The sequence below is a fragment of the Mytilus californianus genome, unplaced genomic scaffold (assembly GCF_021869535.1).
Source record: "Mytilus californianus isolate M0D057914Y unplaced genomic scaffold, xbMytCali1.0.p SCAF_12, whole genome shotgun sequence".
Lineage (NCBI taxonomy): Eukaryota > Metazoa > Mollusca > Bivalvia > Mytilida > Mytilidae > Mytilus > Mytilus californianus.
In genome coordinates, this window is record NW_026262604.1 from 5,052,665 (window position 1) to 5,124,753 (window position 72,089).

Genomic DNA, 72,089 nt, shown 5'->3' on the forward strand with positions numbered 1-72,089 from the left:
CGGGATGAAGGTCCGGGAAATGCGGACAGCCACGGGAAAATTCATCTGGACTAGGACAAAAAGATCTATGTATTTACGGTGGAATAGAAGAGGCTGCCACTGGTGCTGACCTTAAAAAGAAATATACAACAGTCTCGCCATTATGTGATGATTTCCCATTTGTGAAAAGACCATATGGGAAACACTGAGATTGACATGACAATATGCCCACTTCTTTTTTGAATAATTTGTTCTAGTTGGAAAGAAATTATGTTCAATCTTATTATTTGTGTTTATAATGATAATAAAAGAACAGACTTCCAATGTCCCCCCGCGTTGCACCTATTTTATTTATCCAAAGTACAAGGGCAATAACTACTAAAAACACTTTTTTTTGTTATTTAAAACTTTTGATTTATATCTTAAAGAAATGAAGATTATTGGCAAGAAAATATATGTTTTCTTTATTAAGGGCATTACGTACAATCTAACGAAGCAACTAAAACAATGTAAAAATAGAAATACTTAAGTAACATATGGCAGTTCTTGTCACAGTTTTGTGAACATGTATCTTTAGTCGATTATAAGTACATGATAGTTCATTAATCTTTCACATTGTTTGTCAACAAGGATGGATTCTTAATGTTCATTTTCAATTTGGTCATCTTTTACCACATCAGGACAAATACATGCTGTTAAAATGTGAGGGTAATCAGGACTTATAACTTCTTTACAAACCGATCCAAAATTCAGAACGGACGAAATGACAGCCTGCGACGCAAATTGTGTGGTGCTTGTTTGGGATTATTGTTGGAATTCCAAATATATTGTACTTCAAATAAGACAATATTGAAAGTAAATTTATAGATGAAGTAAATAAATATAACCAAACTCTTGTAATGTTTCTTTTGCTTTGTTTGGGAATAAATTCAAGGTATGTTCTCTACCTTCTTAAATAAGTAGATACAGTAAATAAGTATAACCAAACTCTTCTAAGTTTCTTTTGGTTTGTGTGGAATAGCTCCAACGTACGAGACGTGAAACGTGAAAATAAATTTCTAAACACAGATTGAACGTTGAAATACAATTTACGTAGTTCATTTTACGATAAACCACAATTTATTCTTACAAATATTATTTTAGAGATCATCCTTATATAAACTTAATTATTCACTTTTTGTTCAGAAACGGACAAATATTGCAGACATTTTATAAAAGTCAAATTATGCAGACATTCTGGCTATCTATGCAAGATTTAAAGAACAATTATCTCTTTTTCTCGAAGTGTTATTGATTGATGAATAGTTGCTTGCTGAGTACCAGTGGAAAGACATATAATATGATCAAGTGTATATGTTAACAAAATTTTGTCAACAATATATGACAGAATACTTTACATGGTTGTTTCGTATGGTAAAATGCTCCGTCCGGTCACAATGGGGATTTCAAATCCGATGCCTCCTTGGGAGAAAGGGCCCCACCGCCCTCTGCACATAAATAATCCTTGCAACAACTCTGTGAGGGAACAGTAGGCACAATTTTTGTCACTATTCAATATACCCTTATATTCCAGTGAAAGTTCAAAATTCTCAGAACTTCATCCCGAACATTCCAGGACCTACATGAAATACACATGATATAATAGGTAGGTCTTGTAAAAGAGGCCGTCCGGGATGAAGGTCCGGGAAATGCGGACAGCCACGGGAAAATTCATCTGGATTAGGACAAAAAGATCTATGTATTTACGGTGGAATAGAAGAGGCTGCCACTGGTGCTGACCTTAAAAAGAAATATAAAACAGTCTCGCCATTATGTGATGATTTCCCATTTGTGCAAAGACCATATAGGAAACAGTGAGATTGACATGACAATATGCCCACATCTTTTTTGAATAATTTGTTTTAGTTGGATAGAAATTATGTTCAATCTTATAATTTGTGTTTATAATGATAATAAAAGAACAGACTTCAAATGTCCCCGCGTTGCACATATTTTATTTATCCAAAGTACAAGGGCAATAACTACTAAAAGCACTTTTTTTTGTTATTTAATACTTTTGATTTATATCTCAAAGAAATGAAGATTATTGGCAAAAAAATATATTTTTTCTTTTTTTAGGGCATAACGTACAATCCAGTGAAACAACTAAAACAATGTAAAAATAGAAATATTCAAGTAACATATGGCAGATCTTGTCACAGTTTTGTAAACATTTATCTTTAGTCGATTATAAGTACATGATAGTTCATTAATCTTTCACATTGTTTGTCAACAAGGATGGATTCTTAATGTTCATTTTCAATTTGGTCATCTTTTACACATCAAGACAAATACATGCTGTTAAAATGTGAAGGTTATCAGGACTTATAACTTCTTTACAAACCGATCCAAAATTCAGAACGGACGAAATGACAGCCTGCGTTGCAAATTGTGTGGTGCATATGTGGGATTATTGTTGGAATTCCAAATATATTGTACTTCAAATAAGACAATATTGAAAGTAAATTTATAGAAGACGTAAATAAATATAACCAAACTCTTGTAATGTTTCTTTTGCTTTGTTTTGGAATAAATTCAAGGTATGTTCTCTACCTTCTTAAATAAGTAGATACAGTAAATAAGTATAACCAAACTCTTCTAAGTTTCTTTTGGTGTGTGTGTGGAATAAGCTCCAATGTACGAGACGTGAAACATGAAAATAAATTTCTAAACACAGATTGAACGTTGAAATACAATTTACGTAGTTCATTTTACGATAAACCAAAATTAATTCTTACAAATATTATTTTAGAGATCATCCTTATATAAACTTTATTATTCACTTTTTGTTCAGAAACGAACAAATATTGCAGACATTTTATAAAAGTCAAATTATGCAGACATTCTGGCTATCTATGCAAGATTTAAAGAACAATTATCTCTTTTTCTTAAGTGTTATTGATTGATGGATAGTTGCTTGCTGAGTACCAGTGGAATGACATATAAAATGATCAAGTGTATATGTTAACACATTTTGTCAACAATATATGACAGAATACTTTACATGGTTGTTTCGTATGGTAAAATGCTCCGTCCGGTCACAATAGGGATGTCAAATCCGATGCCTCCTGGGGAGAAAGGACCCCACCGCCCTCTGCACATAAAGAATCCTTGCAACAACTCTGTGAGGGAACAATAGGCACAATTTCGGTCACTATTCAATATACCCTTATATTCCAGTGAAAGTTCAGAATTCCCAGAACTTCATCCCGAACATTCCAGGACCTACATGAAATACACATGATATAATAGGCAGGTCTTGTAATAGAGTCCGTCCGGGATGAAGGTCCGGGAAATGCGGACAGCCACGGGAAAGTTCATCTGGACTAGGACAAAAAGATCTATGTATTTACGGTGGAATAGAAGAGGCTGCCACTGGTGCTGACCTTAAAAAGAAATATACAACAGTCTCGCCATTATGTGATGATTTCCCATTTGTGCAAAGACCATATGGGAAACACTGAGATTGACATGACAATATGCCCACTTCTTTTTTGAATAATTTGTTCTAGTTGGAAAGAAATTATGTTCAATCTTATTATTTGTGTTTATAATGATAATAAAAGAACAGACTTCCAATGTCCCCCCGCGTTGCACCTATTTTATTTATCCAAAGTACAAGGGCAATAACTACTAAAAACACTTTTTTTTTGTTATTTAAAACTTTTGATTTATATCTTAAAGAAATGAAGATTATTGGCAAGAAAATATATGTTTTCTTTATGAAGGGCATTACGTACAATCTAACGAAGCAACTAAAACAATGTAAAAATAGAAATACTTAAGTAACATATGGCAGATCTTGTCACAGTTTTGTGAACATGAATCTTTAGTCGATTATAAGTACATGATAGTTCATTAATCTTTCACATTGTTTGTCAACAAGGATGGATTCTTAATGTTCATTTTCAATTTGGTCATCTTTTAACACATCAGGACAAATACATGCTGTTAAAATGTGAGGGTAATCAGGACTTATTACTTCTTTACAAACCGATCCAAAATTCAGAACGGACGAAATGACAGCCTGCGATGCAAATTGTGTGGTGCTTGTTTGTGATTATTGTTGGGATTCCAAATATATTGTACTTCAAATAAGACAATATTGAAAGTAAATTTATAGATAAAGTAAATAAATATAACAAAACTCTTGTAATGTTTCTTTTGCTTTCTTTGGGAATAAATTCAAGGTATGTTCTCTACCTTCTTAAATAAGTAGATACAGTAAATAAGTATAACCAAACTCTTCTAAGTTTCTTTTGGTTTGTGTAGAATAATCTCCAAGGAAAGACACGTGAAACATGAAAATAAATTTCTAAACACAGATTGAACGTTGAAGTACAATTTACGTAGTTCATTTTACGATAAACCAAAATTTATTCTTACAAATATTATTTTAGAGATCATCCTTATATAAACTTAATTATTCACTTTTTGTTCAGAAACGAACAAATATTGCAGACATTTTATAAAAGTCAAATTATGCAGACATTCTGGCTATCTTTGCAAGATTTAAAGAACAATTATCTCTTTTTCTTAAGTGTTATTGATTGATGGATAGTTGCTTGCTGAGTACCAGTGGAATGACATATACTATGATCAAGTGTATATGTTAACACATTTTGTCAACAATATATGACAGAATACTTTACATGGTCGTTTCGTATGGTAAAATGCTCCGTCCGGTCACAATAGGGATGTCAAATCCGATGCCTCCTGGGGAGAAAGTACCCCACCGCCCTCTGCACATAAAGAATCCTTGCAACAACTCTGTGAGGAAACAATAGGCACAATTTCGGTCACTATTCAATATACCCTTATATTCCAGTGAAAGTTCAAAATTCCCAGAACTTCATCCCGAACATTCCAGGTCCTACATGAAATATACATGATATAATAGGCAGGTCTTGTAATAGAGTCCGTCCGGGATGAAGGTCCGGGAAATGCGGACAGCCACGGGAAAATTCATATGGACTAGGACAAAAAGATCTATGTATTTACGGTGGAATAGGAGAGGCTGCCAATGGTGCTGACCTTAAAAAGAAATATACAACAGTCTCGCCATTATGTGATGATTTCCCATTTGTGCAAAGACAATATGGGAAACAGTGAGATTGACATGACAATATGCCCACTTCTTTTTTGAATAATTTGTTTTAGTTGGAAAGAAATTATGTTCAATCTTATAATTTGTGTTTATAATGATAATAAAAGAACAGACTTCCAATGTCTCCCCCCCCCCCCCCCCCCCCCCCCCCCCCCCCCGCGTTGCACATCTTTTATTTATCCAAAGTACAAGGGCAATAACTACTAAGAGCGTTTTTTTTTTTTTTGTTATTTAAAACTTTTGATTTATATCTTAAAGAAATGAAGATTATTGGCAAGAAAATATATTTTTTCTTTATTAAGGGCATTACGTACAATCTAACGAAGCAACTAAAACAATGTAAAAAAAGAAATACACAAATAACATATGGCAGATCTTGTCACAGTTTTGTGAACATGTATCTTTAGTCGATTATAAGTACATGATAGTTCATTAATCTTTCACATTTTTTGTCAACAAGGATGGATTCTTAATGTTCATTTTCAATTTGGTCATCTTTTAACACATCAGGACAAATACATGCTGTAAAGTGTGAGGGTTATCAGGACTTATTACTTCTTTACAAACCGATCCAAAATTCAGAACGGACGAAATGACAACCTGCGATGCAAATTGTGTGGTGCTTGTTTGGGATTATTGTTGGAATTCCAAATAAATTGTACTTCAAATAAGACAATATTGAAAGTAAATTTATAGATGAAGTAAATAAATATAACCAAACTCTTGTAATGTTTCTTTTGCTTTGTTTGGGAATAAATTCAAGGTATGTTCTATACCTTCTTAAATAAGTAGATACAGTAAATAAGTATAACCAAACTCTTCTAAGTTTCTTTTGGTTTGTGTGGAATAAACTCCAAGGTACGAGACGTGAAACATGAAAATAAATTTCTAAACACAGATTGAACGTTGAAATACAATTTACGAAGTTCATTTTACGATAAACCAAAATTTATTCTTACAAATATTATTTTAGAGATCATCCTTCTATAAACTTAATTATTCACTTTTTGTTCAGAAACGGACAAATATTGCAGACATTTTATAAAAGTCAAATTATGCAGACATTCTGGCTATCTATGCAAGATTTAAAGAACAATAATCTCTTTCTCTTAAATGTTATTGATTGATGGATAGTTGCTTGCTGAGTACCAGTGGAATGACATATAATATGATCAAGTGTATATGTTCACACATTTTGTCAACAATATATGATAGTATATAAATAACACATAGCTGAGAGGGTGATAGAGCAGATTGTTACCCCGAGAAAAAACATTGTCAACTGAGGCGAAGCCAAGGTTGACAATGTCTTTTCGAGGGGTAACAATCTGCTCTATCACCCTCTCAGATATGTGTTACTAGTATTTAATTTATTATACTGAATGTTCTGTTATTACTTTCTATTAAATTTCAAATTGAAAGTAATAAACTATGACATCTTGTACATAACAACCGTCCGTATTTAATAAAGCGCACACTTGATCAAGCGTCTCCGTGAAGGGTAATAGAGTATTTACCATAGGATAGAGTAAACTGTCTTCCTCGTATTAACCAATTAAAATCTGGCATTTTGACATGAAGCATAATAAAATACTTTGTATAACTATTTTGATATGAGCGTCACTGATGAGTCTTATGTAGACGAAACGCGCGTCTGGCGTATTAAATTATAATCCTGGTACCTTTGATAACTATTTGCATGATTGTTTCGTATGGTAAAATGCTCCGTCCGGTCACATTGGGGATGTCAAATCCGATGCCTCCTTGGGAGAAAGGGCCCCACCGCCCTCTGCACTTGAAGAATCCTTGCAACAACTCTGTGAGGGAACAGTAGGCAAAATTTCGGTCACTATTCAATATACCCTTATATTCCAGTAGAGGTTCAAAATTCCCAGAACTTCATCCCGAACATTCCAGGACCTACATGAAATAATTTCCATTGGACGTTATGCAACCAACATTTAATCAATCATCTTTGAGCATATCCCCGGTACACATATTAAATTTAATCAAAAACAGCATTTAAGTATCCAAAAACAAATGGTTTCTAATGCATAATTCAATTATTTAATTGGTAATTTTTGTTTCTCCTTTTAAAGGGAAACTTCGCAAAAAAAAGAAAAAAATATATTATGTTCAATGTGAATAAAAAATCACAAATTCATTAATATTAATGTTTTATTTCCCTAAATAAGAGATCAGCATCGATTTTAAATTGAGATTATCAATTCTCTACATTACGCCATATTGACGGCTTCCCGATTTAAAAGACACGTGAAATCTATAAACCACAAAGTACAAATACCAACAGCGACTAACGTAGTCGTAATTAAGTGTCGAAATCACTTGTCAGGCTTAAGGTTGTTTTAACCCGACAAGGTAATGACAAACGCAATCACAGATCCCGGATCATAAAACAATTATACCAAACATGGTTGTATACTACCTATCGGCAAACTTTTTAAACTAACTTGATACGGAACAATGTTCAAAAAAAGGTTTAAGAGTCGGAAAAGTCGGAAGATTGGACAACTATTTATTCTTAAATAACTATGTTCTGTCGTTTTTTAAACTGTTATTTTTTTCTTAGTTTATGAAACAAGTAACTACTAGTATATGGAATTACTTTAGAGCAATAACTTTAATGGCGGGGATTCTCTCAACGTTTAAAGTCAAAATTAACGAGCGGGGTTCCGTGTAAAATTGTTTTTCAAAATCTAATTTGGTCTTTTATGCAATACATTTATTCAAGTCTTTCCTTCTCTAATTTGATCATCAACATGGCTAAAGATATTATTGCCAGAGGTATTGTGATGTGACATGTCCAGGTATTCAAACGATTTCCTGTCGGGCTAAAAACCTCTTTATTACACAATTACATAATGCATGTTCATTCATCGCTTTACTTCTGAGCGTATCAGCGTACACGACCGGAAACTTGGAAAATTCCTTTTTGAAAACTATCAGATGTAATATACATTTTTAGTCTTGAGTCCGACAGTGATATATACTAGTCATTGCTAAACTGATACGTGTATACAATTTAACTACCACTTGTTTATGAATTGCATTTCTGGTGTAAAGAATGATATTTGTGAAAATCTCAATAGTTCTAGCTAAAGATTAGAGGAAATAAAATTTATTTAGATACTTCTTACGGCCGTAAAATTTGGAAAAATGTCAGTTTATACTCGTTGTCAATAATTATGGAAAATTTGAAACATAGCCTATATATACTAGTCAACAAAAGTAACGATACACAAGTTAAACCTCAAATTTGTCATAGAATATAATAAATATGAAAAACTGTTCAACTGTCCAAAGAAAAATAGTCATTTGTAAAGCAAATGCATATGATTAAAAGTATCTGACCAAATGAGAAAGTGATAGAATACATTGTTATTGAACATAGGGGTCACATTTATTTTGCGGGAAATGATGATAAAAGTCGGTACTAGTTTCGAAGATGAGAACTAAGTACTCAAATATCTTCAAATTCATTCAAAATTTTAAGCAGACCATGTTTAAGTTTTAAGTTGTTTAGTTCTAATATCGATTTTTGAATTTTTTGGGTGAAAGTACGATTTTTGAAATAACAAAAATTGCCAAACAAAATTCCCTTAAATCAATGGTTTTGATAAGAAAATAACACTCTGTAAATATTAGACCAGTTAGGCAATTATTTAACTCGGTACTATGGAACGCCATAGCTGTCTTCCGTTGTTCATATTTAGTATATGCTGTGATCATTTAATTATTTTCAGCGGTTTTGTCTCGATTATGAGTGCCCTTTTCATTATGTTCAGTAGTATAACAATTATGTTGAGCAGTAACATCATAATGATCAGTAGAATAATCATTATATTGTGCAGATCTGGTATTATATTCAGCACTTTAATCAATTTACTTAGCAGTTTTGGCTTTATGTTCAGTAGGTAAATTATTCTATTGAGTAGATTTGTCTTTATATTCAGTACTTTTGAAAATATCTTCTGTCAACATATTTTTATATTATGTAGATTTCTCATTATGTTGACTACAGAAACCGAAATATTCAGTGGTCAAACACACTTTATAATCAGTACTGTTATCATTATGTTGAGTGAAATAAATATTATGTTCTGTAGACTGATCATTATGTTCTGTAAAATAAATATTATGTTCAGTACAAACAACTTTATGATCAGTGGTCAAAATGTTGTTTGGTTCAAAAAATATTATACTAGGTGGTTAATCAATTATATTCAGTGCTTTTTTCATTATGTGGTGGTGGTAGACTTCCGAAAATAATCGAAAACATACGAAGCCGGATAATTTGTTCGGGTTTATTTTTATACTGTCAACATGTCGTCTGCTATACAACGTGCTCTTGCAGAACTTAATCTGCAAATCTTTCAAAAGTTTAAAGATGAGAGGATAGAGGATGACACTTTTCAGCACCTTACTGATCAAGACTTGATCAGACTAGGTGTTGAAACTATTGGTGATAGAATAAGATTGAGGGAAGCGATGAGGAAGACTTTGTCTTTACGTACTAGTACTACTACTACTAATATGTCAAGTACAGGCGCCACCAATAGTTTAGAAGGTAATTGTTTTCCTAAGTTTAAAATACAGACATTTTATTTTTGTGAGCTTCCTTAGTATTACAGGAATGATTTTTTTTCTATCAGTATAGTGGAATTCCGTTTTTTAAACTAGGAGTTTTCCCGTCATTGTTCTTTATTTAACCGTATTTTGACATCCGGAAATGCCATATTCCACTTTTTAGCTCACCTGACCCCGTGGCAACAACCACCAGGTAATTCTTCTTCCATGCAGGTATAAAACTGGAGTCGCGAACTGTGGTTACTATGCCCATGCCAGATACACCTAGCTGCTGCCCCTTGTATATATATATTGTAATATAATATCTTTATTTACCAACCATGTACCCTCACGGGTTGCAAATTTAAACGATTATATAGTATATGATACAAAAAAAAATCCACATTTTTATTAATTATGCGTTTCAAATAACCATTGTATTTATGGCGAATATACTGCAAAGTGTGAGAAAAGTTGTAAGTCCTTTCTGAAAATATACAGCGAACTATTCACAGCTTTTGAAGTTGCAGCGAACACGAAGAAAATACTCAGTTCCAGTAGTGAATACGCCGCAAACTATTCACAGCATTTTTGCTTTCTGGCAAATTGTTCGCACAATGTATGCAGCTAACTGCGAATATCTAGCAATTTCTAACAGCGAATAACAGCATTCGCGACATGTTTGCCACATATTTGCAACAAGTTCGCTACAGAAAATTTGGTAAGTAAGGGAGGAGTTGATCAAAATGTGAAAAGTTTACGGACAGACAGACGGTACAATGGACGCCAAGTGATGGCAATAGCTCACACGACCCTTCAGGTCAGGTGAGCTAAAAACCCAAACACACATGTATGAAAATAACCCTGTACCACCCTCTTTTACATCAAAACTTGTTCAAATTTAACATTGGGATTTAACGTTGAAAGGGGAGATAACTACCTTTCGAGTTAATGCAGATGTATAACAGTCCGGCCTTATGAAAATCTGGCATGGTGCAATATAAACAAATGATATTGAATTTCTAGACTGCAAATATAAAGGATTCTGGCTTGTTGACAGATTAGTATATCAACCTGGATTGTCTTTCAAATTATTAACTTCGAAATTATGATTTTCATCATGACCCACAATTATTACTAAATGCAACAACATCAATTTTATGTATATGTCAGTGCGAAATGCTTTTAAACTTTGTATTAAAATACCCAGAGAAGTCTCTGTAGATTCAGTTTTTAAAAATAACACTCAATCGCAAGTTTCACTAGGCCCTGAACCCTAGTCCAAATTCTGTCTCTTGATGCTGGTGATAATATTTGGATTTTTTTATTATTGCCTCCTGTCTCTGGAGACGATCTAAAAAAAAATCTAAATATTACTGAAAGACTCCTCCAGAGACAGAATACATAAACCAATGAATGTTTATATACTATTTTCTATACTTTGTGCATTCCAAATAAATGACTATCTCTTAAAAATTAAATATATTCTATTTTTCCATTGTCTTGGCAGAAAATCATCAGAGGAGTCTTGCTTCGATATCTAATGAAAGATCCCTCCTATTTGGACGTCCTAATGAACAAAGGCAGAAAAAAAGGAAAGGAAAGAAACCTTTGAAAAAATGGACTGGCACATTTGTATGTCTTGCCAGCAGAAATCAGACCACAATACCAATTGGTGAAGACAAAATGGTGCTTTTGAGATGTGGTCTTGGGTCACACCGAGTTACAATAGACCTTTACAGCTCACAGGAGGAATTTTTTAATTGTCTTGAGAAAGAATTTCGTCAACTTAAAAAATCAGGTGGTTTTGAATTGCTTAGATGTGCACAAAACTGTAGAAACTTGAAGGTTTTAGAATGCAATAGGAAGCCAGAGTCAATTCGCCAATATATAGGACAACAGGCAAAAATTTATTTACGCCCAATCCAAAATGATCTTGAAACTTCACCTTCCACACCAGAGCCAAATGATGATACATACTCTGGAATGTGTGAATTTGTGACAACAAAATGAATGTTAGAATGCTGAGAGATCATTTTAAAATATGTTCTGCACGGCCAAACTCAGAATCAGATGAACTTCCTGATCTTGCACCGTCTCACAGACATTCTTCAACTACAGAACCATCCACATCTGCAACCTCTCAAAGTCAGACCTTAGCATCAATCACACCTGATCTTCAGTCAACATTGAATGACAATATGACTGAACAGCCCCAAGTTGTGGAAGTCTTGGAACCAATTTCTCCAGGTATGATGGCATGTATGAAAATGATGTCACTGATTTGAAAATTAAAATATGTCCTGATATTCTATAATATGGTAGCAACTATATTCAGAAATATGCAATAGGAAAAATTAGGAGTTTCCTATTTTAAATACCAAACAACTGTTCCAATTTGTTGTTATACCACCGCAAAAAATTTGCGTTTGTATATTGTATCGTCGTCGTCCGTAGACAGATTGGTTTCCGGATAATAACTTTAGTTGAAGTGTATGGATCTCTATGAAAATTAACCAAAAGGTTCAATACCATGAAAGGAAGGTTGGGATTGTTTTTTGGGGAAATGGTACCAATCGTTTAGGAATAAGGGGCCAAAAGGGGCCAAAAAGAAGCCTTTTTCTAGTTTCCGGACAATAACTTGTGAATAAGTTTTTTTATTGCTCTGAAATTGTACCACAAGGTTCAATACCACAAGTAGAAGGTTTGGATTGATTTTTGGGGTATTTGCCAAAATCGTTCAGGAAGGAGGGGCCAAAAACAAAAATTTTTCTAGTTTTTAGACAATAACTTGTGTTAAAGTGTGGATATCTCTTATATTGTACCACATTTTTCAAAAATAAAATTTCATCAAAAAAAATTTGCGGGGGTGGGGTGTAAAAAAAAAAATAAATTCGGGGCAATTTTTTTTTCTTCAAGATTTAAGAAATAACCATTTTTTTTCCCCAAAAAAATCAGGGGTCAATTTTTTTTTGGGGGGGGGGGCATTTTTTTTTTTTTTTTCAAATTTAGGTTTTTCTCACAATTTCTTTTGCCATTTCTTTGAATATAGTCTAAAAATAGATTTACTCAGTATTGCGCAACAGCACAGAGTGTATTACACAACAGCATGAAATCTTCAATTGAAAATAAATTCAAATCATTTAACCAAGATCACGTTCTTTGACTACATTTATTCTGTGACAGAAACCTATAATGTGTCAAATATTTAATTAAAATCCAAAATCAGACCTGTATCAATCTTGAATATTGTGTCCATTTTTGCCCAAACTGTTCAGGATTGGAACTCTGCGTTCAGATCCAGCTGCGCCCGGCAAAGCACATTTTTAAGGTTTAAATTACTACTTATTGACATTATTTTTATTCTATTTAATCATAAATTTTAGAATAAATTGTTGTAAAAAACTTGGCTGTTCTAATTATGGCCGTTGTTAATTTTAATGAATACACTAAAACTGAATATATGTAAAATGTGTAAGACTGAATGATTAGATAATGTCTAATTCTTCGTATTCGGCCTAAAAAAACTTTCATTTGTTAATAAAAAATAAAAATTATTGCATTTTTATATAGTAACACCACTGACCCTTCAGTAACTCTAATGACACAAAAGAATCACCATTGACAACAAATTTCAAATTGTACTTTTATAAAGTACTGAACACAAAACAAAGAACACTAAGCAAAAGAAAAAGAAAAAAAAAATTCTTAGGCTAAAAAATCCCAAATTATATAACATAACATCAATAACTAAAAATGTCAAGTGTTACTAAATAGTGTCATTGGTGTTACCAGCATACACCAGTTTGTGAAAACTTGGTATAAGTAATACATTTTATGGATAAAACATTGTTAAATAAGTATTTATTTCATAAATAATATGATGTTTCGGTTGTTAAAAGCAGGTTGGGATCCCGCTAACATGTTTTACCCCGACACATTATTATGTATGTGCCTGTCCCAAGTCAGGAGCCTGTAATTCAGTGGTTGTCGTTTGTTACTGTGTTATATATTTGTTTTTCGTTCATTTATTTGTACATTAATTAGGCCGTTAGTTTTGTCGTTTGAATTGTTTTACACTTGTCATTTCGGGGTCTTTTATAGCTGACTATGCGGTATGGGCTTTGCTCATTGTTGAAGGCCGTACGGTGACCTATAGTTGTTAATTTCTGTGTCATTTGGTCTCTTGTTAAGAGTTGTCTCATTGGCAATTACACCAAATCTTCTTTTTTATATGAAAGAAACACAAAAAAATACTGATTGTCTTAACATATTCAGTGGTGTTACTAAACTGGTCAATGGTGTTACTTTATTAAAGTGGTCTCACCATTGACAGTAACACCAATGACGTACAGGTGTATTTTTAGATATAGTTGCAAAATAAGTGCTCCATTCCCCTATTTTATATGTTTGTCAATGGTGCATGTTTCTATTATCAATAACTTTTCTTATCAAAGTTTGAAAATCTTTCAGAAAATGATTTTTATACTGGTACATTTTTTTTTGTATTGTGGACAATACTGGTATTCCAGTATTGTGGTTGCAAATTACAAGTGATCCAATTATTATTGTCTGTTGTAGAAAATAAACTCTGCAATAACAATATAACAATTATATTAATATTAAAATATGACACAAACATTCATCTGTTTAATATTTATCAGATTGCTGGGTCGGTGCAATTGTATACTGGGCGCATATTTTTTTCACTATCCCATCAGCTGGGCAGAAAAATTCAAGTGCTGGGCAGGAACTTTATATAATGCATGTACTTTTTAATAAACAAATCTGATATGTCTGTGGTTCCATTTACTACTTGCTTCCTTTAAATTTTTAACATTAAAAAAGAAGTATTTCATGTATTTTCAAAATATAAACAAGCTTTTGGGGATTATCCAAAGAGGGGATTTGCAACCTGGTATAGTAGCTCACAGATTTCTTTGTTTTTAAGGAGTAAGAGATGGAGAGCAAGAAAACACAGTTAAAACAAACATGGAAAATATCATTAACAGCATTGTGTCAGAATGTGTGTCCCACTGTACAGAGACAGGAATGAAAGATCCGGTACATTGCATGATTGCGTAACGTACAAACTTTTAGTTCCGTTAATAGGTCTGCACACCTGTCTTTGGAAAATGACTTTTAACCAGACATTCATGGATTTGTGATGGTGTCTGTACTACTGTATTGTCTGTACAAGAAATAACCAAAATACTCTATAAAGTTACAGAAAAGACCTTCAAAATTGCTATCATAAAACCTGATTTGTCAAAATTGATACAGGAATCGGTAGGGGGACGGTAGCATACAATTTCTACGGGTCCCTAGAACCGGTACAAATGATTTTTTTTACATTCCAGGAAGTAGTACATTTATAAAAATTAATACTTTCCTTGCATGCTACAAATTTTAAAAGTAAAAACCAAGTCAGAATAAGTACAGAAATAACAATAAGCGTTTTCATCTTATTTTTATTTATGCAACTGCATACTAAATACCATTGATCTAGCATATGCAGTAATGCTAAATACAGATTTGCCGAAACTTGCAGCATGCTATTGCTAAAATTCAGAGTCACTTGGCAGCCATAGACATACAGTAAGTATGGGATAGTGGTGTACTTATGCAATTGCATATCGAATATTATTGATCACTTGCAAAAATTTTGAAACTTGATTGCCATCTCCATGTAGCCATAAATCACATTACCAATCAATAACCAAGTTTTATTAAGATCCACCACATCTGACATAATATTATATATTTCAGATTGCTGTTGATTTGGGAGGTCCAAGAAAAGAGTTTTTTGCCTTGATATTAAGGGAAATAAAAGAAAAGTACTTTTCACCACTACGAGAATGGTCTCCAGACTATACTGTAATTGGAAAAATATTTGGTAATTATATTACTTGTAATTGAATGTAAATTTAGACTCCTGAGCAGGTCCTGTAAGACCCAATTTTATCCCCATAAGTTATACATCTTTTAAAAATCGATGAAAGTTTACTTTAAGTTAGTAATTGTTTAGTAAAATGATTACATTTAAATAACCAGAACAGGTTTTGTCAATACTCTGCACATGCGTCCTGTACTAAAGTTGAGTAAAGTACTGAAGTTTTTCGACATTTTTTACTGATTTTCTATAGTGTAGCCTAATTTGAGAGCCTTAAACGACAAAATTGGTTAAAATTTTTACTTTAAACTAATCAAATCCAATGTAATAGACATTTAAGTCTATGAAAATTGTCGCAAATCTTTATTTCAATGTAGTTCAATTTTTGGACCAAAAGTGAAACTTACTGGACCTACTCCTTTTAATAAAATGTAATATTCACATCTTAATATAATGCTTAATAAGTGTGCCAAATTTAAGAATAATATGGTTTAAGTTTTTGAGATTTTGCATTCAGAAGGCTTGTTGATGGATAGACAGGCGGATCTGAACACAGGGACAAAAAGAGAACTATAGGGTGCTGCACCTCAGGATGAGGGCTGGCCGGGCCTTAATTTATGTGCAAAGTTCAAGTTTTATAATAAATTTAAGATGACCAGTTAAGACTCCTGAAAGCCTCTTATTGTAAATAATATAGCATCAAGCTGATCATTACAATAAATGAAAATTTTGAAGCATTTATAATTATTATTTACCGTATTCATTATTTATTCGTTTTATTTTTCACTTAATTAGAAATTCAAAATTGAAAGTGAAACTGCTCTTGAAATGTGATATAATGACTTCATCATTTAAGTTGATGGGAGACTTCTATTACATCTGATTAGTTCATCATACTAGCATTGAATTTTTTTAATTTCAAGAAAAAAGTCTTATCATTTTGCACTGAAAAGATTTTAAATCCAATTTATATTATTGAATGCAATAGGCACAATTTAAGACATTTTCTAAACTGTACTGCTGTAAGTTCAAACATAAATGACATTACTGAAACCCATTCATTAGTAATAGAATTTATAAAGAATTGCTTTTTTAGCATTATCTTTTCTTCAAAATGGACCACTCCCCAAGCTGCTTAGTGTTGAACAGTTAGAGGAATTGTTTGAAAGTTCCACACCCAGGCCAGTAATCCAAGACCTTAGAAATAGCTTAAATGCACTTGGTTTGTTACAGGTAAGCTCTTATAAGGCTTTTAAATCACTTTGTATTCTGGTTATGGATCATAGTTTAACATTGGACCCTATGGGAACACATTCAAAGATTTTTTCCTTTGAAAACCAATTGGAACCAAACCTATTCACAATAGTCTTTGGATGGTCCTCCTTGAGAAGGTGTCCATCAGGCCCGCATCCCCATACAAGATGGCCTCCAGGGGGAGCATAGTTTAACAATGGACCCCATGGAAACACATTCAAAGATCTTTTCTTCTGAAACTACGGAGCAAATCTTGATAGTATCTTTCACGAGCCATGGTCCAGGTGAGCGATACAGGCTTTTTGAGAACCCTCTTGTTTCTCTATTCCTATGACATTTTCACCCTTCTCAACCGATATTAGGGAAAAAAATCGATAATAAACGTGGTCGGTTTGTATATTAATAATACATGTGAGAAACTGAGAAAATTTTGATTGCTTGTTAGCAAAAACGTGGAGTATACCAGCCGTACAATATATCTGTATTACAGTAGGACAACCGGATGTGCCTGTTTGGCAAAAATGTCATTCGACGGCGCTCAGTAGTCCTACGCGAAAAATTGGACTATTTTGCGTCGGCCGACGTCAACTGAAAAATGGCGCGCTTTTGTAAATTTTTTTCATTCGTTTACGGCAAAGTACAGACGGTAAATACTGTTGATTGTAAGCACATCTATGAGAGAAAATTATATGAGTTTACAAATTATTATCATTTTCGAACATTAAAATAAAAGGAAATCTTATTTTTTTATATCTGAACATAGAATTTCGGATTTTGATCTACTGCACTGTAGAATTAAATAGCGATATTAAAAATGGGTACAAAAAAATACATATCCTTCGATTTTCTAAAAAGTTTTACATCCTATTCTCGCTAGTTTTGGGCATCAAAATTCGTAAAGAACAGGGGTGTTCAAGCCAGGGCAAAAATTTGTACCCATTTTAAAGTAGGAGTCTCAATTTTTTTTAGGTTTTTCCTTGCAAGGTCGATAGATTTAGAAATTGGAACAGTTTCTGTTTTTAAAAGTAAATATTCATTCAACTGTCATGAAAAGGTGAATCCTTAGATATTTAACCCCTTTCAAAATAATAATATGTGTCCATAAATTGTAAAATTATAGATTTTTTTCGAAATTGAAGAAGGCGCAATTTTCGTCTATATTACTATTACGTCTATTGGTCTGCTATAATTATTAGATGTTTCTAAAAAAAATCTCCGCCTCGATTTTTTTTATACTTTCATATAATAATCTTTAGTACATAATGTATATGTTATGAAAAAATTAGGCATTTCTATCGAGTAGAAATGGAGAACGGTCATCTTTATTTTGTATGTCCCCACTATGGGGGCGTGGTCCTCCCTTAACCTTGTTTTTTAAGTGCACGATAGCTATTCTTCTCTCGAAAATAATTATCAACTAAAAATTATTGAAACATAACAAATATATTTTAAGACATCAATAAGTTTTAAGTGCTAGTGATTTTTTGAAGCAGAATTGGCGGAATCAACTTCATCCGAAGTTGTGTCAGTACATAGATCAAAGTTGTCAATTTCCGGCGCCGAAAATGTCAACGTAAAATGTAATTTAAAGTTGGATTCTTCTTTTCTTTGTAGCAATTTTATTTATCTTAATGTCAAGGAAGTCATGCGATATGTTGAATCCATATCAACGTTATACCAAAAAAGGCCGAGCTTGGTAAAATAACAGCTTTATAGGCCTACATAAACATGATAAAACATATATGATCATATATATCTTTGACATCGTACTTCGTGTATCCATATTTATTTCATGAATATTGTTACCGGCCGATGAGTCTTTTATAAACATCTACTCTGAATAGGTTTATAGATAAGCTATCTATTTTTCATAATTTTCCTTTCGTTATTGTTATGTGTTGTGTTTTGTTTCTTTTTTGAAAAAGGGGGGGAGGTCTCTTTTAAATCTCAATTCAGGCTGAGACTAGTAGTCTTAGATTCAGGCAAAGGCGTGTGTCATTTTGAGGGGCTTGAAATTCTTAATTTCTGGTTGACAGTGTGAGTTTTAAACTCTTCATGACTTTACTTTTAAAAAAATCCATATGCAGATTCTTAGGGTATGCCCATTAATATATCTATGCAGAGGGGGCACGACCATTTGCTATTCTAGGTAGGTGGTGGGAGGGGATTCCTGGTCCGTTCGCACTAGTACCTGTTCACCCTGGGTCCTTTTGCCCTTATACCCATTAGGCCTGTTATTTTATTTTATTTTGATGTCTTGTTTAATGTAAATTATTTGAATGAAGTATGTAAAAGTTAGTTGACAATTTCATGAATAAAACGCATAAGCCATAACGTTGGAGGTAGTAGGATTTTTTTCTCGATAAACTATTTATTTGCATCCATTACTGCACATGCTTTTATTTCGAAATATATTTCCATTTATCCTATTCATGTTATTTAGGCCTTTTATACATGTAGCTTACTATGCAGTATTGGTTCTGCTCATTGTTGAAGGAAGTCAGAGACCTATACTCATTAACCTTTTCGTCATTTGGTATCTGGTGGAGAATTCTCTCATTGGCAATCAAACCCAAACTTCTTATTTTTGCATTGGAACTGTTTTCGAACTGAATGGGAATTGTAGTACCTTCATGTACATGTACTTTAAAAAAAACAATTACACATAAAAAAATCAATGAAATATTTCAAAGGATACAATGTAACTAGCCATATGAAATATTTTTTGTATGATTTGCACCTCTTCTCCTTTCATTTGGCAGGGGCTTTGTTATATGGTTGGCTGTATCATAACTTGTGATAGGATGTAGTTATGCAGTGTTGAATGCTGGTCCTGATGGCACCCCCAAATTGAAAGGGATAAAATAATTACATTCTTTCACTCAATCTCAACAACAGGGCAAAAGTGAAGGAAATTAATCTTAGCATACTAGATTTTATTTAATTATGTGATAAATAATCTCCATGAATAAAGTCCAATAATTCTGGAATGACAAAACTTGAATTCGCCAAAAGCAAAAGGGAGCTTTCTTTTAATCACACTTATGCAAAATAAAAGGGAAACACTTCAGGCCAGAGGGAAGATATATTCGGTTGTTAATTGTATACAATAAAACATATGGAATCTTTTTAATCATGTTGATTATATAAAAGTGATATTGCTTTGATAAAAAATTTCATGAAAACAACTGAGTTAATAATCTGATTCTTTTACAAAATATTGTTACATTTCACTTATGCACAGTTTAATGTTGATGAGTCTCACATATTTAAAATTCCTCTAATTACAACACTTTGGAGCTCATAGTCTGCTAAAGTTTCATTTATAAAATTTTGCATTATTTAGTTCAACAAAAATGTCTGCAAATAATCACTTGAACCAAGTTCAACTGGGTTATCTGGTGGGGTTTTCCACTCTTTACGTGAATATATCTCTCTTTACAAATTTCATATAAATTGCTGATTCCAGGTATTAAAATTTGTATCCTCCTGTAAAATTATTCTTCTGATGTGTTGTGTACTGAAATTAAGAAAATATTTTGTTATTAAATTAAGTTTGTTAATTCAACCAAAAAGTAATGAAGAATGATAATTAAAATGTCAATTGTTCTTGAACAATTGAGAGGTCTTTCCTTTTCATTATGTAAAATATATGTTTAAATAAGCGTATAATGCATTGAAAAGCTCTAAAACACACACAAAACCTTTACAATATGGTCAAAAACACATAATTCGGAATTTGGGACATGACCTTGTCTTTTGACCTTATGACCTTTGTCAAGGTCATTGGTCCACAATGTCATAACAAAAGACCCCATAAGTCTAGGACCTTTGGTTCATGTGGGACATGACCTTGACCTTTGACCTTTTGACCTTTGTCTAGGTCATTAGTCCCCAAAGTCATTGCTGAAGACCCCATGGGTCTAGGACCTTTGGTTTAACAGTAAAACCTGATTTTGTCTTTTTAGAAACCTAAACTAGGGGTTATGCCCCTGATAGAAAGGTCAAATCTTTTCGGTCAAATGTAACGAAGTTGCGCCTTAATGACCCAAACATTTCCCACTATTCAAAACTTCTGTAAGTATAATGGTTTCTGAGATTATCCCATAACAAGGTATTAGGTCAAAGGTCAAGGTCAACTTACAAATTTGACCTTGAGATATTTTTCAGAGTCACATCAATGGATGATGAATGTTGAAGATCCTAGGTGTCTATGACTTACGGTTTCTGAGTTTTGGGGGCCAACCGACTGCGGTTAATTTTCATAGGGGGCATAACCCTACCAATGAGTCGTTGAATCTTTTCGATCCAAATGTAATGAAGAACCGGGGTCTGGTCCTGAACAAATTTCACCATTTGTTTTTTTTCTACCTATTATGGTTATGGTGTTGGAACGATAACAAGGTTTTCCGAACCAACAAAACTTTTCGACTCAAAGGGTGAGTTCCGGATAGGTATTCATGACACCGATACAAAGTGTGAACATGAAAGCGACACGTCTTACGGTTAAGGCTGCTAACTTCGTCAAAGTTTGGCGGAAAAAGAATAATAATAATAATAATAATAATAATAATAATAATAAACAGAAGAAATACAGTGAGGTCTTTCCCTTTTGAAAAAGGAAAGACCTTAATTAATTATAATATACTGTATTTCATTGTTATGGCCATCTATGACCCCAATATGGTCTGCTCAAGTCATTCTCTTATCTTAAAATAAAATGCTTCGCTGAGCGCAGCTAGATACGCCCCCGCCCCCCCAACAAAAAAATTTACCCCCCCTTTTTTTGGCTTTTGAGAAATACACTATGCTGCTGCGTTTTGCCCCCCCCCCTTTTTTGCAAAAAGAAATAATATTTGAAGAAATTTACTTTTTAATTTCTGAAATCTGAAATGAAAAACAAAAATTGCCCCCACAACTTCTTTTTTACCCCCTCCCCCCCTTTTCCCAAAAAAAATTCTTTCCCTCAAGATATGGTCATAATATCAATTCAAATTTCCAATGGAGTTTTCAACCATAATTATTAATTCAAATACATCATAAAAGTCTTAAAATGGAAACCCCCCCCACCCCATATATTTTTGAACCCCCTTATGATTCTTCACCCCCAAACTCAATCACAGCCTTCCCTTTGTGGTATGGTACCTTGCAGTACAATTTCAGAGAGATCCATACACTTGAACACAAGTTATTGGCTGGAAACTAGAAAAATGCTTTTTTTTTCCCCCTTTTTGGTCCCAAACTCCTAAACATTAAGGGCAATTACCCCCAAACTCAAACCCAGCTTTCCCTTTGTGATATGGAACCATGCAGTACAATTTCAGAGAGATCATTACACTCACACAAGTTATTGTCCTGAAACTAGAAAAATGCTTGTTTTTTGCCCCTTTTTGGCCCCTAATTCCTAAAACTTTGAGGCAATTGCCCCCAAAATTCATCCCAGCCTTCCCTTTGTGGTATGGTACCTTGCAGTACAATTTCAGAGAGATCCATACACTTGAACACAAGTTATTGTCTGGAAACTAGAAAAATGCTTATTTTTGGCCCCTTATTCCTAAACGTTTTGGGCAATTACCCGCAAACTCAATTCCAGCTTTCCCTTTGTGATATGGAACCTTGTAGTACAATTTCAGAAAGATCCATACACTTACACACAAGTTATTGTCATGAAACTAAAAAAATGCTTGTTTTTTGCCCCTTTTTTCCCCCTTATTCCTAAAATTTTGAGGCAATTACCCCCAAAATCAATCCCTGCATTCTCCTTGTGATATGGAACCTTGAGGTACAATGTCAGAGAGATCCATACACTAACACACAAGTTATTGTCTGGAAGTTACAAAAATGCTTATTGTTGGCCCCTTTTTGGCCCCTAATTCCTTAACTGTTGGTACCATAACCCCTAAAATCAATCCCAACCTTCCTTTTGTAGTATTGAACCTTATGGTAAAATTTCATAGAGATCCATTCACTTAAACTAAAGTTAGAGTGCGAAAACCAATGTGTCTTCGGACGACAATGCCAGACGACGACGACGACACCAACGTCATACCAATATACGACCGCAAAATTTTTTTGCGTTCGTATAAAAAGTAAAAGAAATGCTAAACCTCTATAACATGGAAATTTTTTTTAAATATTGGCTCCATTATCAAATAGTCATTAGAACTGAGGGCAGAAACATAATATTTTTTTCCATGTGTTTTGATTTCTTATAGAATTGTTATTTCTTCGCATTATATTGTTCGGTTTTGTATTATTATGTCACAAACTAATTATACTATGTTTATATGACAAAAATATTATCAAATTTTGCTGTAATGATTATTCTGAACATATTTATTAAATAGAGAAATAATGAATTACCTAAATTTTATTTAGAATAAGTCCTAAAGATAATCTTAAACATTTGTTAAACAATGTTTGAATGCAGATCAGTCTCTCTAAGTATAAACAATTTTGATTTTAGAAAATTAATCTAAGAAGCACCTTTTCAATAGAAAAAGGCAGATCTATGTTTGCATTATATCAAAAGATGATAGACTGATATTCATTTATTCTTCACTTGCCAAAAAAAAAACATGTAAAATTACTTACATTGATAGAATTATTTAAAAGGTATAACATCAAAAACAAACAGTCATGACAATTTTTTTCAATATTGTTTTATCAAGCAATATGTTCAACTAGTTTTATTATTTCATTTTATTTTTGAATTTTCATTTCATAATCACATTAACTAAATTTGACAAACACATATATTTTACCTGAGACATTTTACCTGTAATTTATATAATTTTAACACTTCAATGCAATCATGATTTCCCTTTATCCTTGACTAGTTTTTGATTAATACATTGTGTATTAATTAAGCAACAGGGGGTATAATGATGGACATATACATGTAGGGCCATCATGGTGAACATTATTTTTAGGGCCACCATCAATAAGATAATGTCACAGGTAGTACTGTATGATGCACATCATGTAAGAGTTACTTCCCTTATATTCTTTTTGATCATATAAATTAATTTTAAATTACCGTACCCTTCATTCTTGAAATAAGGTTTTAAATCCAAATGAAACAATATTAACATTTATACAGCATAGATAATATAATAAAATCTTTAAACTATCAAAAGTATACAATTTGGCCTTAAAAGTCTGTGTAGGATTACTTGACCTATATGTAACATAAAATATTGTCCCCCATAAAATATTGTCCATCAGACATAATTCCATATAAAATATTGTCCGTGGACACTATTTCAAAATGAAATACTGTCTAGGACAATATTTCATGATGAAATAGTGTCCCTGTTCATGGATTTTTGTCACCCCTATTTGGACAATATTTCACTATGAAATTCTGCCCATGACAATATTTCCCTATAAAAAAAAATGTCCGCGGACAATATTTTATATAAAATTTTGTCTGACGGACAATATTCCATGGAGGACAATATGTTTACTATGAAATACTGTCCATGAAAACATTTCTCAATCAAATTATAATAAATTTAATAAAATGCTCCGCTGGGCGCAGCTTGATATGACCGCAGAGGTTGAACCCTAAACAGTTGGGGCAAGTATGGACACAACATTCAAGGTTGATACAGCTCTGAATTTGGATTGTGATTAAATATTTGACACCGCATAGGTTTCTGACACAGAATGAATGTCGTCTAAGAACTTTTTTTTTTTTTTAATTTACCTATTATGGTCCAATATCCTAAATCTAAATACATGGTTAGATTCAGCATATCAAAGAATCCAAAGAATTCATTTTTGATGAAATCAAACAAAGTTTAATTTTGAACCCTTTTGACCTCAATGTGGACCAATTTGATAACGGGGTCCAAAAATCAAAATACATGGTTAGATTATGCATATCAAAGAACCCCATATATTCATTTTTTGTTGAAATCAAACAAAGTTTAATTTTTGACCCCAACTTGGACCAACTTGAAAACTGGGCCCATAATCAAAAATCTAAACACATGTTAAGATTCAGCATATCAAAGAACCCCAAGAATTCAATTTTTGTTAAAATCAAACTAAGTTTAATTTTGGACCCTTTGGACCTTAATGTAGACCAATTTAAAAAACGGGACCCAAAATTAAAAATCTAAATACACAGTTAGATTCAGCATATCAAAGAACCCCAATAATTCAATTTTTGATGAAATCAAACAAAGTTTAATTTTGGACCCTTTTGACCTCAATATGAACCAATTTGATAGCAGGGCCCACAAATAAAAAATCTAAATACATGGTTAGATTCAGCATATCAAAGAACCCCATATATTCAATTTTTGTTGAAATCAAACAAAGTTAAATTTTGGACCCCAATTTGGACCAACTTGAAAACTGGGCCCAAAATCAAAAATCTAAATACATGTTTAGATTCAGCATATCAAAGAACCCCATATATTCATTTTTTGTTAAAATCAAACTAAGTTTTATTTTGGACCCTTTGGACCTAAATGTAGACCAATTTGAAAACTGGACCCAAAATTAAAAATCTAAATACACGGTCAGATTCGGCATAACAAATAAATAAATGTGGTCAAAGATTTTACAAATCTAATGCGACATACTGTGCAATTAAAGATTACTTCTTGAAATTTTTCAATATTTTAAATTTGAAAAAAAAAAAAATTTGAAGAATAATTCTTTTTAATTTCTGAAATCTGAAATGAGATTTCTTTCCCTCAAGATATGGTCATAATCTCAATTCAAATTTCCAAGGCAATGGAATTTGCAACCATAATTACCCATTTAAATTTACCATAGTGCTAACTTAATCTATTTTATAATAGAATTTAAAATATGGTGTCAAATCTTTCATATGGATTTTTTTGTAAAAAAAAAAAGATGCAACATTTGCAGATATTTTTACTGGTCTTCCTTTATAAATATGCATTTCTTTAAACATAATTTAAAAGCAGTGTAAGGGAAGTAATCAAAACGTTGTATTTGGATTACCTCCCTTACACTATTTTAAATTGTCTTAATTGTTCATTAACCATTACTTTATACATAATTTAAAAGCAGTGTAAGGGAGGTAATTCGAATGATGTATTTGATTTATCTCCCTTACACTGCTTTAAATTATGTTTTATACTAAAGTATTTGTCCATTAAGCTGGACAACCTTGTTTTCCCCCCTTTTTTGCCCCTAATTCCTAAACGGTTTGAGCCATAACCCCCCAAAGCAAATCCTAACCATCCCTTTGTGGTATGGAAACTTATGGTATAATTTCAGAGAGATCTATACACCGTTCCACAAGTTATTGTCTGGAAACTAGAAAATGCTTATTTTTGGCCCCTAATTCCCTAACTGTTGGTACCATAACCCCCAAAATCAATCCCAACCTTCCTTTTGTGGTAATTAACCTTATGGTAAAATTTCATAGAGATCCATTCACGTAAACTAAATTTATAGTGCGAAAACCAATGTGTCTTCGGACGACGATGACGACGCCAACGTCATACCAATATACGACCGCAAAAATGTTTTGCGTTCGTATAAAAACATTACACAGGCATGCAGCATGCTCATTTTTAAATTTATGTAACTGAAATTATTTTGTAAAGCAAGTACAGTACATGTTACTCATTCAAGTTTATCTTCATGAATTACAAGGTTTTTTTGTAACATTTTTTGTTTTCTTGTCAAAAACATTTGGAATAAATATCATTATTTTGTAAACAAAATGAATTAGCCTTTCTTCTGATTTATTTAGTACAATGAATGTAGTATATTCTGATTTTCAGAAATTCCTTCCGGTACAACTTTATGATTGAGATATTAGAAAAGTGTTTTGTAGTCCATGATAAGCAAAAATAGTTTTCTGTTAATATATCAATACCTGTATCTATTTTTTAATTTGTGTTTATTTGTTATTTTCAATCAAATAAACCACTTTAATGATATCATTATCCAACATGATATATGTTGATAACCTCCCCTTCATGAGACAACATTTCATGACAATCTGTCTATGAAATATTGTCTCAATACAACAAATATTACCTCCCTTTATCAGGACAACATTTCATAGTATGCATCTGTATATTTCATTTCTGACTGTTAAATGCAGAATATTTTCAGTCTGTTTCCTTATGAAAATAGTTTGAATACCATGTATATTATGTTTTGTTTCATATTTTGGGGATTGAAATCATAGCACATTGTAAATAACCTGCTTTTGTAATTACCCTAAACAGACACTTTTGGATTACTCACCCCTAATTAGTAGTATATTGTAGTCCTATTGTTTTCTATTAACAAAAATAACTTTGCTTTCAACATCACTCCATTAAAATGTGTGGTTGCAATCACATAGACATTCCATTTGATTACTGTTGTACAAGTATTTTTGTTTGTATATAAAAGTCCTCTGTTTTGAATTTTTGATCCACAGTGAACATCTTTCTCCATCCTGAAAATATAAAGCAAATGTACATACAATTACTAAATGTATAAAACTAAATTATTCAAAGCAAAATTAAACTTTGCATTGTTATCATCAACACATGAATACAAATTTGCCAAATAAATTACCAAGAAAATACATATATTTATTAAGTATTATAAATAATTATGCCCCCAGCATTTTTGCTCCATACATAAAAGTTACAGGCAAAGTAAACATTTCAAAGTATTAAAAAATAATTTTTAGGTTTAACAGTGGAGCAAATTCATGTAATGCCAAACCTTTTGATAATATTTTTATATTTAATATTGGAGATAAACATCATAACATGTCCATCGTACAATGCATACTGAAATTTTATACATTTTGGGGTCACTCACAACCCAGTTTTTTTTAAATCCTGGAACCACCACTGTCGAGACCGTATTGACAACTTGAATTTGATAATATAAATGAAGTTTGAGAAAGTAATATTGTCAATGGATTTTCATTTCTAATAATTAAAACTTGATTGTATATATAATTATTGGAAGAATATAACATGTCAGATATAAAGAAATTGTACAAACAACAGGCATTTTAAATTTGTTAGATTTATGAGATACATTGTACATGTAGCTTTCCAATGTCAATCATTGGGATGGCCAACTCAGCAACTGAATACCATAATTGCCTTTTGTTTATTTAGTCTTAAGGGATTAAAATCGGGATAATATATAAAATGTCCGGCTGGCTAAAAATAATTTTGGAAGCCCTGTTCTGTTGGCTTGTAGAAGAATTTTACAAGCCCGAAATAAATTTTACAAGCCAATGCCTTAGGACTTGTGGTTAAGCGTGAAGACTGGATAGCTTTTCCTTTGTAAAAAAAAGCTAAGTATACAATGTGTCACTCAGAGAAACTACAGTACCTAGCTGAAACAAGCTAGCACAAAGAGACCAGTTGTGTCAAACTATATATTGATCTTAGGAACTTGATCAGGATCAGGATTGTATTTTATGTTCATGGAAGATTTTATAAATATTAAATTTTGGTGTTCATGTATGAGGTGGTGGACAGCTTTTAAGGGAGGTGGGGGCGGCAGGTGGGAGAGAAAAAAAGATTCTAAAAGTGGAAGGTAGGAGAAGGGTACCCCCGTCCGCCCCCTCATGTATGAAATGGGACGAATATATTTTTATTATACCAGGTATAAAGTAGCCAAGAGTTAAAGTGAATGTGTCTCACATGCTAATAATTTGGTACATGGACTTTTGATTTGAACCTGAGACGTTCAGCAAATTTCATGTATAGTATCGTTCTTTCATTCAAATTTGATTCATTTTGTTCCGTATTTGCTGTTAAAGGTTTACAATGTTCTATTATCTGAGCATGAAGTGATGGCGTCAATATTTTCCACGGACATTGTGAAAAACACTTTAATTTGAGTTTCACTTTGAACAGTTTGAAAACGGATGTTGACAACTTGTTTGGGTATAATATTTCCGGAGACAAGGGCGGATACATAAAGACCGAAATCCGAATGTAATTCATCAGTGGTTGGTGTAAATAGTGGATTCAATATATGAATAGGAATTGTCAAATGATGAAAAATGGGATTTCAATTATTATGTTTCATATCATTTTACACTTTATTTTTGCCTTTTGAATCATTTCCTGGGATCACACTTATTTGAAAATTACTAACTGAATATCTGAAATAAGCGTTTACCTTTTATGTTGTGTGGCATAAAGTTTGAGCATCCAAGAATGTGATAAATGCAACTTTACAACGTGGAATGCCAAATCCAACGTCAAACAATGGCCGCCATTACGTGTTGACAACGTCGTCTAGTGAACCGTATCACTGAGCACCGAAATCCTTACTCAGACGCTTCCGGTTGTCCTACTGTTAACCGAAATCCAGTACAAAGTATAAATTATAAAATAGTTTTCTGTATGATGACTGATTAAGCCACAGCTATTGAAGGCGTCATTTCGCAGAAGATTTTTGACAGAAAATACAATCATTAACAAATCGACCAGATGATTGTCATAATTGCAGTTTGATACCTTATTTTAAATGGTTTTGACTAAGCGGTATCTTGAGAAGAAGATTTTTGTTTACCGGACATTTTGACAGGTAGATCAGTGATGTATGTCGGACCATGGCCTTATTTTGACTGATGGTATTTGGCAAACACTGTTCTCTTGTGAGATCTACACAAGATATTTTATCAAATTACCCCCCTTGCATAAATCCTGTTGTCCTTTAAAATAAGGACAAGACTCACATCTTTTGCTTTTTATTGTTTCATTTTTAATTAAAATATTGCAGATGGAATAAAGAACTATGAGTTTTAAATAATTTGGTGCTTTCTTTGAATTAAATAATTATTTTGCTAATTTTCTAAACATATGTAACCTTAATGAATCATTATTTTACAAACAAATTGTGGAATAATTCTCTTAAGCCACCTTTAGTTTAAATGACTCTATGTAAAGTTTGTGAGTAACTACCCAAATTTACACATCCATAAGATTATACCCCCACTCGTCAGAATGGTGCAATCACCTCGTTAGTCCGTCATCCAATTAAAATGTTCGTCAAAGATTTCTCAGCTGTTAAGAAAAGGAATGATTTGATATTTGGTCTGAAGCTTGTTATTGGTGAGTTGTACCATGTAAGCGATTTTCATATCTGTTACTTAGCCACTTCCTGTTTGCAGAAACTTTGAAATTTTCAAAATGTCAAAACTTTTGAAAAATTTTCGTCAAGGATTTCTCAGCTGTTAATTAAAGGAATGATTTGTGATTTGGTCTATAGCTTGTTATTGGTGACTTGAACCGTGTCAGCGATTTTCAGATCTGTCCCCCAAGCCACCTTCTGTTTGCAGAGACTTTGAAATTTTCTAAATGTCGAATTGGTATTTACTTTGATTTCCCATACCCAACTCTTACTTCATAAATTTATGTCTAAACAAGACAGGAATGAGTGGGGGTATACTTTGCACGGCATGATCTTTATTTCCTATAGTTCCATCAAACTTTCTGAACAGTTTTGTCGAACATCATTTTAAAAATAAAATAATGTTGGATTATTTCATATTGATCAGAGGATTTATTTTTAAGATGTCTTTAACCAATGAAATTTAAAATAACATGCAACATTGGAATTATTTATATGAAACTCTCTCAACATACAATGATGTAAATCCTAATTTAAGAACAAGTCACAAGATAATGTGACAGCTTAATTAAAATACAGTACATATATAAATAGAGGCATTTATTTCAGTTGGTGAAGGAGTTGCCATCCTTTGTCCATCTTTTTACGCCAGGGTCCAGACCATTCAACCTGAAAATGATTACAACTTTGTTTAAACCTGCCTTTGCACCAGAAGGTTCAAACAGACAAATCAGGTAATTGAGAACTTACAAGAAATTTGTAAAATACCTAAAAGAAGTAGCAGGTAAGCATTGCATATATATTTACTAGTGCCTGTTTTACATTTACACTATCATCTGGAAACTAAAGTATCTCACATCACACCTGTTGAAACCATCAGATATCAACAATCTGACAAAGCAATGCAAACATAATGTTCAATTTAATAGTTTTAAACATAAACTAAATGTCTTCCCTTATTTAGAGGAACTTTAAGAAAAGTAAATATCAATATTCTTATCAAACTTCAACACATAACTATAGAGATTGTCAAAGTCACTTAATTGGAAATTCAAGGTCATAAGAAGGAGAGGAAAATGTACTACTAAAAGTAGTGGTGCACAAGTGTACCCAGTATTAAAAATCTAGGGTTTGTAATTGCAGTTTAGTTTAATCATTTATTTATAGTGGATTGGGAAACAAGTTATTACAAATTATATAAATCCCTCTCCACTTTGCGGGTGCAAGTGCTGTCCTTGTAGCAGCATTAGCCTACTCTTTTTCGAAATCTACAAGGGTGTCTTTTACGTGCAAGAGATATTGCTCTCTCTCACACGGGTCAGCCATTTATCGTCCCCATCCAACGGACTAGCATCGTTAGTCCGTCGGATGGGGACGATAAAAATCTCAAGACAATACTCGCAAATGGTGTCGAGGGAGAGCCGAAAATTCAGTCCCTGAAATTTTCTCCCCGGAACGGGGATCGAACCAGGAACCTTTGTGTTAGTAGTCCGATGCGCTAACCACTACACCACGCCTCAATTGTAATTGTAGTCTTTGAGATAGTGAGGAGTCCATCAAACTTATTGAAAATTCCTAAAAAAAAATGTCAACCAGAATTTCAAGGTTGAGGTCAAATGACAGAGATGCAAAGTTACAGTACAACTTTGAGCATAAACCGATGGATACTGAGAATAATCTCAATGCTTGAACCTGGTTCTTTCCTTCGTTGTTAGTTTTGGTAGTTGACTTATCAGATATGTAGTTGACCTTTAGCCACTGTATTAGATATAGGAAGGAAAAATATCTTCACTTACATTCAAATACTTACTACGACAAGGTTTAATCAATTTAGGGAAAAGATTGTTACATGCTACCTGCATAAAGTAATTAGCCAGTATGCAATAAATAATCACTTCTGAAAAGAGTATCATGTTATTTTAATGTTTTATTGAAACAAAGAATATCTCAAAATCAACACATAGATATCATAAATAAAGAAAAATAAGAAAAAACTAATTATATGAAATATCACAAATATGAGGTATTGAATAAAAAAGAATATATTAGTGAAAATAAAGGCTTGATGAGAAAGACCAGAGGTTCCCAGGAGTCTGATATACACACTGACTTAATTGCAAATCAGTGTGTTTGCTAGTTACCCCACCTTTTGACAAGCATCAGAAACAGTTACAATCACACCAAGTTTGGTTACAATTAACCTAAAAGTTTTAGAGGAGAAAATAAATTAATAGAATAACATTAAAGATAAAAAAATCAGAAAAAAATGCAATTTTTGGGTTTTATCTTGGAAAAGGGTCATGCTTCAAATTTGACCCTGGATCTTTTTTTTGTAGATTTTGATGTTTTTATCAATAAGCTATTTTAAGTAATTTTCCTTTTTCATAAATAATTTATTGTTGCTTCTTAATTTCCCCTTTTAAAGTGTGCTCCTCATCGCTGAAATACAGTTACAAACAAAATTGAAACTGAAGTAAAACTAGTATATCTGAATATTATAATTTGTCATCATAAAAGCTGCTATGTTTGGTGTACATAAAAAATTCAAATTCTGTGCAGAATATCTTAATCAACATTTATACATGTACCAAGTTTGGGTTCACTCTGTCCTGTGGTTTCAGAGGAGGAGATTTTTAAATATTGGTGAACGATGTTTACTACAACCAAGTGATGACAATAGCACTCCATTAAATTCTCTTACATTAAGTTCATGTACATGTAAATGTTTGTATGCGATCTTAATTTTTGGTGAGCCAACCCCAAAATCAATAACAGTATCTTTCATTTATCAGAAATGCTTAATTTAATTGGAGTAACAGTCTGATACCTGTTTTTCTTTTTTAGCTGGAAGAAGAGGTAATCTTACTCTCCGCCATATCCTCATGTTTGCAACAAGTTCGGAAGAAGAACCAATCTTGGGTTTTACACTTCAACCTTCACTCAACTTTGTACAAAGAGAATCATTCATGCCAACAGCAAACACCTGCATTAACAGATTGTTTCTCACTGAACCCGAAGGAAATGGAGAATTACCATCAGACAAACTATTGAACAATTTGTTTGACTTTGCATTTAGTAATACATATTATGGTTTATCCTAAACTTTCATGACTTCAGATAGTCCAAGTCTTTTTGGTATTTACTAACTGATATTTCTTATTAAAGATGATTTTTGTGTGTCCTAGAGAAAAGATGTAAACAAACTGTAGTGCCTACTTTACTGCTCTTTTGTAAAAAATGTTTTGTAGTGTGCAAGCTCACAAAACTATACTTAGTTCAAAAGTTAAAATATGTATATTGTACATTTATTTTTACACAAAGTTCAAAGGTATGTAATCTGGTTGAATTACATGAATTCATTTAATTAATGAATGCCACCATCAGTCTATTAGTTATTGTCCATTTCATAATATGGTTAAGAATACCCTTAATAAAACTGATGAACAGAAATTTTGGGGCAAAATCTAATAGAGCTTTATTTTTCAGTGCCTTATAAATTTACTGTTTGAAATCTATGAATTGTTTAAAATACTAAGGATTTTCTACCTCCAGGCACAGATTACCTTAGCCGTATATGGCACAACGTTTTGGAACTTTTGGTCCTCAATGCTCTTCAACTTTGTTATTTATTTGGCCTTTCAATTATTTTGATTCGAGCGTCACTGATGAGTCTTTTATAGACGAATTGCGAGTCTGGCGTAATATAAATTATAAGCCTAGTACCTTTGAGATGTATTTATTGATGTTGTAAAATTTCTACTGCTTGTCTGTAAATGTCGATACCATAGTCTTCTGATATCCAGTTCTTTGGACAGTTCTCATTTACTTGAACCATAGACATTGGATTTAACTGAATATCTAACCCTAACAGGTGTACACCATCAATTGTTTCACCTGGTACATCGTTGTCATTGGTCTTGTCATTATGAATTTGCTCTACTTGTACAGTTTTATTCATCACACTTGCAGTGAACATTTGCATAGGTGATCTATGTACAGTGCGAATGCGGTGATTGTCCCACGCGTTTTTCCAGATCTCCAATTTCTCATTAGTTTTGTGCATAAACACATTGTGTAGAGCAAATAAATGATGCTCGTCCAGTGGGTTTAGTAACCCAATATCTTCCATGTGATAAAAAAGGTTATAGTAATAAGACAACACACCAGCATAAACATCTCTCCAGAGGCGTTCAATACGCTGGTTATGCACACTCTTTCCTGTTATCATACTTCTCCTACCAATACCCCGCTGTTGGATCATATAATCTGCAATGAGGGTATTTTCCATTCCCTTATCTGACCTCACTCTAGTTGGAAGTCCATACCGAACAACAGACTGTTTAAAGCATTCAAGCAACGTTGGTGCTCTGTTGTTGTCAAGGCACATCAGGAATGTTATCAATCTACTGAAACCATCTACACCTCCTGCGATTACAAACTTCCACCGAATTAATTTGTGGTTTGTGTCTATATGCCACAATCTATTTGCTGACTCTACACTGTATACTCGTCTGCTCAACCTACCCTGCCTTCTTTCCTGAATACCATGTTCATTTATACGGTGCAGACTTTCCCGTAACCTGTATCTCTGAACCTAAAATTAGAGGAATAATATATCAAATATAAAGTAAAAAGAGGGGATTTCCAAGGGAGTTTGAAAGATTGAAAAAAATTATCCTGAGTTGCCAATGTAAGAGCGAATAACAAAGACAACACACAAAAAAGCTAAAACAAAATGGGGATTGTTGTCATGGAAACTAGGTAAAAAAAGTGAGAAAATTAAAAGTGCTCAGAATTGGATGGAACTTTACAGAAAAGTTGTCTGACATGCGTCAAATTGGTTTCTGGTCTTGGAATTTTCAAAATGGTGACCATTGCCACGAAAACGATAAAAAGTTAGGAAAATCAAAAATGCTCCAAACTTGATGACATTTCACATAAATCTTGCAAATTCGACCACCAATGACTTTATAATGCCATGAATCTGATATTGGGATCATTTGGGTGACTTCTGTGTTTGCATCCAAACACAATCATTAATTGTTCGCAGCATCAAAATCTACATAGAAATTAATTTTCGTTGAAATCTGACAAAGATTAATTTGGCTGATTTAGGAGGTCATATTGAAAACTGATCACATTTTTTTGGCATAAAATCCTTTTACTCATCCTAATAAAGATTCACACAACGTTTTGTGAAATTCTGCAGGGCAGTTTTCTATATAATGAACCCCCAATTTTTTAGCGCATTTTGGTGGCCATCTTGGATATGGTGGTCGATTTAAAAAACAATTTATTAGCATGCACAACTTCACATGGTGGTCTAACTGTGTGCCAAATATCAATCGATTCTTTGGATAAGAACGGCTTGATTTTTTGTAATTCATCAAAGATGCATCCATCTAAATGGTTGCCAAGGGCGACATTGCTCGCAATGGAAATTCCAGTTATTATTATACTTCCAATAATTTTGTCCGGCTTAGTTCTGGGAGATACCTCAATAGAATCAATAGATACTTGGCACATTTCCGACTTGATTCGTAAATTTTGTGTTTTTATGACCCCGCAGCTAGGCGGTCGGGGGCATTAAGGTTTACCCTTGTCCATCTGTTGGTTTCCAGATGATAACTTGAGTATCCTACATAAGATCAAACCTGATCACATACTTGCATATCACAAGAGGAAGAACCTTATTGATTTTGGGGTCTCTACCCCTAAGGTCAAGGTCACATTGGCTTAAATAGTTTGTAATTTCAGGAAAATTTTGGTTTCCGGATGATAACTTTGAGTATCCTACAATAGATCAAACCCAAACTTGATATCACAAGAGGATGAACCCTATTGATTTTTGGGGTCTCTACCCCTAAGGTCAAGGCAAGGTCACCTTGGCTAAAAATAGTTTGAAATTTCAAGAAATTTTGGTTTCAGGATGATAACTTGAGTATGCTACATCAGATCAAACCCAAACCTGATTTCTCAGACGTTTATAATAATATTTTGGACTTTGTAGCCATAGAGATCCGGTTGAACATATACATGTTGAGGTTGTTACTTGCTTCTTTTCATTATATATGAAAACTTATATATATATATATATATATATATATATATATTTTTTTTTTTTTTTTGGGGGGGGGGGGGGGGGGGGGGTTCGTTTTGAAATTCAAATACCATTTTTCTTTTATCTGAACATTTTATATCTGAATACAAGTTAAGAATTCGTCAGATGCTCGACAAAAAAGACTGCATGTTAAAGACTTATAGATCTTCGGTCTCACTTCTATCCCTTCCTTATAAATAGGTAAATTAGACAGCAGAGGAGAAAAGATTCGTGTGATTAAAGAAATTATAAAACCGCTAGCATTGTTTTATTATGTTTTGTCAAATTTGAGGTCTGGTATAAGTTTTTATGCATATTATGTGTTGTCTAATTCATCATTGGTAATTTAATCAGTGGCGGATCCAGAGGGGGGCGTAGAGGGCGTACGCCCCCCCCCCCTTTTTTTGCTCGGGCTTTTTTTTTATCTATATATCTGACTAGACTTCGTGAACTTTGCCATTTCCCTTGTACTTTAGGGTCTAATTTTTATGCGATCATCCTTTACTTATAAAGATATTTTCGCTGGAATTTACTGATCGTCAAAGTCATGTGATCCGCTATGGTGGAGTTGACAAGTACGTCAAAAAACCGTCTCTCAGTCATTTTGAAATTCAAATTACAGTAACACATTGCTTAGGCTAAGGATGACAATCATGACACCTTCAAAGCGACAAAAGATTGAGCAAGAACATATTGACTTCTATTTCACAATTCCACCAAACAGAAAGTAATACTCTATAGACTATTATACTCTCATGAAAAAAAGTTCCACAGCAATATTATTTATCTACGAAAACATGTTTAACCCCAAATACCCCAGCCTTTTTAAAATAACATAGATGAATAATGATCCCCAGTCAGTATAAGCTCTAGATATATGTAAAGTCTAAGGTTGACTCTGATTTATGCCTTAAACAAAAATTCTGGGTGTATCCGGATTGAAAACAATAATCTTCTTGTCCATTGTTTTTGCTACTAGACACGAAAATTTCTGACAGTATTATTTAGCATTAAATAAACATGATGAATAAAAACGGGAATATTTTTTTGGGGCAGGGGTTTGCATGTCCGAACGGAATGTCTGTTTCGCCGAACTGACATATTAAATACTTTTTTCAAGACCAGACTGCAACCTGTCTGCTGGGTGTGGCCTTCATGTCTCTATTTGTCGACCGTCATTCATAAATTCGTTGTCATTTCAGACTCATTCGTAGACTTTGGTTGATTTGGAACCCCTAACTTCTCTTAATTCTGTATGGTGAAACAAATCAACCAAATATTTGACTTAAAATTGCATGTTTGTCTTTTGTTTACAACAAGGAAACTGTCAGGTTATGATAACTTAACCTACAACAAAACGGCGAGAATTTTCCATGACTATTTTTTACTGACAAGTCCCACATCACATTTATCAATTCACAGCTATGGATCCATACTATCATTTTATGATAGACATCAATAGAGAGAATACAGCATCGAAAATGTCCAAGCCTTACACTTTACAGCAACTACAAAATATAAATGCCCAATGCCAAAAACCGTTTTTAAAAAGTGCATATTACACTTATTTTATGTTTTTAAAATACTTTTTATCTCTAAAAAGGTCCAAAAAAATTTTAAATTTCGCCCCCCCCCCCCCCCCCCCCCCCCCCCCCCTTTCCAAAATCCTGGATCCGCCCCTGTTAATTAACAATTTACATTCCGGTTAATTGTTAAACAATTAATACTCATATACCATCATTTGCTTCATAATACACAACATATAGTCCCTGGTCCCGTGCGGACTCGTGTGTGGACTTCAAATATTATTATATGCAAATCACTTAAAGCCAAACAAAAAAGTATGTGTGTTTACTGTCACATGCTGAAAAAAATAGGGTAGGTAGGTAAAGGTTTATTTCAAATTTTTATTTATTTTTTTACATTGAGTCTATGGGAGCAACATTGTGACTTTAACGGTGCTTAATCAAAAATAGTAAAAAAAAACTTTATGGTAGGGGATAACAATTAGAGAAGGTAGGGGTACAGTAAATGCACATACTTTTTTTTTGGCCTTAGCTATAATCATCACAGCCACTTTAATACTTTAGACCTTTTTCAGTCTGTCAGCGAGAGGTCATGCTTTACACATAAAAAGTCTCCAAATCTGCTTTCATTATTATTTATTTATTGCTATGGATGAGCTTATTTTAGGTGGTCGCCATTTTGTCTCTGTACTGTGTTTTATTGGTTCTGCCAGGGACTTCTATATAGTCCCTGGTTCCGCAGAAGGGGTTTTCCATTCATTTTAGTTTTTTTTTGCAATGTCTTGGGAGTGTAATGACTCGATCTACCTTAAACTATGTATTATTTTAATAATCACTTGGATAATTTTAATGTATAGTTTGCATAACAATATCAAAATAGCTATTCAATTACCTTTAAATTCCGTTGCGACAAAAGTTGCATCAAGGGAACCTCTCCACAATTGGGGAATTCTTTGGTTATACTCAGTACTGTCGTATCTAAGTCATGATCGGAAACGAAGGAAAAGTTCTGTTTGCTCAAATTGTAAGCTCTCATGTGTCGGTAGAGCGTGCTTTCCGATAAATTGAACATTCCACTTATGTCTTTGATCTTAAAGTTTATCTCTAACAAAGATTCCAGTGTCTCCTTCGGAATGATAAATTTGTCATTATGTTCCAATACAATGTCACTGTAATGGCAGCACATGATTCTCAACTCCATTATCTTAGCACGGCTACTAAGACCTAGTTCAAGGAAATCTTTCTGAGACAGTTTAGAAATAATGTCCGGAGTTATATTTTCTCTTTCAAAATTCTGCTTCAAATTATTCAAACCAGCTCTTTGGAGAATTTCATCCATTTTAAAAACCAAAACATCAACAACCCTTTGGAAAAATATGCCAACAAAATTGCCCGACTTCGTTTCAACTCGGAATATTTCGGTTTTACTTACCCGAAGTCTTGGATAATTTTAATGTATAGTTCCACCACCACATGATGAAAAAAGCACTGAATATAATCGATTAACCACTTAGTATAATATTTATTGAACCGAACATAAAACATTTTGACCACTGATCATAAAGTTGTTTGTACTGAACATAATATTTATTTTACAGAACATAATAATCAGTCTACAGAACATAATATTTATTTCACTCAACATAATGATAACAGTACTGATTATAAAGTGTGTTTGACCACTGAATATTTCGGTTTCTGTAGTCAACATAATGAGAAATCTACATAATATAAAATTATGTTGACAGAAGATATTTTCAAAAGTACTGAATATAAAGACAAATCTACTCAATAGAATAATTTACCTACTGAACATAAAGCCAAAACTGCTTAGTATATTGATTAAAGTGCTGAATATAATACCAGATCTGCACAATATAATGATTATTCTACTGATCATTATGATGTTACTGCTCAACATAATTGTTATACTACTGAACATAATGAAAAGGGCACTCATAATCGAGAAAAAACCGCTGAAAATAATTAAATGATCACAGCATATACTAACTATGAACAACGGGAGACAGCTATGGCGTTCCATACGGTACAGTGTTTCCAATTTCATTATATATAGAAAAAAAAATTGCCTTGTATCGTTTCTTTTGTTGACTAGTATATATTTATTTCACAACAATGTATGCACTTCTCGATCATTGGTTTATACAGATAAAAAGTTACGGAATTATAATTAGTAACAATTTGAAATATATATATTTAAAATAAGAGAGTAAATAATATAAATTGCATAAATATAGCATATTTCTGTGTTATATGAACGTGTCTACGAAAATTTTCGCGATTGTTTAAGGGGAAATGTACACATTTGGTATATATATTAGGTATTACAGCGGAGCTATATGTATATTACCTGAATATGGTTAGGTACTGTCCCACAAAGTTTCAGGTATATACTGACGTATATACTAGTTTATATTTAAATGGGGGCTCAATATCTACCCAGCAAACACACGACGTACTCCCAACGTCGGTTAATGGTCGTCTGAACGTCATGTCTTGAGTTTACGTCGTACCAACGTTGTGGGAACGTAAAAACCCAACGTTGGATGCAGACGTACAGACGACGTTATAAAATTACGTCGAATTTACGTAAATTTAGTACCCTGTCAGGACGTAACATTTTATTACGTTGTGACAACGTGCTTATAACTGTCATAATCCGACGTAACATTTTGTTACGTCGTATCAACATTATAATAACGTAGTGAACAAACCCTGTGAATACCAGTGACACATTTAAATCTGGTTTTATGGGACGAATTTTGTGGGTATGAGTCTTCCTGGATATAACATTCACCTTCACTAGAATATATTCACGATTTTTTCGATTTTCAAAATATCCCCCTTTTTTCCCGCACAGACATAATTTGCACCAAAATGTCCAAGAAAATATTACAAATCCAATTTTATTGTTCTAATATATATATTTTGTATGAATATTTATTGTTTAATATATCATTAAAGTTTTGTCATCATTTATCGTTTTTTTACGATTGGTTATAAATAGTGGAACGTTCAGCAGTACTCGGGTTTTACCGCTGCATACTATGAAAAGTCTGAGCATGCGCACTTTCACCGCTTGATTTTTAAAAACAGTGATAAACAAACTTGCAGTGAAATTTAGCTCGATCCAGAACAAAGAAAAAGGTAATATAATAAATGCACATACGCCAAAAAGTTTCTCCATGATAAAAACAAGTATGATTGAAAACAATAAAACATCTGTTGCCGTGTTGGGCGCCTCTTTCAAGTCTGTTGTCCGTGACCGTGTTGAAATATGATACTTCTTATTATACTGTCAATATATTGCACTGATACAAGATATTTTAGCCAACATTTGTGTTATTTGAATCCATTTTTCAAATTGCTCGATTAACTTGTGTTGTTTTTTTAAGATATATGAAATTAACTGTAGAAAGTAAAAAAAAAGGGGGTGCACAGCACAGCCACAGACACTTGTTTTCTATCCATGCCAAGAGCTACTATCCCTATATATTAAGGCTGCAAGTGTCTTTTGCACTGTTATTTTTTGATAATGTTGGAAGCATAAAAGTCTAATCAATATCACAAATGCGAAGCTAGACATCTCGGCACATTACAAACTCGGCCCATTACAAACTCGGCCCATTACAAACTTGGCATGTTACAAACTCGGCCTATTAATGATAATACTACATGTATCACTGGTGGTCGTCCTGAACATGCATGAAATATTTGCCACTGGACGTTAGGATCCAGTAGGGAAAAGTTGGGTAAAATCTTCCTGTTTTGAGGGTAAAACCAAGTTTACTGGTGTTAGAAAAACCAGTATATAGGGACGTCTTTTTTGCTGTTCAATTTATGGTATGAAATCTAAATGTTTATCAATGACGAGCTGTGTTCAACTCTCACTAAATATGTGATCAGAAACAATGTCGTAATCAATCATAAAACTTATGAATTTTGGAATGCATGTAAATTTGTCACTTACCTAGTTCTCCCAAAGATTTGTTGGACTGACACTCATGTAAACAGACGGAGGAATATAGAAGATAATTGAATGTATTTTTAATTTTTTTTCCAGAGTCTTGTATAAAAATTCAAAGATCCAATGTGTCTGAGGTTGAGGAATGCATTGCAGTAACACTTAAGCATGCACCAGCTCAAAAAGATGGACCAAGATATAAAAAGGTAAACATCAGTTGATCAGCTCTTTTTATGCCCTCCTTCACTGAGTGATATAGTTTTACTCTTGTTCTGTACGTTCATACATTGAACTCAAAATTGGTTTCTGTTCTCTAACTTTAGTTTGCCTGAACGACATGTTATGAAATTTATACACAATGCTTATTATCATAAAACGCAGAGTTTGAATTTGAAGAGCATCTGTTTTACTGTTCTTTAATTATCTCCTTTAATAACATCATTTGTGGCTCATAGACACATTCTTCTTTTATTAATTTTATTTATCAAATTATAATTTGATGATTTTATAGATTGCGTTCATTGGCATATGATATAAGGTCTTGCTGTATTGCCAGGGGCGTAGCTACCCGGATGCATGACAGCACGTGCAACCACGTTGTTTTCACCAACAACAAAAAAACAGAGAGATAGAGAGAGAGAAAGTAAACTTATAGGAATTAGTCTTTCTATGTATGCATTTTAAAAACTACACAAAGAATAAGAGCAAGAGGAATACACATGCAGCAAAACTTTTAATCCTGTAAGACATGTATGTGTATGATAAATACATACAACTGGAGTAAACATGGTGGAACTTTTTATATTACGGACATTGTTTAGGGGAAAAAAACAGCTACATAGTTGTCGGTACCACCACCATAACGGATACTCGACTTGAGTGCAAAAAAACAACCTAATCCCTTTAGGGTTAACAAAAAAACTTGAAAATTATTATTTTCCGCTTCGCCCCAAAACACACATCTTACTACAACGAAGACTTCAACTCGTATCGATCCGGGAATAATGACTGTTACCTTGTGAACTAGTTCAAAATTGACCAAGTATGGTCTTGACAACACGAATGCTTAATTTTCACAACACGCAAACGTATTCCCGTCCTGGTGTGCATGTAATATTTGCTACTGGACATTAATAACCATTCGATCTATCAATAGTTTCCGTACACTAATAGATGAGAAGTTGGAACTGCTGTTATTATAAAGAAAGTACACATTTTCCAGTACATGTATTATGTTTTTGTTTATTTTACAAAAAAACATCTTGTATATAGATTCGATAATTCGAAGCCGTTTCTATATGGGCCGGCTATACGAATAGTTGATTGTAAAAGCATTTAAATAAATTGTTTATTCTAACTCGTTTTACTGGATTATTTGGTCATTCAATTTTATAATGAATTTTCTGTCCGAGTCGGACACTAAACTGCTAATTCGTGTTCAAAAGAAACACCAAACTTTTAATACACGTATCTTCACTGTTATCATCTAGATATTGCCATACAACTTGTCGAATGCACATGTATTTGTTAATTAGCTGGATAATTAACAAACGCAGATCATGAAAAGATCGTGATCAAAGTACCATTCCCTCTGAAAAAGTTCATTAATTTCAACTTCGTGAATTCCTAACTGCGTAAAATTAGACATTCCTATCTCTCTCTTGCATGTAGAGTTTACCCACTGAATTTTTAAACATCTAAATCCATATGTTCAGCAAAATATTGTAGAATGTGTCCACCAAGTATTTGGTATCCAAAGATGTTTATTCTAACAGAAACTCTACATATAGTATTGTGTTTTGTTTATTGTTTTTTCTTTCTTTTTTTCTACTTTGCTCAATACCAATACTAGCATATGGGACAAATCTCCATGATTTTAAAAGCTCTCACGGCGTACAAAAAACGCAAACGACAATGTTTAGTCTTCATTCGACTCGAAGTTAAACAAATAGTTGACCAAAAAACCACAACAAAAATGTACAATTTTTATTACGGTTGTGATTGTTTTGAAACGCTATAAATGCGGATCTTCCGGGGGGCTTCGCCCCTGGACCTTTGCCCTGGACCTACTGGGGGCCTTAGGCGGCCCCCAGACCCCTCGCCCTTTAGTTTGTGATTCCACTTCATTAAGAAGGTAGCTACGCCCCTGATTGCTGTAAATTCTAAATGTATTAAGGTAAAATCCTATGAATATCTAAAATTAATTGATAAATAACAATTTTGAGAAACCAAACTTCCTTTTTTAATTTGGATTCATCATTATTTGTAGAATAACTACTGGTTGTTCCAGAAAATACTATGTCCCCCCAGGGAAGGCTCTTTTTTTTAAATTTTATGTGGGGGTGGTTGTATTTGAAATACCAAAATGCAAAGGGAGTGTTGTTCTTATTTATTTTTATACGCCCGTTTACGGGACGTATTATGGTATACCGTTGTCCGTCTGTCCGTCCGTCATCAACATGTTGGACATTAACTTAAAACCGCTTTAACCAATTTGCATAAAACTTTGGTGAATTGTTTAATTCTATTGACGTGAGCTCCCTTTCGTTTTTCTATAAATTTTAGATTTAACGTTTCCGAGTTATGGGGTTTTATTCATTAAAAAAAGGGGGATTTTCCAGTTTTCGGAAAATAACTCAAGAATGCTTTCACCAACTTGCAAGAAATTGTGGTGAATTGTTTATATCTATTGACATGAGCTCCCTTTTGATTTTTATAAATTTTAGATTTTACGTTTCTGAGTTACAGGGTTTTATTCATAAAAAAGGGGGGTTTTCCAGTTTTTCGGACAAAACTCAAAAATGCTTTCAGCAGTTCTTATGAAACTTTGGTGAATTGTTTATATCTATTGATGTAAGCTCCCTTTAGAATTTTATAAATTTTACATTTTACATTTCTGAGTTATGGGGTTTTATTCATTAAAAAATCGGGGATTTTCCAGTTTCGGACAATAACTCAAAAATGCTGTCAGCAATTCTCATGAAACTTTGGTGAATTGTTTATATCTATTGATGTAAGCTCCCTTTTGATTTTCATTATTTCTAATATGACATTGAGAATTAATTGAACTTTATTTGTTTATAGTCTGACAACAGATTTACTAAGTATTGCGCAACAGCACAGTGTATTGCACAACAGCAAGAAAACTTTATATTAATTGAATATAAATTCAATTCATATAACCAATTTCAAGTTCTTTGACTACATTTATTCAGAAACCTATAATATGTCAAATATTTAATTTCAATCCAAATTCAGACCTGTATCAAGCTTGAATATTGTGTCCATTTTTGCCCCAACTGTTCAGGGTTGGACCTTTGCGGGCGTATCCAGCTTCGCACAGCGAAGCAGTTTATTAATTCTGTCGGTGCTGGGGGTTAAAAATGGCCGTCCCTGGGGGGCGGACATAGTATTTTCTGGAACAGCCATAATTTCATTAACACATGTTCAATTTAACAACAAATTTATTTTTTAAATAAGAACAAAGGTTAACCAAAAGTTATAAATTATTATATACTGTTGAAATTATTTTAAAATTTCTAACATACATTATCAAAATGTGTATAATTGGCAAAGATACAAACATCTCTGACTCAGTAACAGCACAACATAATTATGAATCTGCAAGATTTATTATACGACCAGCAATAGAAAAAATATTAATTATGTTTACACACAGGATATTTTTTAAGAACTGCTGTAATTCATAAGTTGGGATCAGTTTTTTTTTTGTATTTTATAATTTATGATTATTTTTTTTCAGAGACCTGAAACCAACACAAGACCAGCTGATCAGAGGGCAGAAAACCAAAAATTGGAATGACATGTATACAACCAACACAAGACTAAAATTTGGAATAAAAATAAAAAAAATTCAGAAACATATTATTTTTTTTTTTTATTGGTTCATGAAGCCAAAAAAAAAGAAGTCTTAGCTTTTGGATAGGTCTATCTCTAGTTGGTCAATGGAAAAAAGCAATAGTTAGTTTGATTGTATTTCAGGTATTTTCTTCATTTGGGATATTTTTAGAAGTGTATAAGTTGTGTAGAATATATATTTGTAAATTAGAAAGTCAGCTTTTGGGCCTTTTTCCAAACTTTTTTCCTAGCTTGTCATTGTGTAGTGAATCCAGCTGAATGAATCTACAGTAAATATTAAGGTATATGTGGTAGTTTGTTGTATTTCTGAATAATTCATTAGAAAATGTTTTCCTTCGTTAAAGTGAAATCTACATTCTAGAATTTCCACCATCATAGTGATTCTATATTCTAGAACACTGAAACCCTAAACATTCAGAAGTTGCAGCATGTACCAAGATGTCATGTTGAAGGCTGTACAGTTACCTATAATTGCTAACATCATCAATATTTGATTGTAGGATAGAGGGTTGTCTCGTTGGCCATCATACAAAATCTCCTTTTTCGAATAGTAATATGTGTTAATTTTTTTAAAGAAAAGTTGCTTTTGTTAAATGGAAATGTGTAAATCTTGTACTTCAGTATTGCAAAAGTTAAAAACTAAGACTTTAACCTTAAACAACTGTGTGAAACATGAATTGGACAAAACTACAGGTTTAATGTAAAACATAATGCAAAGTTTTTGGGAAAACGAAATATTTACACATTTGACATTGAAACCTGGCAAAAAGGTAAAAAAACAACTTTTGTGACTATATTATACACAGCTGGCAGTTTGGAAATAAGAGTACATATCGACATTGTGCCCATCTTTCCTACATAGACAAATTTACAACTTAATAAACAGGTCAAAAGAATAAAATATAGACCTTGTTTACTTCTTCAATGGAATTTTATTGCTCCTATCAATCAAATGAGGACAAGGGACATTTACAGTTGTGTTGCGACGTTGTGACAACGTCTTATGATGGTAATAAATTACGTCACAAATTACGTTGTACCAACGTTGTGTGGATGGTTGTCAGCACGTGCCTTGGAGTCCACAAAATTACGTTGTACCAACGTAATTTTACTACGTTGTCACAACGATAGTGTTACGTTGTCACAACGTAATGTCAACGTTGGATTGTTTACTGGGTATTCATGATATTAAGGTTTAATAACCAAATTCATACCTTATTTTCAGACCGAATGAGGATATGTAATTTTTGATGGAAACATATTGACTATCAAATTAATTTCGGTGTTTTTTACTAAGTATTAAATCAATTTAAAAATACTGCTTGTCCACTAAGTACTGTAGCCGATATTAAGGAGTATTTTATTGATTGATTGTTGGTTGCTTAACGTCCAGTGGCAAATATTTCATGCATATTCAGGACGAGAACAAGTTCACAATAAACACAATAGGTAGGTTCTGTAATAGGGGCGTCCGGGATTAAGGTCGGAGGAATTTAGACTACCACGGGAAATGAGGGTATATTGGATAGGGACAGAAATTTAGCCTTACAACAGGTCACCTACGGACCCCTCAAAGAGTTGTTGCAAGGGTTCTTAACGTGCAAAGAGCGTGGCACTCTCTTTACACGAGGCATCGGATTTAACGTCCCCATTCTGACCGGACGTGGCTGCAAATTTGTACATCCCGCACAGCCAAACGGACGCCCCACTTTAGCACGGGTTTTACTGCCGGTCGGAGGAAGACCAATGGTGACCATACTTCTATTCCCCAGTCACCCTTGGGGGTAAGGAGTATTTTAAGAAATTTACAAAAAGAAATGTGTTCCTAGATGATGTATTAATTGTTTTTGTTTAGTGATATAAGTTGAGAAAAACAATTTAGTCAGAATTTAAATCATCCCCCCCTCCTTGGACCCCTCTTAAATCATGAATGGTCATGCTTTCCGAATTTCTTTGTTATGGTACATTCTGTCAAGGTAGTGATTTACCTTGACATTTCCGGGTATTACAGAGCAACATGTATATTACCTGTAAATGGTAGGGTGTCGTCCCATGAGGTCTTACATATACAGGTTCATGTTTATAATGGCGTCCAATACTTTCTATGATATAAAAACACTTCTGTATATCAATTTCATATTTTATTTTAATACCGAATGAGAATATGTTTATTTCCAAGGAAACATATTGAGTATCAAATTAATTTCGGTGGTTTTTATTTAAACTGGTATAAAATCATAGAAATTTTAAAATACTACTGCTTGTCTGGTATTAAGTAGTATTCTTGTTTGTTTAGAGTAGGAATGATGTGCCCTACTGAAGAATATGATTGACAAGTCATGCAAAGGTACAAAATATAAAGCACATGGAAAATATTTGATTCTTCCAGTCTGATTTAAACAAATGCCAAACGTTTTCTTGCATCAAATACTATAATGAGTAACACGTTTCAGCCGAACTATGTATTTTTTTGGTTCCATTCTACATAAGCAATGTTGACTTTAGATGGATTCCGATACTGTACCTACCAAGATTTCAAATATTTAGATTTAGAGTGTTTCTATACATTTTGTAACCGGGTGAGGTAAACCAAAAGCGCTTCGGATACACCTTTTTTTTCTCGTTTGATCAGTAAATAATATACTCTTATTTTAACACTTGATTTTTAGTTTTCCCAAGATTATTTCTTCGTTTTAAAACTAATCAAATAAAAAAAAAAATTTTTTTTTTTGATAACTTCTCCTTTAGATTTATAAATTTGAATATTATTCAGAATTTTTATAACATCGGATTTATTCGTCCCACTAAAAATGACATACATATTAAAAATAATGATTCGGTTAACAACGTGCCTAACCCAGGTCCTAAATATAACTTAATATTCCACGACGATCTATTTGTATTTGCCACCACCTTTTAATATTTATTCTAACTTTGTGTATTCAACTCGACCTTCTGTCTTATAATCCATTCGAATTGACAGTCACACTTGGCACGGTGTACCCTAGAGGCCTTGCAAATTGCCGATCTATAAATTACCTTATACCATTATACAGGCCTTCCACGAGTATTTCCAGAGAATAATACACACTTCGTATATACTTAGTCCTAGCGTACCGGTGGATAGTAAAAGGTCAATAAGAGTACACCTTTGTCTTTACAGTTTAAATTAATTTGTTCATCATATCCATCGGAAAAAACAAATATTAAAAAAAAAAGATTGACTTTTTGTGCTGTAAACAAAAATGAATCGAAATGTATACGGTAAATGTAGCAAATTTTATCTCATGAATGTAAAACGTTGCATGTCTGTTCATTTTTTAGTCTTACTATCGGATGGTAATTAGCTATCAAATTAGTCATCGTTTCGCTAATGATTACGTTAAAATGTGATTAAAGACCAAGACTATAAATGATCGTACTTTAAATCCCGACATGCAATACCAGGAGAAAACGTTAGGAAGTAGTTAATATTTTTTTTTATTATTTATTGATTTTCTTCTTTATTACTGCACATATAGCGATAAAACTTTGTGAATATATATTTTGTGTTATTATGAACATATTTAAACTGTAAGTAAAAAATCGCGAATTTTCCCTTTAAGTAATTTATTTTAGTTTTTTAAATTGTAACAAAAACAACCAAACTTGGTGAACTCTTTATGTATGGCCAATATCTGATCAAAGAAGTCAACTTGACAATTTCGGCCTTTTTGGATTATTTGTAGATCTAATATATGTGATCAATCTTCATGTGACTAGTTTTGGTCAACGAGAAAAATTGATTGATTGTTGTATACTAAACGTTTATTAAAAACTATAACACCAACGTTTATGCCGAGAACAAATTAACAATGAATATAATAGGAAGGGTATGAAAAATATGTGTCTATCGTAATTATATACAAAACAAGAATGTGTCCATAGTATTGATTGATTGATTGATTGTTGGTTGCTTAACGTCCAGTGGCAAATATTTCATGCATATTCAGGACGAGAACAAATTAACAATAAATACAATAGGTAGGTTCTGTAACAGGGGCTTCCGGATTAAGGTCGGAGAAATTTAGACTGCCACGGGAAATAAGGGTATATTGGATAGGGACAGAAATTTAGCCTTGCAACAGATCACCTACGGACCCCTCAAAAGAGTTGTTGCAAGGGTTCTTAACGTGCAAAGAGCGTGGCACTCTCTTTACACGAGGTATCGGATTTAACGTCCCTATTCTAACCGGACGTGGCTGCAAATTTGTACATCCCTCACAGCCAAACGGACGCCCCACTTAAGCAAGGGTTTTTCTGCCGGTCGGAGGAAGACCAATGGTGACCATACTTCTATTCCCCAGTCACCCTTTGGGGTTGTGTCCATAGTACACAGATGCCCCACTAGCTATTTTCTATGTACAGTGGACCGTGAAATGGGGGTCAAAATTTTAATTTTGGCATTAAAATAAGAAAGATCATATCGAAGGGAACATGTGTACTAAGTTTCAAGTTGATTGGACTTCAACTTCATCAAAAACTACATTGACTAAAAACTTTACACTGAAGCAGGATAGACGGACGGACGAACGAACGGACACACAGACCGAACAACATAATGCCCCTCTACTATCGAAGGTGAGACATAGAAATTGGGCAGCCACTGCAAAACAAAGCCATGTTGGATAGAGGGAAAAAGTTTGCCTTGCAACAGGTCGCCTACAAATTGCACTCTCTCTTCACGGGTCGTCTGATTTGACGGCCATATTCTAGCCGAACATGGCTGCAAATTTATACATTCCGGAACCTACCTACTGGATTTAACAGCCGTTCGAAAGACAAAGAGATGGACATATTTCTATACTCACGTTAACACCGGAGTAATCCGATAAGAGATTGATTTGACTGATGATTGCAAATATTTCATTAATAAATCAACATTAAATAAAATAGGTAGCTTATATACTAGAGTCCGTACGGGGCAATTTGGAATTCCACTGAAAATGGTACCGAAGGAAATTTTGCCTTACAACTTGTCACCTATGAACCCCTTAAAGAGTTGTTGCAATGGTTCTTAACAAGCAAAGAGCGTGGCATTCACTATACACGAGGCATTGGATTTAACGTCCTCATTCTGATTGGACGTGGCTGAAAACTTGTACATCCCGTACACCCAACTTTGGCGAGGGTTTTACTGCCGGTTGGAGGAACACCAATGGTGACCATATTTTCATTACCAAGTCACCCTTAGGTGACAAGAGATCCGAAGATGTAACGGTTAGGAAATAATGTCAACTGTTGCATAGAAGAAACAATGTCCCCCGCGTTGCACTTATTTAATATTTCCAAAGGGCATAACTCATTTAAAAAAAGTCGATCCTCCACCATTTTAGAACTTGTCCGAGATATTGGGTATATTAACCTATAATATAAGTTTTTTTTTTAAATCTGGGAAGAATTGTACCTGTGAGAGCTCTAACAGGCCATTTACCATAAATTTAATATTTCCAAGGGACATAACTCTTTAAAAAGTCGATCGTCCACCATTTTAGAACTTGTCCGGGATATTGCTGATATTAACCTATAGTATAATTTTTATAAAAATCTGGCAAGAATTGTACCCGTGAGAGCGCTAACGAGGCCATTTTCCATAAATTTAATATTTCTTAGGGGAAGAACTCTTTTAAAAAAAATCGATCGTCCACCATTTTATAACTTGTCCGAGATATTGCTGATATTGACCTATTATATAGTATAAATTTTATAAAAATCTGGCAAGAACTGTACCTGTGAGAGCGCTAACAAGGCCATTTTCCATAAATTTAATATTTCCAAGGGACATAACTCTTTTTAAAAAGTCGATCGTCCACCATTTTAGACCTTGTCCGGGATATTGCTGATATCAACCTATAGTATAAATTTTATAAAAATCTGGCAAGAATTGTACCCGTGAGAGCGCTAACGAGGCCATTTTCAATAAATGTAATATTTCTAAGGGGAAGAACTCTTTTAAAAAAAATCGATCGTCCACCATTTTAAAACTTGTCCGAGATATTGCTGATATTAACCAATAGTATAAGTTTTATAAAAATCTGGTGAGAATTGTTCCCGTGAGAGCGCTAACAATACCAGACGGACGGACGGACACCCGGTATTTCCATGTCCCCCGCAACGCGTTTCGCGGGGGGACAATAATTGATGTTAAACCACATAACAAAAGATTGCAAACATGACACAGTCAGTAAAAATACTCATTTGAAATCTCATAATAAAGTTTTAACATTACATTATTATATCAAGTGCCCCTTCTATATTGAATACCTATTCAATAAAAACACCCATCATGGAGCTATTGATTTGATTTAAACATGATTGTTTTATTCAAATGATAAACGTATAAAGAACTTACCCATAATCAATAAAAAAAATATATGATAACACATTTGCTTTCATACAAGTGAGAGGTTTAATCTACCATTATCTACATAATGAAATGCCTATACCAAGTAAGGAATATGACAATTGTTTTCCATTCGTTTGGCAAGAACCATTGCAACACGTGTTGATTTTTAAACGTCGTGTAATATACTGGAAATTGGAGCTTAATCAAAATAAGGAAGTGGTTTTAGCAGAAAGCTTAAACGAATATGAGTACACTTGTGGTTCCTATTGGTTTCCAACATCTGTGTCTGAATCAGTACGGAAAAACATATCATGTAAAACAAACTTGCATTGTGCAACACCCATACAATTAACATTTTAAGCATCTGGATTGATTGACTAATTTCTGTTCTCTTAACGTACAGTGGCAAATATTTCATGCGTGTTCAGGAGGAAACCAAATTAACAATAAATACACATGATACAATAGGAAGGTCCTGTAATAGAGGTCGTCCGGGATGAAGGTCGGGGAAATGCATCTTGACTAGGACGAAATGATCTATGTATTTACGGTGGAATAGAAAATGCTGCCGCTGATGCTGACCTTAAAAAGAAATATAAAACCGTCTCGCCATTATGTGATGATTTTCCATTTGTGCAAACACCATATGGGAAACAGTGAGATTGACATGACAATATGCCCACTTCTTTTTTGAATAATTGGTTCTAGTTGAATAGAAATTCTGTTCTTATAATTTGTGTTTATAATGATAATAAAAGAACAGACTTCCAATGCCACCCGCATTGCACATATTTTATCTATCCAAGGTACAAGGGCAATATTTGACAAGAATGTGTCCATAGTACACGGAAACCGCACTTGCACTATCATTGTCTATGTTCAGTGGACTGTGAAATTGGGGTCAACACTCTAATTTGGTATTAAAATTAGAAAGATCATATCATAGGGAATATGTGTAAAAGTTTCAAGTTGACTGGACTTCAACTTCAGCAAAAACTACCTTGACCAAAAACCTTAACCTGAAGCGGGACAGACCGAAAAACATAAGGCCCTAGATGGGGCATAAAAAACACTTTTTTGTTCTTTAAAACTTTTTATTTTTTTCTTAAAGGAATGAAAAATTTCAGTTTTCCATACTATTAATAATCTTTATTATATAGGGGCATTACTCTTTTAGAAATTATTGAACGTCACTGATTTTCGAACTCATCACGGGACTTTGCTGATAAATACCTGTGATATTAGTTTCATTTATTTCTGGCAGAAATTATTCACATGAGAACGCTAACAATGCAATTTTCCATATATTTAATGTTTCCAAGGCACATAACTTTAAAAAAAAAATTAATCAGCACTGAATTTCGAACTCGTCAAAGACATTACTGATGTAAACCTATGATATAATTTTTATAAAAAATTGGCAAGAATTGTACACGCGACAGCTCTAAGACCGGACGAACGTACGATGTTTTTATGTCCACTACAAAGCGTTGCGCGGGGGACAAAAAAAGAGGATTTGATATATGTCGTATTTATTCATGACACAAGAAAACAATCGTCCATCTGTGTCAAGATACTCATGTCTGAAATCCAATTAACCACAGGAGCAGTGCTTTTATTGCTGATCTTCATCTAGCAATACGGTTCTCTGAAGTATGAATTATTTGAATAACATATTTCGTGGTATAAAGGGCCTCACTGGTGAGTCTTTTACAGACGGAACTTTATCACATGTGATTCAATTGACCTACATAATGCGAAATCAATGAAGGTTCTTTAATGGCTGATAGAGTTATTTTTATAAGTGGTATATTGAATGACACGGGTGTTTAGCTGCACATGTCATCGAAAGAGCACATTTGAAAAGTTCTGAAGCCATGAAGCCTGAAGATATATCAGAATTTATGTTGAGCATGTCATTCAGAGAGCGAAAACTTTCCATATTCTAGATGGAAAAGTTAAACTATCAATGAAAGATTTGGCAGAATTGTACACACGAGAGCACTTAGACCGGACGGACGCCCGACGTTTGTATGTTCCCTGCAACACGTTGCTTGGGGGACATAAAAGAGGACGTGATATATGTCGTAAATATTCATGACACAAGATGACATTTGAGCATGGCTGAAATCCAATTAAGTGCTTTTGCTGACCTTCATCTAGCTATACGGTTTTTAAGGTATGAATTTATTTGAATAGGATATTTTGTAGTATAAAGGGCGTCTCTGATCAGTCTTTATAGACGAAACTTGAGTATGGCGTATTGTCTCATAAGCGCAACTCCTCCTAAACCGTTTAATGGATTTTGTTGATACCTCGTCATATTTTTCTCCTTCCGTATACTGGACATGACTTATCAACTCGTCGGGTGTTTCTAGAAAAGCAAACAACACTTACCTAACCGATGTACCTGGTCTATGCTCCCAGTTTTTGGTGGAGTTAGGGTTGCTCATTTACATTAAGTTTTCCTTCTGTTTCCGTATGTTGTTTGATGTTTTTTGTCTCCACTTTCCTTGATTGGTCTTTGTCCCTTGACTTTCGATACAAAAACTGTACCAACTGACATCAGAGTCGTTATTGGACCTTCTATATCAAGACAAAAGACACAAAATGTGAATCACATTGATAAAATGCAAACATGACATATGTCCTATTAAATTAACAAATTAACAACATTTACAAATATGTCCTATTAAATTAACAAATTAACAACATTTACATCATTGACACCAAGTGATACTGATAGTAGTACTTCAACTGTCCCTTTGGGTCAGGTTAGCAAAAAGTGTCGCAGTTAATAAGTGGGAGATACATAATCCGTAAAATAATTAGTTACAGTAGAAAAAATCCAATATATGTTGATCTCCAATGTAAAGAAATCATTCAATAGTTTAGGTTAAAAACAAACATTTAGATCTTTAGTCCACTCCATTAAAACATTTAGATCTTTAGTCCACTCCATTAAAACATTTAGAGCAATTGGAACGTTTTCCTCTAGGTAATACTAAAGCAAAAGAGAAAAACAGTCGTAAATACAAATTAAATTTTTTTGGTTATTTAAATTGCAATGTTTATAAATAGGACACCATGTGATAGTATCTTTTTTGCTATTTTGTGGTTTTCACTTGTCAAACAAAAGTTCATATTTTGGCTCACAGCTGATATTTCCGATAATGATGTGCAGAAAACCTGGTAATGTACACTTACTTTAACTATGCCTTAATATAACATTATCAATCCACATATCTTGTCGGGGCCTCGGTGGCCAAGTGGTCTAAGTACTTCAACTACTGTAATCACTAGCCAGTCAACACTGAGGTTGTGAGTTCGAACCCTGCTCGTGCGGGTGCACTCGACTCCAATCTTAATTGACTAGGATTGTCAGTTTTCCTATCGAAGGTCGGTGGTTTTCTCCGGGCATTCCGGCTTCCTCCACCAATAAAAACTGGCCGCCACGAAATAACCCAAATGTGACGCTTAAAAGTAGGGTTAAAACACCAACGATCAACTAATCACATATCTTGTCCTACAGGACAGTAAGAAAACAAGACCGGACAGGAAAAAGAGATTATTTCAAAACAACACAGTAGCCAATTATCAAGTAAGGCGTCCATTAGATAAAAGACCATTTGAACCAATAAACCAAATGCATGTTTATTATCATGGTTATATAGATACAGAAACTGAGAAAGGAAATAATTGGTTAATCAAAGAATATTTACCTGAAATTAAAGAATAGATATATGAACTTGATCCTTTAAAAAAAATCGTAAGGGTTCCGCGGAACCCAGTGTCTCGCCTACTGTTGCTGTTGTCTATGTTTTCAGTGTGATAGGGGAATGCACATAATACTAGTAGATTTACAGTTAATGAAATACAACGTTTGAAATGTATGAAAACAGTTATGCTTGTAAAAAATGTATACAGTATGCAATCAAATCTATAGATTTATAAAAAGAGTTGAAACATAAATTTATTGAATGAACAAATGATAAAGAAGATAAATTTTACATTGCTTGATGATTTATCCCTTAATTCATCAATAAAAATGCTTCTATGCAAGTTTGGTAAAAATCCAGGATGGTGGATGGTGAATACTATCTTATGATCATAAACAAGCTTCTGTCGAAGTTTGGTAGAAATCCAGGATAGTTTAAGAAAGTTATTAAAATTTCAAAAACTTTAACCACAGAGTGAATATATGTGGACGCCGCCGACGCTGACAAAGACGGAATGTAGGATCGCTATGCCTCGCTTTTGCGACAAAAGTCGCAGGCTCGAAAAAAACCCATTAAACAAGCTTAACAGTTTTAGAGCTTACAAAACACCAAAGACAATCAAAAACGTATTCTTTTTTGGACAGGAGTTTCATTCATGAAACGTTCTTTGCTTTATTTCAATATTTAGAACTAAGAGATACAGACATTAGATATTGGAAAGGTGATGCAGAAATGCCTGATACACTTTCTGATAAGAAGAAAGGTCCAAAGAGAAAGCTTTCTTTAATTGATGAATTCTTCTTAGCTATTGTGCGTCTGATTGATTGATTGATTGATGTTTGCTTTACGCCGCCTTAGCGCAAAAAGGCTATATCGCGGCGAAAGCTAATTCAAATATTTTTACAATTCAAAGTATATTCTTAAAATCAGACAAAAGGTCCTTCAGTATACTAATACTAAAGTCTAAATCAAAATTGCTTGTTTACAAATAAAATTCAACAGTAGATAACGAATAACATTTGGCAGAACAAACGTTTAGAGGGTGTGCTTACTTGGTGAATTTTTTAAAACCCAATTTTGAAGAAGTAGTTGCATTTCTTGGTTTATTTGTTATATGTGAATTTGAAGATACAAAAGACCATTGTGGCTCATACCTTTACATGTAGATAAAGATAGCTTTATTTAATATTTATTTATTCCAAGTTGAATTATTATATTAAAAAAAAGAAAAACAGATAGTACTCTCTCTCTCTCTCTCTCTTAAAACCCTCATAATAAACAGGTTATGTTTTTTTAATGGTTATCAGTCAAAAGGGGGGATGTGATTTATTTGGAGTAAACAGAGATGACAAGCCCAGTATCGACATTGGTGACGTCAGTAGTAAATTTACAAATTTCAGAGTAACGAACTTGCTTAACGCTGGTTTCATTAATTAACCCAAAACCCCTTTATAATCACCCAATACCCTGGAATGGTCTATTCGGAAAAGGTGTATTGTTACATATCCTGATCAGTAATAATATGTTATTAAACAGTTTTGTGTGCAATACTGGATACTATTGTAGACGTCAGTATTGTATTGAAATCCTGTATCGGACTCGACACGTCAAGAAAACTGACAATAAAAATATTTCTTTTAACTTAGAGAACAATATTATACATTGTGAAAAGAAGTGAAACTATTTGGTGTAACTATTGACTATCAGCTAAAGTTGGATGCTCTTAATTCTGATATTTGCACAAAGACATCAAGACAGTTGATGTACTTACACGTATTGGTAAAAATTTAACGAAATTAGGTCGACCTACTATTTATTATTCATTTATAATGTCTACTTATTATCCAGTAGTATGGCATTTTTGTTGTGATTGTAATACTAGAATAGAGAAAATATATGAAATGCCTTAAGATTTATTTTCTAGGATTATTGTAGCACATATCAACAGCTGTTAACTAAAACTTAAAAAATCAATATAACAAAAGAGCTATATAAAATATTTAATACACATTGTCCAATGTATTTAAATTATCTTATTGAAATTAAAGCTGTGGTTACTCTTCAGAAACGATTGATTGATTGATTGATGTTTGCTTCACGTCGCCTTAGCGCAAAAAGGCTATATCGCGGCGAGGGCTTATTCAAATATTTGTACAATTTAAAGTATAGTTTTAAAATCAGACAAAAGGTCCTTCAATGTACTAAAACTCATGTCTAAAGCAAAATTGCTTATGTAAAAATAAAATCTTTTCTGATTGGATCCCATTAATATATCTTCCTGAACATATATACAGCTTCCTCTGCATCATTTCTAGACATTTATCTCGAAATTGACAACAGCGGTCATCTCAGTACCGGAATCTGTGACAAACGAAATGATATCAATTTTGAAATTATAAATTTTCCTCACCATAGTAGCACTATACCAACCTCGGCCGAGTATGGAGTATATATTTCACAACTCGTACGATATTCAAAGGCTAGCAGCTGCTACTCAGACTTGGTAATACGTCTTCGGTGTCCGAGCAAAAGATTAATGAGCCAGGGTTTAATTATAATGATAATGTAATAAATAAAAAGTGTAAACATCAAATATAGGTCATGTGGCTTGTAGCAAAAATTTTAATAACATTCTCGATTAAAAAAATATATCCAAATGACACTAATGAGGTAGAAAAGAGAATAAGATTGATTGATTGATTGTTGTTTGCTTTACGCCGCATTAGCACAGAAAGGCTATATCGCGGCGAGAGCTAATTCGAATATTATAACAATTTAAGGTATATTTTTAAAATCAGACAAAAGGTCTTTCAATAAACTAAAATTCTAGACTAAAGCAAATTGATTATTTACAAATAAAAATGAACACTAAGATAACGTGATAAAAATTAAAATCGTTGTAAATATAACAACATTTTATATTTTATAATATATTCCAATTTCTTTTAAGAATGAAACAATATTTGTAAATGGAATATTATTAAATAAATCATACATATTATTGACATTGAAATGCTTCTTCCGAATATCAGCAAAGTCAATACAATTGATTAAAACATGTTTAATAGTATACTTGCAGTTACAAGGTATACATTGTGGTTCTACTTCATTTTTTAAAAGATATTCGTGTGTTATTCTAGTATGACCAATACGACATCTAGAAATAACACACTGATCTTTTCTGCACATAAAATTATTGAAAGGTTTACATAAATTAGGTTTAATTTCATGTAATTTATTACCGTCTTTTTTACTCCATTCATTTTTCAATATATTAAAAACATATTCTCTAATATTAGATTTAAAATCGGTATATGGTATATCACAGTTAGATAAAGGGTCACCCAGGGCATTCTTTGCCTCAAGGTCTACAACTGTGTTTCCAAGGATTCCAACATGACTCGGCACCCATAGAAATAATATTTCTTTAAGAAGAATTTTTAAATTCCTCATTACATATAAAATTTTGAGAATTGTTGGGTTTTTAATTTTAGTATTTTGTATAGCTTGTAAGCATGAAAGTGAATCAGAACATATAATAAATTTGGATTTATCTGAAGAAGCAATAAATTTCAAAGCCAAAATTATTGCTTCTGCTTCAGCAGTAAAGATCGATGCATCAGATGGCAAACGGAGAGTTGCAGCTCTGTCCCTGAAGACAGCAGCAGATGCGACTCAGTCACCATCTTTTGATCCATCAGTATAGACAGTTGAAAAATCTGAATAATTGGCTTTGATTTCAGCATAGTGTTGCTGAATTAAAAGAGGATTTGTTTTATTTTTATTGTGTTCACGGAGATCAAATATCATTTTTGGTTTGGGAAGTTCCCATGGAGGACATTTGCAAGTTTCAACTTGAGCAACAGATTTTAAATCAAAAGAAGCTAAATGTGATTTTAAACGTATACCTAACGGAGGAATTTTATTTTCATGTTTTGCAAAAATATCTTCATAAATTGGATTAAAAACACAGCTGTAGGCAGGATTATCTGAGTAGGCTTTTAGTTTGACAGCATATTGAAGTCCAAGCTTCAAACGTCTGTTAGAGAGTGAGTGCTCATCAGCCTCTACATACAGACTCTCAACTGGTGAGGTTTTAAATGCGCCAAGACAGAGACGCAAACCCTGATGATGCACAGCATCGAGAATCTGTATGTAGGACTTCCTTGCAGAGCCATACACTATAGAGCCATAATCTAGTTTAGATCTAACTAGAGATCTATATAAATTAAGTAAAATGTTGCGATCAGCACCCCAGTCGGTGCTGCCGACAACTTTTAAAATATCTAATGCTTTTAAACATTTCGATTTTAACATTTTGATATGGGGTAGAAAGGTTAACTTTTTATCGAAAATTAACCCAAGAAATTTGGTTTCATCAACCATTTTAATTGGGTTGCCGTACAAAGTGATTTCTGGATCAAGATGCAATTGCCTTTTGTTACAAAAATGCATCCCGACCGTTTTTGAAGTGGAAAATTTAAACCCATTTTCCGAGGCCCATTTTTCAATTCTTCCAAGACATAACTGTAATTGTCTTTCTATGTTATTCATATTTTTGCCTCTATAACATATTAAAAAGTCATCAACATACAATGAACCTTCAATATTACTTTTTAAAACTTCAACAAGGCTGTTGATTTTAAGACTAAATAATGTAACAGATAAAATACTGCCCTGAGGGACACCCATCTCTTGATCATACAGATCAGACATGGTTGAATTTACTCTAACATTAAATTGTCTGTTAGATAGAAAATTCGAAATAAAATTTGGCATATTGCCTTTCAACCCCATATCAAAGAGATCTTTTAAAATACCATACTTCCATGCAGTATCATAGGCTTTTTCTAGATCGAAAAAGACCGACACTACATGTTCATTTTTCGCAAAACCATTACGGACAAATGATTCGAATCGAACAAGATGGTCAAGAGTACTGCGACCTTGGCGGAATCCACACTGGATATTGGCTAAAAGCCCATTGGATTCCAGGAACCAAACAAGGCGATCATTGACCATCCGTTCTAGTGTTTTACAGACACAACTGGTAAGAGCAATTGGCCGATAATTAATAGGATCCGTGTGATCTTTACTTGGTTTTGGAATAGGCACGACGGTTGCAAGCTTCCAGATTGATGGTAAATCACCAGATTCCCAGATGTTATTCATAAGCTGCAAAAGAGCTTCCAGCGAGGAATCTGGCAAGTGTTTTAACAGTTGGTAGTGAATATTATCAGGCCCACAAGCTGTATCATGGGCTTTTGACAGAGATGTTTTAAGTTCTTCAAGAGAAAAGAGTTTATTATAATTTTCACCATTTTTTGATTTAAAGTTTAATTTAATTTTTTCTTTTTGTTTTTTAACTTTTTTAAAATCTTCCCTGTAGTTGTTAGAAGAAGAAGATTTCGCAAAAGTTTCACCAAGCTTGTTGGCAATATCCTTTTCAGATGTTAATAAATCATTGCCATTTTTTAAATGTTTAACTGTGGCTTTAGAATTTTTACCTTTTATCTTTTGTATCATGTTCCATACTTTTGTCATCGGAGTGCGAGATGTTATCTCCGAGACAAATTTCTTCCAAGACGTTCGTCGTGCTTGCCTGCAAGTCCGCCGTGCCTTAGCGCGAAAAACACGGAAATTACTCAAGTTTTCCGTCGTTGGTTGTTGATTGAACCGTCTTTCAGATTTTTTACGGTCACCTATTGCTTGATCACAAGCATCATCAAACCATGGTTTGCTGGGATGTTTCGGATTTGCCGAGGTCTTAGGAATAGTTCTGTCAGCAATTGACGTTAAAACTGTATTAAAAGTTAAAATTGGATCTTGTACAGTCTCAAACATCTTTGACTGAAGTTCCGCTTGACAGAGATTCTCAAACAAGGACCAGTCCGCCTTGTCAAGTTTCCAACGTGGTACTCTCTGTTGGGCAGAAGTAAAAAGATGTTCAAGTACTATTGGAAAGTGATCACTTCCACATAGATCATCATGAACACGCCATGAATAATCCAGAAGAAGAGAGGGATCGCAAATAGTGATATCAATAGCAGAATAAGACCCGTTTCCAGGATGAAGATACGTATTAGATCCATCATTAAAAATGCATAATCCTTCTTGAGAGACAAAGTCCTCAATGATCTTACCTTTGATATTATGAGACTTGCTTCCCCACAAGGGGTTGTGTGCATTGAAGTCGCCCATAAGTATAAATGGTGAGGGTAATTGATCAGTGAGGTTTTTGAGTTTAGCTTTATCGATAATTGAATTGGGTGGAATATATATAGAACATAATGTAATTGTTTTATCTAATGATAAACGAATTGCAACTGCCTGCAGATCCGTGGTGAGTTGGACTGTGCTATGAATGACGTTGTCCTTCACAAAAATGGATGATCCGCCTGCAGCACGTTCATCTACCTTAGAAAATGTGCTATACATGTTGTATCCTTTTAAAGATACATTGTCACTTTCTTTTAAATGAGTTTCTTGAAGACAAAATGCAGTAGGTAAAAAAGACTGAACTAGAAGCGTTAACTCGAGAAGATTTATTTTAAGACCTCGGCAATTCCATTGGATGATATTAGTCATGTTTTGTTAATAGACGGGCGAATGCTATCGAGTTTGCCAGCATTCTTATTTCGCTCACCCTGAGATTGTAATCTTTCGGGTGGCGGAACACTTTCGATTTCCATTTCTGATTCGTCGTTAAGTGTTGAAAATCTGTTGTGTGAGGAGAGTCGTCGATCTCCAGGACCACACGCGGCTGCTTTCACTCCGCCTCGACCCCTGCCCCGCGACCTCGAATCAGAAGACTTCTGAGAGGATGTATTTACTGGCTTCTTTTGGACATCCTTCTTTTCTGGAGAACGAAGAGGAGACGGGGCTCTAGAAGACTTTGTACTGGGTGTAGAAGATAACTTTTTAGATGCAGATGAAGGAAGACTATTTGAGATGGAAGAATCATCTATGTCACTGGGAAGATCCCAGACAGATTCACCGCCCCAACTGTCTGATTTAACTGCATCTTTTTTATCTGATTTCTTTTTTTCATTTTTTTTAAATGATGACATTGAGCTCTGTAAGGAAGATTGAGTTGATTGAGTACTGGTTTTAGAAGGCTTTGATTTTCTTGGAATAATTAATTTATCGGAAGTTTCTAATTGAACAGGCAACATTGTAAAAGTTTCAGCATCAATTGGCCACGTCATGCGAGTTTGTGTATTCTCATGACTGAATGAGCGGCCAACTTTGCTGGCGTACGATGGTTTGTTCGAAACTAGAGGATCACTCGAAACAGAAGCTATCTGTTTAGCTTCTGGGTAACTGATGTTTCTTTCTGTTTTTATTTTAATAATATTTTTTTCTTTCAGGTAAACAGGGCAGTCCCTAGATGATGAAAAATGGGATTCACCACAGTTTACGCATTTTGAAGATTCAGAGCTACAGGTTGTTCCCTCGTGTCCTTCGCCAGAACACTTGAAACATCTCTGCGTACCACGACATTGTTTGGTTCCATGACCAAACTTTTGACAGGTGAAGCATCGAATTGGGTTAGGGATGAATCTGTCAACTCTGATTCCGAAGCAACCTAAAGTAATAGATGAGGGAGGAGTTGGAGTTTTAAAGGTCAAAAGATATGTATTTAATTTGGTTATATTTCCATTCTTTTTTATTTGAAATCTAACAACATCAGATACACCTTGGTTTGTTAATTCATCACTAATTTCTTCCACGGTAAGATCACCCAGATATTGACTTCTGTCTCGAATGATTCCTTTGCAACTGTTCAAACTATTGTGAGGAGAGACAGAAACAGAAAAGTCTGTAATTTTTGTCATAGTCAGCAAATTTGTTGATTGACTTTTGTTGGAACATTCAACCAACAAATTCCCTGATCTCATTTTTGAAACTTTTTTAACTGTACCAGCAATGCTTTGAATTTGTTTATGAATTACAAAAGGAGATATTTTTGAAACTGGTCTTTCATCTGTTCCTTTTATTACAATAAATCGGGGCCAACTATCATCTTCCTGACAGGGCGCAGAGTCATCACATTTTCTTTTTTTTGTTGAAGCTAATTGAGAAGTTTGGTTTTTGTTTGCCATATGAAAGGAGAAAGATTCACTATCCTTGTCATCCACCTACCTCGGAGTGCCTACAAGGGCGATGCTGTGTTTCCGTGGCGAGCCGGGGTCAAGCGCTAATGCTGAAAGCAAGCTGCAAGTATAATGCAGCCTGTCCCCAAAATTAGCACCCAAGATCCACTGCGGAAAGCACCAGATGTTCCAAGAATAGTATACTCAAGCAGAGCGTATCCATCAAGCGAAATAGAAAGCGTACCACTTGATTGACCCATGAGCCATCGCCTTCTTCAGTTATCCGAAATATAAATAGCTTAATTTAAATACATGTGTAAATAATGAAAATTGTTACAAGAAAGCTTATTGTTGAGGATTAACTGAAGGGCTCGACATGACCAGCCGATTGATCGAACCGGGTCCATCCGACCTCCCGTTTAGATGATATCAGAGCCAAAGCAGCTTATTGAACTATAGTCTCGTCCGTCCGGGTATTTTCTGACCATAAGGAGTCTGACTACAGCCCTCATCCGCAAGGATCTCGTCAACCACCGACACGGGTAGCAACCCACGGCCAACGGATTGGAGAGCCTATTTTATTCAAAACATCGGGCAACTCGTACGATGTTCGGATCACTTTAGTCTGGTCTCTACCCTTCGACCTGTCCAGCATGGGTAACCCTACCAGGAGACGAAGCTCCAGCTGGCATAGCTTTTGGGGTCACTGAGACACGCAAGCCCCCCGACCACGGCAAGGATAGCGATCCACCGGGGGGAAGAGAATAAGAAAAATAACTCAGAAATTTTGTAAAGTTAAAGATGAACATTTGTTCTACGTTGGAAGGGAAAAGGTGACTTTATCAATTAATTAAAAGACTTGTAGTGACAAAAGACAAACACAAGAGTATTTTGAAAATTTGCCATGACCATAGAGCCAAAACATCAACTAAGCGTCAATCATTTATTTTTGAATATTGCACTTACACATATGTTACTTCATTTTAGAATTTGTAGAAAATTAAATAGTGTTTAAAATATTTATCCCAGCTGTTAATCTTAATTGAGCTTTTGTTTTCTAATCATATTATCTACATACAATATATATGCTGACTTAATTTGAATTTAAAAGAATTACCATATTTTGAATGTTCTCATGTGTTTTCAGATTTATATGATGGGTAATAAATTTGTCAGGGCCAACTATAGAATATTTTGCTTGATTATGGTTACGCATCACGTTAAATAAAATTGAGAATGGAAATGGGGAATGTGTCAAAGAGACAACAACCCGACCATAGATCAGACAACAGCCGAAGGCCACCAATGGGTCTTTAATGCAGCGAGAAACTCCCGCACCCGGAGGCGTCCTTCAGCTGGCCCCTAAACAAATATGTATACTAGTTCAGTGATAATGGACGCCATACTTAACTCCAAATTATACACAAGAAACTAAAATTAAAAATGATACAAGACTAACAAAGGCCAGAAGCTCCTGACTTGGGACATGAATATCAGGCACAATCCCTCCTGCTAGGGGTTCAGTATTATACCGTCATAAAATATATGAGAAAAACATAACCCGTGTCATGCCAACAACTGGTTTTAGAATAAATATGTTTAATTCCGATGCAAAGACCCTATAAGTGAATCAATATCAAAGCCAAAATATGCAATCTTTAATGACCTGACAACAGTATCGTAACTATATCCCTTCCTAATTAAGTCTGTTTAAAGATTTTGTTAGCTTTTGAGGTGAATACTGACATGTTTGTGCTTTGTAAAGAATATTACCATAAAAGATTGGATGTGAAATACCCGAACGTATAAGATGTCTGCATGTTGAGTATATTTACGAATGATGTCCTTATACCGATGATAAAATTTAGTAAATGTTTTGACTAGTTTATGATATCGAAAACCCTGGTGTAATAATTTTTCAGTAATACATAAATTTCTTTCGCTAAAATCTAATACGTTGTTACATACACGAGCGAATCGTACAAGTTGAGATATATAAACACCATAAGATGGTGACAAGGGAACGTCACCATCTAAAAATGGATAATTAACGATAGGAAATGAAAAATCATCTCTTTTATCATAAATTTTTGTATTAAGCTTCCCGTTAATGATATGGATATCAAGATCGAGGAAAGGACAGTGGTCATTGTTAGTATTAGTTTTATTTAAAGTAAGTTCAACAGGATAAATTTCTTTAGTATACATACTGAAGTCGTCATTATTGAGAGCCAATATATCATCCAAGTATCTAAAAGTATTGTTAAATTTTTGTATCGGGTGTTGTTTCGATGGGTCTTTGATGATTTTAGTCATAAATTGTAACTCATAACAATACAAAAACAGGTCCACAATAAGTGGTGCACAGTTAGTCCCCATTGGAATTCCATAACACTCATGACAGTTAACAGGAAACAAGAAAGAATATCACATAAAACATGAACAGTTACAAATTATAATACATTACTTTCGCTTTTATTTCTATTCTTCATCTTTGAGTTGCAGTCATGCCATCAATTGCAAATATACCTCATGCAAGATCAGTACAGACCCAGCTTGCATTATCATTTAAGTGTAACAAGAAAATGTTCCGCTGTGAAAAATGTTGTACAGGAACTTATTTTCTGTGAAATAGGTTCGAGCGGAAATTATTCATTGATTTCTATGTTATATGTTCCTTCGGACATATATATCAGGAACTTATTGCACATTTTTTAAACTTTAATGTGGGATCAATATTGATTGAGTTGTGATTTTTGTTCCGGAACGTATTTCACATTTGGTCACAAAAACAGTTTCGGAACAAATTAACAGTGCTGGAATACATTTTCTATAATATTATTCCGGGTATAAATTTTCTGTGACATAAATTTCGGCGGAGCATGTTTCCTATGAAATAAGATCCGGCGGAAGAAATCTCATATCGGAAACTTTTTTTGTTACATTCATACATCCCGCCATTAGGTTTTTGACTTTATAATCATGAGCATTACTGTTGCAGGTGGGTCCTGGTGTGCAATTCGTACACAAACTAACGCAAACCAAAACTGCTGGAGAAAATTGTTTGTAAACAAATGCAAAGTCGGAGTACTAGATCAAGCAGAAACATAAGGGTACCATTGAAATACAAAGATTTTGTAACGCTTATCACGGAAGAAGATAATTACACGTGTAAAATTATAGATAGGGATACTCCAACAAATGAAGCTAAAAGAGACACCGCAATCAAGTTAGTTATTTCCGTTGTCCTGTTCAGGGGAATGTTAAAAAACTTATTTTCGACGTGAGTACCTGTTAATACATTTTCAGTTTGCATGTAAGTTAGGAAAAGAGGAGACTAAGGAGCAAGCAAAGAGAGCAGTCCATGAAACGGGAACTAGAAGTGAGTAGAAGTCCCCTAGAAAGAAGACTGAGGTGCAGTGAAATGTGCATGAACCTCTTCCAAGCACAAATTGATCCCCCATTTCGGAACAGTTCGAAAATTCAGCATCTGGAACAAAACAAAATAAATATTTTGAATTAATTGACATGTATGCAGACAGTAGTAGCTTTAATTCAGGTGCGGATAAAACATGTAGCCTTATTCCAGATCCAGAGGAAACGGTTTGATGAACTTTGGTGAAATTAACACAGATTTCTAATGAATATATAAATAAGGGAGCTACTATTTGATTTGTATGGGGGGCTAGGATGAAAAATTGTGTCCTGCATTTTTTTTTTAAGTTGTAATCTCGGTCCTGCCTTTTGTTTTTCACTTTATTCGGTCCTGCCATTTTTTTATTAGTTTATCCTGACTTTTTATACATAATTTGTCATCCTGCCCTTTTTTTGCCTAGTTACCCACCCTGCCTTTTTGTTTTTACTCAAAACTTCTGTCCTGCCTTTTTTTCAAATTTCATCCTAGCCCCCGCCCCCATAAAAATCAAATGGTAGCTCCCTAAGGATTTGATTGATCAAACGAGGGAAACAGTCACTTCCCGGCGCTTCATGACTCTGTTCAACAAAAGATACATTGATTGATTGTTGGTTGCTTAACGTCCAATGGCAAATATTCCATGTATGATCAGGACAAAAATTCATAATAAATACAATAGGTAGGTCATTTAATAGAGGCTGCCCCCAAGGGTGACTGGGGTATAGAAGTATGGTCACCATTGGTCTTCCTCCGACCGGCAGTAAAACCCGTGCTAAAGTGGGGCGTCCGTTTGGCTGTGCGGGATGTACAAATTTGCAGCCACGTCCGGTCAGAATGGGGACGTTAAATCCGATGCCTCGTGTAAAGACAGTGCCACGCTCTTTGCACGTTAAGAACCCTTGCAACAACTCTTTGAGGGGTCCGTAGGTGACCTGTTGCAAGGCTAAATTTCTGTCCCTATCCAATATACCCTCATTTCCCGTGGCAGTCTAAATTTCTCCGACCTTGGTCCCTTAATCTATTACAGAACCTGCCTATTGTATTTATTGTGAACTTGTTCTCGTCCTGAATATGCATGAAATATTTGCCACTGGACGTTAAGCAACCAACAATCAATCAATCAATAATAGAGGCTGCCGGGATGAAGGTCAGGGAAATTAAGATTGCAATCGGAAAATGTATGTTTATCGGATAGGGATAGAATTTTAGCCTTGCAACATACCACCTTCGGACCCCGCTAAAAGTTTTTGCATGGGTTCTCAACGTTCAAAGACCGTGGCACTCTCTTTAAACGAGGCATCGGATTTAACGTCCCCATTCTGACCGGACGTGGCTGTGTACTTGTACATCCCGCACAGCCAAACGGACGCCCCACTTAGGCAAGGGTTTTACTGCCGGTCGGAGGAAGACCATACTTAAATTCCCCAGTCACCCTTGCGGGTTCCACAAACACAAACCTGAAATAGAGGATGTTACTGAAACGGTTGAAATTTTACGCGTAGCACGGGTTATAAGGATATATATGAGAGACGACCTGGTATCGAAAAGGCGGGAAACATTGGATTTTGAATACAGTATTGAACTTTTAATCGACTTTGTTTTATGTTTGTTTACAACCCTTCGTTCACACTACACCAGGATCCATTTATTTAATTTAAATGAATAGGATTCCCTTAATCACGCTTCCAGTAGATTTTTATGGTAACCTTGAAAATATATCATTGGCATTTGTCGTCCGTTTTTACTTTTTAGTGAAAGGAACGACCTGAAACTTATAAATCCAACAACACAGCACATACACCAACACACGAACACGCAATGTAGTTTAATTTTTCGTCACAATACTAAGAACTCAACGGTATTTACTACCAACAACAAACACATTTGTTTTGTTGACGTCTTTATCAAATTTGCACCTCATTTTGTTGGCATCTTCATTAAGTTAATTTGCATGTTTGTTTGAAATATTTAGTCTGTTCTTCTTATGATATCCAGTAATCCATCAGATTGTTGATGATTACTTACTGCTGCGCATGCGTAGTATAATTATAAATAAATATTTACAAAAGAATAGTGCTAAAAATAAACAAATACTAACATGACATGTGGTTTAAACTATTTACATAATTACTAAGGTTTATGTTCTATATTGTAGAGAACAGTAGGTGTCAACTGTTCTCTAAAAATATTAAGAGTGGGGGAAAGTAATACCTTTGGAGGTAGTAAATTCCATTATGTAATAGTAAAAGAAAAAAATGAATATTTGTAACAGTCTTTAAATGTAAGTAAGTGTCTGTAAGTTTGTGGATGAATTTGTTGGGTTTTATTGTCTGTTGGTATGAGTAATTCTGATGGTACTGTGACAATATGGTGAACAATTTTATAGAACATTAAGAGTCTAGTTTTAAGTCTACGTTGTTCTGAGGTAGGCTATTTTAAATAATTGAGCATGTCTGTAACGCTACTGGTGTTGTGAAATCGATTATAGACATACCTAGCAGCCCGACGTGCTGGAGGTCATATAATAGGTTGTTATTTTCGAGATGAGTAATTAGGTGTTTTATTATGACATGTTCCATTAGTTTGCAACTGATACAAGTAAGAGAGATTGGTCTGTAATTAACTGCGTTGTATTTTTCCCCTTTTTTATATGCTGGTGCGAAATTTGCATGTTTCCAGTTAGATGGTATACAGCCAGCTGTAAGTGATTTCTGGAAAATAATGGTGGTGATTGGTGCCATTATGTTTTGGAGTTGTTTTAGTATTCTGCCGCTGATGTTGTCTGGGCCACTGGCTTTGTGTGGATTGGTGTTGTGTAAAAGTTTCTGTATGCCAGGTGTAGTAATTGTGAGTGATTGTATGGCTGAATGGGGACTTGTCCCTTTATCAGGCATATTACTCTTTGTTTCGGTAGTGAAGACTGATTGGAATTGTTCGTTTAATATGTTGGCTTTTTGTTTTGTATCAGTTATTAACTGGCCCTCTTTTTTTAGGGGAGCAACTCCACTTGATTTTATATAAGAAAAGAGTTTCTTTGGTTTTGACCCCCAAGGGTGACTGGGGAATAGAAGTATGGTCACCATTGGTCTTCTTCCGACCGGCAATAAAACCCTTGCTAAAGTGGGGCGTCCGTTTGGCTGTGCGGGATGTACAAATTTGCAGCCACGTCCGGTCAGAATGGGGACGTTAAATCCGATGCCTCGTGTAAAGAGAGTGCCACGCTCTTTGCACGTTAAGAACCCTTGCAACAACTCTTTGAGGGGTCCGTAGGTGACCTGCTGCAAGGCTAAATTTCTGTCCCTATCCAATATACCCTCATTTTCCGTGGTAGTCTAAATTTCTCCGACCTTAATCCCTGACGCCCCTATTACAGAACCTACCTATTGTATTTATTTTTAATTTGTTCTCGTCCTGAATATGCATGAAATATTTGCCACTGGACGTTAAACAACCAACAATCAATCAATCTTTGGTTTTGATTTATGTAACTTTGGTCAGGGTCATTTGTTGGAAGGTCAAGTATCATTTTTTTCTATGTATGTACAATAGGCACGTCTTTGTTCTTGTTGGACTTGTTGTTTTAGTTTTTTATATTTTTCTATATGCTTTTTGTCCTTTTTCATTTTAGAGTACACTTTATTCTTTTTATTTATCATTTTTCTGAGTTTGTTGTGCACCCAGGGATGGCGATGTTTATATGTTAACATTTTATGTGGGATATTTGTATCTATTGATTTTGTGATGTTGTTTTTAAATAAAACCCACATTTCATTTATAGAACTATTGGTGTTATTATTCATATCAGTAAGCTCTTCTAGTGTCTTTTGTAGGTCTGCTTCTATATTTTCCCAGTTTGCTTTGTCGTATTTAAGGATTTTTCTTGGATGTTGTCTTTCTTTTCGAAGCCAAGTATCTGTTTCTATGTAGACGATGTTATGGTCGCTTAGTCCAAGTGGTGGGAGTGTAATTACTTTATTGGCAGTTGTTGGATTGTTAACTAGGATTAAGTCTAATATTCTTTCTTTTCTAGTTGGTGTATTAACTATTTGTTGAAGGTTAAAAATTTTTAGTACTAAAAGTTTATTGTTATGTTCAGCTTCCTGTTTACCCGGTATGACCTGAGGTATAGACCAGTCAATGTGACCTAAGTTAAAGTCACCACCTATCATGATATTAGTATTTGATGATTCTACTAAGTGATAGTTCTAGTTGTTGTAAAGATGTTCCTTTATCTGATGGTGGTCTGTAATATGCACCTATTAATAAGTTCTTACTACCAGTCATGTTTATTTGAGACAAAACTATTTCACATTCAGTTTTAAGTTCACTTACTTCTGTACTTCTGTACTTATAAGTTCTTTATTAATGGCAATAAGTACACCTCCATGACTTTGGTTATTTTTATTTGGTGGTCTGTCTGATCTATAGACATTAAATAGTTCTGATGGAAAGAATTCATATGATGATAAAGTTTTGTCTAGCCATGTTTTAGTTCCTATGATTATGTCAGGTTTAGATGAATCAATTAACTGATTGAGATCTTTTTTTTTATTTCGTATCGATTTAAAGTTTATGTTAAGTATTCTGATAGGTTTATGATTTTTAGTAGTGGCTTTTTGTGATGTTTTGACTTTTGGTTTTGATTTAGTCTTATGTGTTGTATGTCTGTGATGTATGTTTACACATGTTTTGTTGTTGGTTCCCAATTATTGTCATATATACCTCATATATCTATCTGGATTAGTCATCCAATTTTGCCAATAGAACTAAAATATACACAACTGTCATACAAGGCGGAGGTTTAGCTAGCTACAACACCAGGTACAAAATATGACGAGTTATTTTCCATTCGTTCCGTTGGTTAATATAGTTTAACGTTTGATTTTGTCAATTGTTTTATTTTCCTCCTTTTTTAATTTACCGTCGAGGTTGGTATTTTTGCAAATACTTGTGTTTTTTATGTAAAAAGAAAAAAAGATCAGTGTGTAATTACAAGATGCCTAATGACAGACGGATATCTTATG

At 33.9% G+C, this 72,089-nt stretch overlaps 2 long non-coding RNA genes and 1 pseudogene across 2 annotated transcripts; 2 read left to right on the forward strand and 1 right to left on the reverse strand.

Moving 5' to 3' along the window:
- Positions 1–11,719: 11,719 nt before the first annotated feature.
- LOC127722250 (uncharacterized) lies at positions 11,720–33,428 on the forward strand (annotated as a pseudogene).
- Positions 19,974–27,389, reverse strand: LOC127721242 (uncharacterized). Its single transcript, XR_007991091.1, has 2 exons — positions 27,108–27,389; positions 19,974–20,379 (listed from the first exon to the last, which is right to left on the reverse strand). It is a non-coding gene; the product is annotated as an uncharacterized LOC127721242 (long non-coding RNA).
- An 8,065-nt stretch (positions 33,429–41,493) lies between the features above and the next one.
- LOC127721243 (uncharacterized) lies at positions 41,494–45,457 on the forward strand. The gene is made up of 2 exons (XR_007991092.1): positions 41,494–41,777; positions 45,335–45,457. It is a non-coding gene; the product is annotated as an uncharacterized LOC127721243 (long non-coding RNA).
- Positions 45,458–72,089: the final 26,632 nt, after the last annotated feature.